Here is a 69,969-nt window from a genome sequence, read left to right on the forward strand (position 1 = left end):
TGATGGGGGGGCTGATCCGAGCCTGATGGGGGGGGGCTAATCCGAGCCTGATGGGGGGGCTGATCCGAGCCTGATGGGGGGGCTGATCTGAGGCTGATGGGGGGCTGATCTGAGGCTGATGGGGGGGCTGATCCGAGCCTGATGGGGGGCTGATCTGAGGCTGATGGGGGGGCTGATCCGAGCCTGATGGGGGGGTTAATCCGAGTCTGATGGGGGGGCTGATCCGAGCCTGATGGGGGGGCTGATCCGAGCCTGATGGGGGGGGGCTAATCCGAGCCTGATGGGGGGGCTGATCCGAGCCTGATGGGGGGGCTGATCTGAGGCTGATGGGGGGCTGATCTGAGGCTGATGGGGGGGGCTGATCCGAGCCTGATGGGGGGCTGATCTGAGGCTGATGGGGGGGCTGATCCGAGCCTGATGGGGGGGTTAATCCGAGTCTGATGGGGGGGCTGATCCGAGCCTGATGGGGGGGCTGATCTGAGGCTGATGGGGGGGCTGATCCGAGCCTGATGGGGGGCTGATCTGAGGCTGATGGGGGGGCTGATCCGAGGCTGATGGGGGGGCTAATCCGAGCCTGATGGGGGGGCTGATCCGAGCCTGATGGGGGGGCTGATCCGAGCCTGATGGGGGGGGCTGATCCGAGGCTGATGGGGGGGCTGATCCGAGGCTGATGGGGGGGCTAATCCGAGCCTAATGGGGGGGCTGATCCAAGCCTGATGGGGGGGCTGATCCGAGCCTGATGGGGGGGGGCTGATCCGAGCCTGATGGGGGGGCTGATCCGAGCCTGATGGGGGGGCTGATCCGAGGCTGATGGGGGGCGCTGATCCGAGCCTGATGGGGGGGCTGATCCGAGCCTGATGGGGGGGCTGATCCGAGCCTGATGGGGGGGCTGATCCGAGCCTGATGGGGGGGCTGATCCAAGCCTGATGGGGGGGCTGATTTGAGGCTGATGGGGGGGCTAATCCGAGCCTGATGGGGGGGCTGATCCGAGCCTGATGGGGGGGCTGATCCGAGCCTGATGGGGGGGGGCTGATCCGAGCCTGAAGGAGCTTGGGGGTCTGATGAAAAATATTTTTTTCTTATTTTATTCCTACAAATCCTAGGTGCGTCTTATAGTCCAAAAAATATGGTATGGGTTTAGTTCCCCTTTAAAAAATAAAGAAATCTATAAAGATACGCTAATGCTGTAAGTGCGCTCACCTGCATAATAAGGTTAACGTTGTATAATATAGATTTTCAGGGTTATCTGACTCCTTGTAAATGATGGATCCGTCATCAGCATCTGATCAGTCACGTGAATGGGGCTGAGCTGTGAATGGGCCGCAGCGCTCGGTGCCTTCTCAAACGCCCGGATGTCGGAGCCCCACCAATCAGATACCGGTGACCTATCCTCTGCATAAGAATAGGATAACTGTCCTATGTCCAATAATCCAGCATAGTTGATAATTCGGTGTCCTATATAGATTACCTTCCCCACGTCTGGTCAGGGTTCCACCCTCCTGCGGCCGAGATTACGCCCTGATGGGAACACGGACAAGAAATAATAATCAGATTAGAAATTAGAATTTTAATAATTCTCTCATTTTGCACCTGTCATTCCACGTGGTCTCCTCCATTACCATCCAGAGCCCCCCCAAACCCCCCTATGTCACCCAATTGGCCTGTTTTGGCCTTTATCACACGGCCAGGGCGTCTAGCGGAACTAAAATGGCTGTGGTTCGGGTAATGCCTCTGTTATATACCCCCCTCAAGTGATCATGTATAGACATGAAGGGGTTAATCGGAGCCCACTACAAATTGACATTCACCGACTTAAAATCCGCCCCAGGAGGGGTCAAGATTTTTGACGAGACGCGAGGAAACGCTCGCGTCGCGGAAATTGTTAAATTTGCTGCGCAATTTCTGTCAGAAAGCCGAGGCGCTTTCAGTGGTGGATTTGCAGCTCAAAAACCACAGGTGCGGAGCCCATTTGCCTTTATACATCTCTCTGTGCCCGTCCAATAATCCAGAAAATGGGATTATTAATAATTTACCACACGAAACCCTAAAATTCTAGCAACTTCCATATTGTTGTCCCCCCCCCTTTTTATTTTTCACATGGTAAAGTCCATCCCCCCTATTATACGCACAGCTTTATCAATGAGCCCCTCTCACACATCTGCTGTGTGCACGTTATAAACCACCGCCAACAGCGTTCTCCGCCCACTAGATAAGCCCATCCAATCGCCTTCTTCCTCCCCGCCCCATCGCCCCGCCCATCACATTGCATCCAGGCAGCACCACTACTCCTCTCCCAGTCCACATGTAGGGGCGGGCTGTCGTGCGCTAGCTTTAGACCAATCAGGACACACCGTCAACTCTTTCACCCGCCCCCTTCGACTGTAGCCAATCCGAGGGCTGGGATGCGAGTGTTCCGGCAGAGGAGGGAGGTTAGCGTTAGCCAATGGGGAGGCGGACACGGGCGCACAGGGGGATACACGTGATGGCATACACGTGTTTGTATGTATGTGTTCGCCTGGAGAGAGACAATCCGCTGTCTCCAGAGACATCCAGTGAGGGGAGTGAGACAGCTGCATCTTGGAATAGGAGCTAAAGGTATCGCTGCCTGCAAAGTGCTAACACTTCGAGAGTGCACCTGGAAGCCAGAGACATCTACTATATACCGAGACCGATATCTCTATAGACTGCCTGATTTCTGTTGAGACCAGAGAGTGTGTGTGTGACATCAGCCCTTCCTGCTGCAGACGATCGCTCTTCCGTCCAAAGAGAGACCTTCATGCTGCAGTTTCTGATCGGAGACGGCCAAGACAGCCGCAGACTGGGAAGGAGACCGTCACATGAGAGGCAGCCCAAAACCCTGACGGGCAGAGCAAAGAGCGCACGAGACGGTCCGCGGGAGAGAGCGGCCGCAGAGGTGAGAAGGAACATTCCATCCCCCCCTCCCCTCACATGTGGTCTCGTCCTGTGCTGCAATCGGGAGTTGGAGGGTTAATACTGCAGCGGGGATTAGGAGCCACCAAATGGTTAATGCCACCACCAACAAGCGGCTGCTGTTGACGGATCTTGTTGTGGTTTTATTTGTATTCTTATTACTTGTCTGTTTCCGGGAAAGCTGGGTGGGTTTTCTAGTAGACCATCTTGGTGGTCGCCTCCTCCTCGGGGGCAGTGATCTCCTACCTGAGACAGTCAATGATTTTGGGAGGGGTTGTAATGCTCCTATACATCTCTTCACAAAGAGGTTCTGCAGCAGCTGGAGTGCCCCTTTAAAGTACATTGCACGATTGGCACGTTGTCGAAGCGGATGGACCGTCCTCCGGTGTCTTCCCTTAGAGTTGTGCGGTGGTTCCTCCTGATAATGTATGAAATGAATTCCCATGTGAGTGGTACCCCTTGTCGGAGGGGCGTGGCCCCGGCCCGGCCTGGCGCTGATTGGATGCGGGGAGGCGCCGAGGAGTGGCACAGTACTAGTTGAAATAAAAGATTCTCCAGGATTGTGCATTACTAAAGAAGAGCGGTGTATCCCAGCAGAGAGGTGGACGTCCGCTAGATCCCGTTGAGTCCAGCAGATTGATGGGCATCTGGTAGACTTCCAGCTGAGAGGTGGGCATCTGGTGGATTTTGGCAAGGAGGTGGGAGTCGGGTAGTACCCATTGGTTCCAACAGATTGATGGGAGATTTCCAGCAGAGAGGTGGGCTTCTTGTAGACTTCTAGCTGAGTGGTGGGCATCTGGTAGACTTCTAGCTGAGTGGTGGGCATCTGGTAGACTTCTAGCTGAGTGGTGGGCATCTGGTAGATTTCCAGCTGAGAGGTGGGCATCCAGTAAATCCCGTTGATTCCAGCAGAGAGATGGGCATCTGGTAGATTTTCAGCTGAGAGGTGGACATCTGGTAGGGTTCCTGTAGATCCCATTGATTCCTGCAAGAAGTGGGCGTCTGGTAGATTTTGGCAGGGAGGTGGGAGTCGGGTAGTTCCCATTGATTCCAGCAGATTGATGGGCATCTGGTAGATTTCCAGCTGAGAGGTGGGCATCCAGTAGATCCTGTTGATACTAGCTGAGATGTGGGCATCTGGTAGATTTTCAGCTGAGAGGTGGACATCTGGTAGGGTTCCTGCAAGAGGTGGTCGTCTGGTAGATCCCATTTGATTCCTGCAAGAGGTGGGCATCTGGTAGATTTTTGGGAGAGAGATGGGCATCTGGTAGAGTTCCAGCATATAGGTGGGTGTTCAATCCCATTGATTCCAGCAGATAGGTGGGCGTCTGGTAGATTCCGGCAGAAAAGTGGGCATCCTATAGATTCAAGTAGAGAGTTGTGCGTCTGGTAGCCCACATGGATTCTGGCATAAAGTTGGGCATCTGATAGATTCAGGCAGAGAATTGGGCATCTGGTCGATCCCATTGATTCTGGCAGAGTGGTGGGCGTCTGGTAGATTTTGGCAGAAGTGGGTGTTTGGTAGAGGTCATTAGTTCCAGTAACGAGTGGGGTGTCTCTAGACTAAAACTGAGTACTAGACCTCATCATTAAATGGGTTCTCGGGCTGTTTCTACTTGGTTTCACCAGTGAGTAAATGCTACCTTGCTGTGCCCATATTACCCCTGGCAGTGCCCACCCAATACCACACAGACATGTCAGTTATTGCAGTGCAGTTAATTCCAGTGACCTCTGTCTCATTCCCCTCGCCATCCGGACCACCATGACAGCTTCTCCTTGTGCCATGCCAAACCTCTTTTGCCCCTTTTCTAGCCCCCTTCCCACCGCTACGTAAACTCGCCATCCCTAGTGCCTCAAGCAGTCATACCGCCCCATCTGTGCTCCCTCTACAGTAATGCCCCCCCCCCCCCCCCCCACTCAGTCGTAATGTGCCCCCAAATAGTAGTTATGTCTTTCAAAAACGCTGCACAACAGCTGTTCACATGAAGATCAGCCATGGACAGCGACGGCGCTGATTCTGGAAGAACGTAGCCGTGACTTTCTAATCCTCCATACCCCTTAAAGGGGTTTTCCTAAAAATGGCGTCCATGTCAGTGGAGCCTGCCACGAACCCGTTGTCGCTACAATAGTTTCTGCTCCATCCGACTTTTCCACGTTCAGCCTCGTTGGCTGCGGGGGAAGGTCGCGCGGCCGCCTCTAAGGGGATTTGGGATCAGCCTTCCAGCCACAGCAGGGATTTCCACGCCTGTTATAACGAGCCGTCTGGTGACCACGTGGCAGCTGATCCACAGGTCTGGGTGTTACATCGGACCTGACAAATGGTGGTTCAGCAGCTGACGCGTTTCACCTCAGTGGCGCTGTAGTGGTAGTCTAGTAAAAACCCGGCGGCGCATACATAAACCCTCTCTGTATGGATTTGAAGCCAGGACCTTCCACTGCCCCCCGGGGGGCGGACAGAGGAAAAATTCACTTCTGTGCATTTTGCTGCATGCTTAGACCACTCGGGAGCCTAAATATGGCGGGTGACCCCCCCCCAGCATCCATGTAATAACGGACGTTTTAGTAGTCACCTAGATTTTGCCAGGACACATACAATTAAGAAACTTGTAACAGGATGGCGAGGATGACTGTAGGTGATAATTAAATATGTTCTGTACACTAGAGAACATTTCTATTCTTAAGCTATTTGTCATTGGGGGCGGGGCTATGACAACTTTTTTTTTTTTTTTTTTTTTTGGGAACGGTTGTGGCTTTAGGCGTTGCGGTTTAAACATGAGAAAATATGCCACGGCCTTTAGGGACTCCTACATTCTTAGTGCAGTCGCCCCTTTGTGTACTGAAGTGGAGTTCCCCTTTAATTAAGCAGTAGGTGCCTGTTCTTTGTATCCGCTGTGCCATTCGTGTACATGAGCCATTGTTTTTGCGCAGCCAGGTTGGCGTTGCCACTTTTTGTCTTCCCTCCGCTTGTCTTGGCACACGCTCAGGGAACAGCATGTTCTAGGTTGATTACATATTTGTTGTCCTTTGTGCACACGTTGCGCAGCCAGGGCGGTTGCAAAATCCCGTGCTTCGCTGATTGGTCCCTGTGCTCCTCACTGCCCCCTCCTGTTGGGATGTGGAACATCAATCTCACTTTCTGCTCCAGTAATGCGATTGCTGTTGAGTAACACCCGACACGTGTTGGCGCTCTGTACATTGCTTCAGCATGGTGTCACCTCGCCAGGAGTGACAAATGTTCCAGCGCCAAGCAGTGCCCTTTGGTTCAGACCTTGCAGAATGAATCAGACATTTCATGTGATCAAGGAATTGGAGATTACAAAAATCTAACTTCCACTTACAGAGGAACGCCACTTGGTATTACTTCACCCAGGGATGACCTAACATAACATCATTTCTTCGGGTCGTCTACTCAGAGCAGTGAGACGGCCTTAAATAGAGCGGTGGTGTGCATGCATGACCACCGATCCACGCACTCCTCTGGGACTGCCGAGGACGCATAGCTGTCTCCGCGCACCCCCCATTGTTGTGATTGGTGAGGGTCCCACAGCAATTTAAAAACAGTTGGCTCACCTCAGACATTGGTGGCATTACGTTAGAATACGCCACCAATGTCTAATAGGTGCAGGCCCCACCTCTAGGACCTCTCTGATCCTCACATTGGGACCCCTGAAGTAAACAAAAATGCTCTACTTGGCCATTTGCGGAACCGCAGTGTGCTCTTGTTCACTTTAGGGGGCCCATTCTAGAGATAAGTGCAGGTCCCACCTGGTGGCATGTCCTAGCGATATGCCACCAATGTCTTGAGGTGACACAACCCATTTTAAGTTGGTAATGGGAACCCGTTTAAGATGGGTGTGCACCTTAGATAGCTTTGGCCAACAGATATTCCTCCCATCCAACCCATGGCCAAATGTGCATGTGTTCTCAAAAGGAGACTGCTTTTGGCGGTGGCTAATCTCCTGAGAGAAAAGGGATTTGGGCATGTTGAAAGTCAAGATGACTATCCTTCTTTCCATTGGGGAGGGTCTCGTGAATCAATTGTAGATCTAACAGTTTCCCTTGTGTCCCCCTCTAGACAGCAGATTCATACATGGAAGACACAGATTCCTCCGACTTCTTGTCTTCTGGCGACTCGGTTGGTTCAGAAAGACCTTCCACCACCACCACCACCGAGCAAGAAGGACGCAAGTATGTGGACTTCGACGTGTTTCTCGCCGATCCCATGGAGGAAAGCAGCAGCAAAACGGAAGATGACTATGAGAACTCTAACGTGATCCCAAACTCGCGGCTGACCAGTGCGGACCACCCGGTCTTGATCCGCCTGGAGAACGAGTATCAAGCCAGGAGGACCTTCTGGCACCGACGTTCAAGGCAGCATCACCTTTACCATGGAGACATAGAAGGAAGGACATCATGTACCGAACAGAGCCATCTGACTAATGGTGAGTCACACCTGAAACAGAACAAGCAATCGAAGAACTTTGTGTTGCAAGAGGACAAAAAGTTGGAAGCTCCTCATGGACTCAAAAGACAAAGGAAAGGCGAGATGTCCCCGCCCCCAAGTTGGTGGAACGATGAGAAGTTGAACCTGAAAGTATCTGAAGGAGACCGGATATTTGCTCAGAAGGTACTTGTCATAAATCTTGTGTTTGACCCATAAATCCTTGGGCCTCAATCCACAATGACCATTGTGATGGCAATTTTGAAGATGTTAAAGGGGTTTTCCAATGTTTAGAACATGCCCCTCATATAGATTATACTTACCCTGGCACCCGCGTCACTCCTGATCCCCGCACGCTGGCCGCTGCATAGTGCGATGCTAGGGAGACTCATCCTGTCTCGGCCTGCTCCGCGCGACGGGGAGATGCAGGGTGCTGGTGCGGGGATCAGAAGCGACGCAGATGCCAGGGTGTATAATCCATATGAGGGGCCTGGGCATTGGGGGACATGTTTTAAACATAGGATAACCCCTTTAATAGTGCCGCCATCAGTGTCCTTGGGGTACAGAGCAATAACATACTGACACCTGGGGTACAAACCAACTTACGGGAGAGTAGGATGACTAGCGATATGGCCACCATTACAGCTTTCACCCAGCTTTCCCAGGCCACTGACAGGCAAATATCCTTGTATCTGAAGCCTAACTTTTTATTTTTACTTTTTTCAGTGCCGCGAACTTCAAGGTTTTATCAAGCCGCTGACGGAACTTCTGAATGGACTGAAACGGGGAAGATATGATCGAGGTAATAACCCTAATAGTTGGAACCCCCAGCCAGACAATGATTTACTCCCCCCGTGGGTGGTTGGTGGTGTCTGTATGTAAAGAGTGAGTCATGGCCCCGCGAAATCCTAGCCAGTGGAAGTGAGAGGTTTCAGCAGAACAGAGTATTTCAGGAGAGGAGTGTACTGATGATGTAAGGAGCAGTGACCTGTCCACCCATGTGGTGAGGACAGGACCTGCAGGTGATGGGGCCAGTGTCGTGATGTGAGGAAGGGAAGTGGAGACTAGTGGCAGATTTCACAGCAGCACAGAGTATATCAGGAGAGAAGTGCGCTGATCTTGTAATTAACATAGTGGGGGCTGGATGTATGTAAAAGGGCGTGTCAAGGTAGCTTACAGACTGAAAGTGGGTGGTGTGGGGGTCTGATCCCACCTTGGCATGTCCAGCCCCCTGCACGTCTAGTACGGGCATAGAGGACACAAACAGGACTACTAATCAGAATTCATTACTTTTATGACAGCCTTCAGAGAGTGCTAATGATATCTGACCTAGTTCTTCTTGTCCTGATCTTGGTGACCCATTTCTACTCCTCCGGTTGCATCCAGAGCCGCACCCAGAATTTTGCATGATTCCTGTTGGCAGCAGCGCGGCGTTAGGCTTGGCGCCAAGTTGGCACTTCCCTTGTCTGATGGCAGGGTGAAGATAAAATTCTTTTTCCATGGACAGTCTGCAGTTTGAATGCAGCTTTGAATGCAACTGGAGTATAATAGGTGATCTCAAAAGGAACGCAGGATAAATCTGTACTACCAGAATACAAATTGTACAGCGGAAAGGCAGATAAACCTCCCAGTTGTCCTCTGACCATATGTGTCCGTCCCCGGGTCCATCGCTGGCTGTGTGTTGGTGTATGTGTGGACATGCCGGGCAAGATTTGATAGTAATCAGTTCTCCTTCTTCTGCCAGGACTGAGCAGTTTCCAGCAGAGTGTCGCCATGGATCGCATACAGCGGATCGTTGGAGTTCTTCAAAAGCCGGAGATGGGGTAAGCGGGTTATGGGGTCCTCACTACCCCCCCATTATATACTGACTACCCACCATTATATATACACCACCTCCTCACTACCCACCATTATATACACACCACCTCCTCACTACCCACCATTATATACGCACCACCTCCTCACTACCCACCATTATATTCTCACTCCCCCCCCCCCCCCCCATTATATACTCGCCACCTCCTCACTACCCCCCATTATATACACACCACCTCCTCACTACCCCCCCCATTATATACACACTACCCCCCCATTATATACACACCACCTCCTCACTACCCCCCCATTATATACACACCACCTCCTCACTACCCACCATTATATTCTCACTACCCCCCCTTATATTCTCACTACCCCCCCCCATTATATACTCGCCACCTCCTCACTACCCCCCCATTATATACACACCACCTCCTCACTACCCCCCTCATTATATACGCACCACTTCCTTACTATCCTCATTATATACGCACCGCCTCCTCACTACCCACCATTATATACACACCACCTCCTCCTCCTCTTTATTCCACCTACTCTCTATCAAACTCAGGTTGTAACTCCCATGTTGTTGCTTTCCAGAGAGCGGTACCTGGGCACACTTCTACAGGTGGAAATGATGTTGAAGATTTGGTTCCCTAAGGTCACCAGCTCCCAGTCCTCCTTTTCATCTTCATCCTCAGACTTCGATATGGATGAACCCAGATATAAAATGGCCAAGGTAACGACCCTTACTAGCACTTGCCGCTCTTTGTTTCTTCTGTCCCTGCTTGAAGTAGTCGCTGATTTTCCTCTTTCCCCATGCAGCATCCAGACATCTCCTACACAGAGAAGAAAAATTGCCAAACAGTGCCAACACCAAGCAGCCGCTCAATGAATAGTCCACCTGACCATCCACCCCAGGCCCCGCTGCACTCTGATTGTGCCTGTTGCAAAGAAAGGGCTCCGGTTTTGGTCCAGTGGCCCAATATGAACCTGACATGGATGCACACAGCTCCCATCTGTAATCCACCCATTAGCCAGGTCGACATGCATCACCTGAAGCGAGCCATAGGCCAGGAGTTGTTTGGACCCAATGCCCCCAGTTGTGGCATCATCTTCGTTGTGCAGAACAATCAGCCATCATCACAGTCTCATCCCGTTAACGTGTCGGAGGCTGAAAAGCCCATCGCACCTACAAGCTTCAGATGGGAGAACCGAGAGGAACTTCCTCTCCGCAGCCAAAGTGCTCCGGCCATCGCCCCACCTGCCAACACACAAAATCTGAAGGCCTGCAAGGCCCATTCACATTCCCTGCCCCTGATACCAACATGTACTCATAGACCAGAAGGAGACAATACTTAAACTCGACCTTAAGGGGTCTCCCAGTCTAGAAGAACACTCTTCACCCAAATATGATCCAAACCACCCCGTTTTGGATCCGACAAATGACCCCCTACGCTTCAAGGCGAAGGGGAACATTACAAGAAAACAAAAAGTTGGATGTGTCGTGGTTGTCTTTTTCTTGTTTTCGAGGAACTCCATGAAGTTCATGAAGTTTTCCCGGTTTTCCTGAGACATTGGGGTGGGGAACTGGGCATGCTGATAAAAATATGGTGTCTTATTTCACATAAACGGCAATATTTCAGAACCTTTGAGGGTCTGAAGCTTTCACAAAATGTCGGACTGCACCTCCTGGACTGAGATGCCAATGGTTGGGTCTCCTACATCTCAATACTTACAGGTCAACCCTCCTATGGACATGTCCCAAACCCACATAGGGTCACCCACTTCTGGGCAGGGTTCACATAAGCCCCAGCCATTTTCAGGCCAGGATTGTCTATGAAAATCCTGGGAAATTTGAGACTGTTGGCATCTCCACCACTGCTCTCTCCTTACAAGCCTCACGATCAGTGTTGCGTTACATGTTAAAACTTGGCACCCTCTCTTTTATGGAATCTGGGCAGAGCTTAAATGCCCCTAAGTTGCCAACAAAAATGTTGGTATTTATGTGGTCTTCAGAAGATTACGTGTAAACTGAAGTCCAAATAGGACGTGGAGTAGTTGACCATAGCAACCAGATAAAAATGCAGCCACTATGGGTATCTTCTCCACTCCACTGTAGGCATAATAGGGGATTGAAAGGCGGAGGGCTCATGTGCAAATATGGGGCTGGTTTATGGAATCTGTCTAAAAGAAAAACTGTCTTTGCTGCCCATAGCAACCGGTCAGAGCGCAGCTTTCATTTTACCACAGCAGGTTAAGAAACTAAAGGTGTGCTCTGATTGGTCCAAGCTCAGGTAAAGTGAAAGCTGCTCTCTGATTGCTGCCAATAACAACCAATCGGAGCAGAGCTTTCGTTTTACCTCAGCTCAGTTTGCTATTACTGGCCAGAGCAACCAATCAGAGCACAGCTTTCATTTTACCAGAGCAGGTTAAGACACAAAAGCTGCTCTCTGATTGCTGCCAGTAACAACCAATCAGAGCAGAGCTTTCGTTTTACCTCAGCTCAGTTTGCTATTACTGGCCAGAGCAACCAATTGGAGCGCAGCTTTTGTGCTCTGGAAAAATGAAAGCTGTGCTGTGATTTGTTGCAATTTCTGTTTTCATAAAACTGCCCCTAAATTTTATGGTTTTATTGTGTATATATATGCATACTAATATTTCTTATTACTTGGGAGATTGCGAACCCAAACAATATGAAGAGGAATCCATAACTTTAAAGGGATATGCACTAAACGGGGGAAGATTTGCCCAAACTGTCTATAGCAACCAATCATAGCGCAGCTTTCAGTTTATCCAAGTTGGTTGCTCTGAGCAGCAAATACTTTTTTATTTTTTATTAAAAAAATCTGATTACTACTGCCGCCTGAGATGGCATGATATGAATGCAGCCAAGCAGCTGCCCCCCACAGTCAGCACAGCACCAATCCAAGGTTGTCAGCCCTGTCTGACAGCCTGGTTGCTAGGCAACCAGTCTTTTGATTGGATTTTTCAGCCCTAGCAACCAGTCTGAATGAGATTTGCCTAGCAGCAGCTTATACTGCCCCCTGATGTATGGTATTTGAAGAAATCAGACAGGCTTGTGGTATTTTGCTGCTGATGCGGAGTTGCGTTCTTGCACGACTATTCATTTCTGGTCGGGGTCTTTTTTTTTTGTTTTGTTTTTTTCTTAAAATTGAGGCAAGTACCTCTATGCACTAAGAAGGTCTATGCAGTTTATACATAGGAGGCGGACAGAAATAAAAACCTGTGACTATGCCAGGAAGACTGTATATCGGTGTCTTCTCCTGCTTGCCAGATGGTTCAGGCGCTTTGTGCAAGAGTTTAGGAATAACCACAGCAGCACAGAGTCTTTCAGGAGAGGCGGGTGCCAGTCTAATGACCCATCCAACTGATGGGATGCTGTTACTTGGGACAAGGCTGCCGGAAACGAGGAGTGGGAGGTCACAGAGACAATGGAAGGAGCTGTGGGCGGGGGTCTCACAGCAGCACAGAGTATTGCTGGACTTGGGGGGGGGGGGGGGGGAGCCGCGGAATAACAGCAAGTTCTCCACTTGTTTCTCAGCGAGGTCTTTTTTTGTTTTACCATTATTTTGTAAAAATGAAAATAAATTTTGTATTTAAATCCATGTGAAATCTCTGTGTCTGTGTGGTATGGGGGGGAGGGGATTATTAAAGGGGCGTTCGTCCTGCAGCGTGTTATCCCGCTGTCACAAAGCCTCAGCTGTGAAAAGTATTGGTTTGTACAGTCCTGATTAAAAGTTTAAGACCACTTGAAAAATGGCCAAAAATCCTATGTAGCATGGCTGGATCCTAACAAGGTTCCAAGTGGAGCTTCAACATGCAACAAGAAGAAATGGGAGGGAGACAAAACATTTTTTGAGCATTCAATTTAATGAAAACCACGAATAAACTGAAACAGGCTGTTTTTCAGCTGATCACAAGTTTAGGACCACACCTCCAAAAAAAAACTAAACCCCCCCCAAAACAGAAATCCAACTTCCAAACATGAACTCAGTAATGAGTAGCTCCGCCGTTATTGTTTCGGCATGTGCTTGATGCAAGCGTTTCCATGAGGTGAGTGGGAACATTTCTCCAGGTGGTGAAGACGGCCGCACGAAGGCCATCTACTGTCTGGAACTGTCGTCCATTTTTGTAAACTTCCCTTGCCATCCATCCCCAAAGGTTCCCAATTGGATTTAGATCAGGGGAACACGCAGGATGGGCCAAAAGAGTGATGTTATTCTCCTGGAAGAAGTCCCTTGTCCTGCGGGCATTGTGTACTGTAGCGTTGTCCTGTCGAAAAACCCAGTCGTTACCACACAGACGAGGCCCTCAGTCATGAGGAATGCTCTCTGCAACATCTGGACATAGCCAGCGGCCGTTTGACGCCCCTGCACTTCCTGAAGCTCCATTGTTCCACTGAAGGAAAAAGCCCCCCAGACCATTATGGCGCCCCCTCCACTGTGGGGCGTAGAAAACATCTCAGGTGGGATCTGCTTGTCATGCCAGTAACATTGGAAACCATCAGGACCATCAAGGTTACATTTTTTCTCATCAGAGAATAAAACTTTCTTCCACCTTTGAATGTCCCATGTTTGGTGCTCTCTTGCAAAGTCCAAACGAGCAGTTCTGTGGCGTTCAAGGAGACGAGGTCTTTGAAGACGTTTTTTGTTTTTGAAGCCCTTCAGTCTCAGATGCCGTCTGATGGTTATGGGGCTGCAGTCTGCACCAGTAAGGGCCTTAATTTGGGTCGAGGATCGTCCAGTGTCTTGACGGACAGCCAATTGGATCCCCCAGCTCAGTGCTGGTGAAATTTTTTTGGGTCTTCCACTTTACTTTTTTGTTCCATAACCCTCAGGATCATTTAAGAAATTCCAAATGACTGTCTTACTGCGTCCCACCTCAGCAGCGATGGCGCGCTGTGAGAGACCCTGCTTATGCAGTTCAACAACCCGACCACCTTCAAAAAGGGAGTTTTCTTGCCTTTGCCATCACGACGTGTGACTATCTGACAGAAAATGACAATGAATCCACATCTTTGCACAGATTTGGCCTTTTAAAGGCATGTGGTCCTAAAATTTGATCAGCTGAAAAACAGCCTGTTTCAGTTTATTCGTTATTTTCATTAAATTGAATGCTCAAAAAATGTTTTCTCACTCCCATTTCTTCTTGTTGCATGTTGAAGCTCCACTTGGAACCTTGTTAAGATCCAGCCAGTTTCCAGCCTACACAAGAATGGTTCTGTTCACTGACTGCAAGTAGAGATCTTTAAAATAGTGAGAAACAGCAGCACTGTATGGTAGAAGAATGCAGATCCGTCAGTTCTGGTAATTTCCGTATGGCTGTCCTCCCTGAACCTGGGATTTGGGCGATGTGCCCAATAGACCGGTGTCCTCTCGTACAGCGCCAAGTGTTTTTACAGTGCAGGTTGGCACAGCCTGTAGGACAGCCACGTGCGGAGTCAGAACATAATGTAACGACTGAAGGTACAACAGGCGTGGCTGATGGCTCTACAGTACTTTCCTGTTCCATGTGAGACGAGAAGAACACTGTTAACCCCAGGGCATCCATGCCTAATGGTGACATAACAGCGGGGGAGGGGCTGCTGAACACAGACAGATGGGAAAACTGTAAATGACGTTTCCTCTTTCTTCATATATATTACAGTCATAATTCAGATAATCCAGAAGGTTTCGTAATCCAGCGCTATGATCATGCAGGGCTGGCTGCTATGGGCTCTACCCTTAAGTGACTTACCTGCAGACTGTCACTGGCAGCAGTGAGAGGGGGGGGGGGGAATGGAGAGCGGGGGAGCTAGGCCGGGGACCAGGAATGAGAGGGGGGAAATGGAGAGCGGGGGAGCTAGGCCGGGGACCAGGAATGAGGGGTGGAGCTATGCTGGGGGGCCAAGAATGAGAGGGGGGACCACAAATGAGAGCTAGGCCGGGGACCAGGAATGAGAGGGGGGATACAAATGAGAGATGGAGCTATGCTGGGGGCCAAGAATGAGAGGGAGAGCAAGGTGGGGGACCAGGAATAAGAGGGGGGACCACAAATGAGAGGTGGAGCTATGCTGGGGGCCAAGAATGAGATAGGGAGCCAGGTGGGTACCAGGAATGAGAGGGGGGGGGGGGGGACCACAAATAAGAGGTGGAGCTATGCTGGGGGCCGAGAATGAGATAGGGAGCCAGGAATAATTAGAGACATTCTTAGGACCAGGATTGAGAGGGAGAATCATGTTAGGGACCAGGAATGAGAGGGGGAACCATAATGGCACCACAAATGAGAGGTGTAGCTATGCTGGGGGACAAGAATGAGATAGGGAGCCAGGTGGAGGACCAGGAATAAGAGGAAGAGAGCCAATCTTAAGACCAGGATTGAGAGAGAGAATCAAGTTGCGGATCAAGAATGAGGGGAGGGGGGGGGGGCATAATGGGCACCGAAAAATAAGAGGTGGAGCTATGCAAGGGGACCAGGATTGAGGGGGGGGGGGGCATGCTGGGGACTAGGAATGAGAGAGAGAGAGACAAGCTTTGGACCAGAATGGGGGGTGGGGGCCATGTTGGGGACTAGGAATGAGAGAAAAAGCCAAGCTTAGGACCAGAATGGGGGTCATACTGGAGACCATTAATGAGAGGTGGAGCTATGGTGGCCAAGAATGAGGGGGGGAGCCAGGTGGGGACCAAAAATAAAATAAGGAGCCATGCTGGAGACTAATATCGGAGTAATCAGAAGAGACCAATTATATATTCGTACCCCTTTCTGAAAAGAACCAGATTACTGCCCCCTAGTGGCCAATCCTATCCTCAATCACAAATGCCTTACCTATGAAATTATAGTTTATGAAAAACTCCTCAACTTTCAAATACTTTTTGTTTCAACTCCTCACCATGTTCAAAACCTCTGCTTGTTGTCAGTGTTTTATTTTTGGAACCTCCAAATAACTGTGCCAAACCAAGCCACATCCTGCATGTAAACCCAGCCTTAGGGCTTGTTCACACGAACGTTTTTTTACTTTCCGTATACGGACCGTTTTTTGCGTTCTGTATACGGGCCGTTTTTTGCATTCCGTATACAGAACCATTCATTTCAATGGTTCCGCCAAAAACAAACAAATGTATTCCGTTTCCGTTTTTCTGTTCCGTTGAAAGATAGAACATGTCCTATTATTGCCCGCAAATCGCATTCCGTATCTCCATTCAAGTCAATTGGTTCGCAAAATAAAAAGAAACACATACGGAATGTACTCCGTATGTCTTCCGTAGCCGATCCGTTTTTGCGGAACCATCTATTGAAAATGTTATGCCCAGCCTAATTTTTTTAATGTAATTACTGTATACTTTATATGCCATACGGAAAAAACGGAACCGGAAAAAACACTACTGAAAAAACTGATCCGTTAAAAACGACCCGCAAAACACTGAAAAAGCCATACCGTCGTGTGAACAAGCCCTTAATCTGAGGCATAGTCTGCCTCTTGGTCACATGACTTCAATTATTAATCTGATTAAAATTTCACTAATCCAGACTTTTTGATAATCTGGAAACCACATAATAAAACCTCCTGACAGCATTTTTCGTAGGGCACAGCCAGATAGTTCGGAACATTGCAATAGGCAAAGCAGAGGGTACGGTTTGGCAGATCTGATAGGACTGTATTTAATATATTTTAAACATTTTTAGTGATTTTTGTTGCATTTCATGGTTTTTAGTATTTGGCTGCATGCAATACCTACATCCCACCTGCAGATGTCACCATTTACATTAACTTCCTGTAGAAATTTCTCCTAGGTCTCAGTAGAAACCAATGGAAACAGTGACACCTACAGTCCATAGAGTGAAATAGCATTGAAATAAAAAAAAACTCTTGAAAGCACCTCAATATGTGTTCTAGTTTGGGGCACAAGCCCTTTATGGACAGGATAAGGGAAAATGTACAGGTTTTCTTACATTGTGGATCACAAAAATACAAAACTGTATTTTTTTACAAAGTTGTAAGCAATATGTGACCGGCTTTTTATTTATAAAACATTATTCATATTCTTAAAAGTGCTTGTAGATAAAAAACAGATTAAATGTGCTTGCTTGAAGATTAGTGAGGAAAATATATACTTATGTATAGTCAGTGGCGTAGCTATATAGGTTACGATTACACCTGGGCCTGAGGTTCCTCTGGACCTACATGTAATAATGGGGGTGGGGGAGCGTGGTACAGATTGGGTCCTGGGACCTTCCACCAATACCTTCCACATACCTTCAATTACCCTAGAATACTACAATGAACACAGAGTTCTGGTTCATTTTGGATGTCATATAGGAGAACCAAACCCATGATCCATAGATTAAGCTTTAAAGCGTTTTTGTGGTGGGTACCAAATCTGGACAGAACCCATTAGGCCGAGGTTGAACCCACCATGATCTACATCATGAGTTCTCCATCATACACCTCAGTAATCCTTTCAGGTAACCCAGATGTCTTCAGATTTCTCTCAAGCTTCTACCACCTTCTGTGATGGACCAGTCAAAGCTAGATGTTTCTGCAACAAGACTTTTTGGCTTCAGTGTCTTGAGCTTGAGTAGCAGAAGTATCATTAGATAAGACCACAGTGTTTTCTTTTGGTTCACCTCCTTTGCTCTTCAGAACCCTCGTGTAGATGTCTAGGAGATAAGAAGGTCAGATGTGTAAGCCATTAGTAGGCATACATGAATACCTATATGTCTTCAGACCCCCTAGTGAATGGTGGTTCAGTTAGTCTTTCTACATGTGTGATATCTAGAATCTGCGGTTGATCTCAACATCTTCACCTAAGCTGCAGAAGTAGACCTCACGACAGGACGAGACACTCACCCCTAAGAATGGTTTCGAAGGCCAGTTCAACGTTGGTGGAGTCGAGAGCTGAAGTCTCCATAAATAACAATCCATTACTGTCTGTTGGGAAGAAGAACCAAAGACGGCATGAGGGATTTCTCTAAGGAAACTTAATGGTACATGATGCTGTTGGGATTATAAGGTCCCATAGTTTAGTTAAATGCAAAAAACATGATGGAAGTGGGCGCCTTAGAGGTGGAGCGTCATCCTCGTGAATGGACCTCATGGATGCGATTTCATATATGTTAATTGTAATGGGACAACCCATGTGGAGACCCTATTGATAAGTCCTAAATGTCCACATGGGAATACTCCTTTGACCCCTTAAAGGGAACCTGTCACCAGTTTTATGGTGTCCTAACTAAGGGCAACATAATTAAGTGATTGATTCTCTTAGCACAATGCTGGGTCACTTTCTTTAATTGACCCAGTCAATCTTGTATTGAAAAGCTCCAGCTGATAATGATGAGTCCTGAATATTCATGAGCTCCTTACTCTCCCCGCCCACCTGCTGCTGAATGACTGGACTTATTACTGAGAATTGCTCACTTCTTATGTTGGCCTGCCATCTGGTGGCCAAAAAAAAAAATTGCAGTTTGAATGTTCTCAGCCTCTTCAGCGAGGCTGAGCGCATTCAAACCAATTACCGGCATCCCCATTGGCCACAGGTTTTTGAACAATTAGATGCCGTGATCTCACTTGATCAAAGCATCTAAAGCAGGGGCGTAGCTATAGGGGAGGCAGCTGCTTTGGGGCCCTGACCCAGAAGGGGCCCATCCAGGAGGAGGAGGACTAAAAGATTTTGTCAGGGCCCCCTCAACAGTATTACACAATGAAATTATATACAGTGGCAGTATAAACGAACAGCTGCCGGGCCTGGTCTGAGAGAGCGATCTTTACCAGCCACAGGAATGGGGGTGGCATGAAATTAAGGGGTTGCGAAAAAATTACTGGGGGAGGGGGACCACATTTAAAAATTTGCTGTAGGGCCCAGTCATTTCTAGCTATGCCACTGATCTAAAACCTTTAATTACCACGATCGGCATTGTTGCCGGTCGCGGTAATTAGCCGCAGGTCTCTGCTGTTTGCGCAAGGGTTAATATTGAATACAATGTAGTTGAAAGCTGGGAAAAAAATTCCAAATGGGGTGAAAATTGGGAAAAAAATAATAATTATGCAGTAGTTTTGTGGGTTTAATTTTTACTGCATTCCTGATGGGATAAAACTGACCTGTTCTCTTCATTCTCCAGGTCAGTACGATTACAGAGATACCACATTTATATTGTTTTATGGGTTTTGTTTTTACAGTGTTCCCTATGAGATAAAACTGATCTGTTCTCTTCATTCTCCGGGTCAGTACGATTACAGCGATACCACATTTATATAGTTTTATGGGTTTTGTTTTTACAGTGTTCTCTATGAGATAAAACTGACCTGTTCTCTTCTTTCTCCAAGTCAGTACGATTACAGAGATACCACATTTATATAGTTTTATGGGTTTCGTTTTTACGGCGCTCTCTATGACATAAAACTGATCTGTTCCCTTCATTCTCCGGGTCAGTACGATTACAGTGATACCACACTTATATAGTTTATGGGTGGTGTTTTTACGGCGTTCTCTATGAGATAAAACGGACCTGTTCCCTTCATTCTCCGGGTCAGTACGATTACAGAGATACCACATTTATATAGTTTTATGGGTTTTGTTTTTACAATGTTCCCTATGAGATAAAACTGACCTGTTCCCTTCATTCTCCGGGTCAGTACGATTACAGTGATACCACATTTATATAGTTTTATGGGTTTTGTTTTTTACTAAGTTCTCTATGAGATAAAACTGACCGGTTCTCTTCATTCTCCAGGTCAGTACGATTACAGAGATACCACATTTATATAGTTTTATAGGTTTTGTTTTCACGGCGTTCCCTATGAGGTAAAACGGACCTGTTCTCTTCATTCTCCGGGTCAGTACGATTACAGAGATACCATATTTATATAGTTTTATGGGTTTTGTTTTTACAGTGTTCCCTATGAGATAAAACGGACCTGTTCTCTTCATTCTCCGGGTCAGTACGATTACAGAGATACCACATTTATATAGTTTTATAGGTTTTGTTTTTACAGTGTTCCCTATGAGATATAATTTTCTTGTTCTCTTCATTCTTCAGGTCAGTACGATTACAGAGATACCACATTTATATAGTTTTATGGGTTTTGTTTTTACAATGTTCTCTATGAGATAAAACTGACCTGTTCTCTTCATTCTCCGGGTCAGTACGATTACAGAGTTACCACATTTATATAGTTTTATGGGTTTTGTTTGTACGGCGTTCTCTATGAGATAAAACTGTCCTGTTCCCTTCATTCTCCGGGTCAGTACGATTACAGCGATACCACATTTATATAGTTTTATAGGTTTTGTTTTCACGGCGTTCCCTATGAGGTAAAACGGACCTGTTCTCTTCATTCTCCGGGTCAGTACGATTACAGAGATACCACATTTATATATTTTTTTTCTTGTGTTTTAATACCAAAAAAAAAGGCTTCCATAGGAACTATTGCTGCTGTAGCCTCGGACCCTTCAGAGGGGCTGAGGCTACCACAATAAATGAACGGCTACCCCGATTGCCGAATGGAGGAGACGCCCATACGCATTAGATGGGTTCAGCCAGTATTTACCTAACGTGTATGGGCACCTCACTAAGAATACACATGGCGCCCCCCAGTGGTGTAACTCACCTGCATACATCTTGGCCTCCTCTGTGGGCACCTCCCGAGCCTCGTCTTTCAGGTCAGACTTGTTTCCCACCATCATGACGATGATACTGGCCTCCGCGTGGTCATACAGCTCCTTCAGCCACCGGTCCACACTTTCGTATGACTGCTGCTTGGTGATGTCATACACCAGCAGAGCGCCAACAGCCCCCCTGTAATACCTAAAGGAGGACAAACAGAAATTTTAGGGAGGTGTTAGTGGGAGTCACAATGTAATCTGTCGCAGGAATACATATGTCCCAAAAAAACAAACTTTTCCTTTTAGCCCTGCCCACCCCAGAAACTTACGCGGACGTAATCGCTCTATAACGCTCCAGTCCGGCCGTGTCCCAGATCTGAGCCTTCACCAAGTGACCGTCCAGGGTCAGGGTCCGGGTAGAGAACTCCACGCCTATGGTGGTACGGCTGTCATGGTTAAACTCATTCCGGGTGAACCTGGACAACAGGTTGGTTTTACCCACCCCGGACTCTCCAATCAAAACCACTGCGGGGAAGAAAAAAACGGGTGAAAAACTGAAGAAACCTGCAGGTAGTTCTATATGAGGCCAGCAGATGGCGCCACTGAGGTATAATATAGAATCCAGAAAGACATGGCTGCTGTGCTCCAGAAACAGCGCCACATCTCTCCACAGGATGAGTCTGGTATTGCAGCTAAACATGACTGAAGTGAACAGGGAAGAGATGCAACAAGTGCAGCGCTGTTTTGTATTATGTATCACACATGGCAGGATTAGATACACAGCTCAGCAGACAGTATCACACATGGCAGGATTAGATACACAGCTCAGCAGACAGTATCACACAGGATAGGATTAGATACACAGCTCAGCAGACAGTATCACACAGGATAGGATTAGATACACAGCTCAGCAGACTATCACACAGGATAGGATTAGATACACAGCTCAGCAGACAGTATCACAGGATAGGATTAGATACACAGCTCAGCAGACAGTATCACACAGGACAGGATTAGATACACAGCTCAGCAGACAGTATCACACAGGATAGGATTAGATACACAGCTCAGCAGACAGTATCACACAGGATAGGATTAGATACACAGCTCAGTAGTCAGTATCACACAGGACAGGATTAGATACACAGCTCAGCAGACAGTATCACACAGGATAGGATTAGATACAGAGCTCAGCAGGCAGTATCACACAGGATAGGATTAGATACACAGCTCAGCAGACAGTATCACACAGGATAGGATTAGATACACAGCTCAGCAGACTGTATCACACAGGATAGGATTAGATACACAGCTCAGCAGGCAGTATCACACAGGATAGGATTAGATACACAGCTCAGCAGACAGTATCACACAGGATAGGATTAGATACACAGCTCAGCAGACAGTATCACACAGGATAGGATTAGATACAGCAGACAGTATCACACAGGATAGGATTAGATACACAGCTCAGCAGACAGTATCACACAGGAAAGGATTAGATACACAGCTCAGCAGACAGTATCACACAGGATAGGATTAGATACACAGCTCAGCAGACAGTATCACACAGGATAGGATTAGATACACAGCTCAGCAGACAGTATCACACAGGATAGGATTAGATACACAGCTCAGCAGACAGTATCACACATAGGATTAGATACACTGTCTCAGCAGACAGTATCACACAGGACAGGATTAGATACACAGCTCAGCAGACAGTATCACACAGGATAGGATTAGATACACAGCTCAGCAGACAGTATCACACAGGATAGGATTAGATACACAGCTCAGCAGTCAGTATCACACAGGATAGGATTAGATACACAGCTCAGCAGACTGTATCACACAGGATAGGATTAGATACACCGCTCAGCAGACAATATCACACAGGATAGGATTAGATACACAGCTCAGCAGACAGTATCACACATGGCAGGATTAGATACACAGCTCAGCAGGCAGTATCACACAGAATAGGATTAGATACACAGCTCAGCAGACAGTATCACACAGGATAGGATTAGATACACAGCTCAGCAGACAGTATCACACAGGATAGGATTAGATACACGGCTCAGCAGACAGTATCACACAGGATAGGATTAGATACACAGCTCAGCGGACAGTATCACACAGGATAGGATTAGATACACAGCTCAGCAGACAGTATCACACAGGAGAGGATTAGATACACAGCTCAGCAGACAGTATCACACAGGATAGGATTAGATACACAGCTCAGCAGACAGTATCACACAGGATAGGATTAGATACACTGCTCAGCAGACAGTATCACACAGGATAGGATTAGATACACAGCTCAGCAGACAGTATCACACAGGATAGGATTAGATACACAGCTCAGCAGACAGTATCACACAGGATAGGATTAGATACACAGCTCAGCAGTCAGTATCACACAGGATAGGATTAGATACACGGCTCAGCAGACAGTATCACACAGGATAGGATTAGATACACAGCTCAGCAGACAGTATCACACAGGATAGGATTAGATACACTGCTCAGCAGACAGTATCACACAGGATAGGATTAGATACACAGCTCAGCAGACAGTATCACACAGGATAGGATTAGATACACAGCTCAGCAGTCAGTATCACACAGGATAGGATTAGATACACAGCTCAGCAGGCAGTATCACACAGGATAGGATTAGATACACAGCTCAGCAGACAGTATCACACAGGATAGGATTAGATACACAGCTCAGCAGACAGTATCACACAGGATAGGATTAGATACACAGCTCAGCAGACAGTATCACACAGGATAGGATTAGATACACCGCTCAGCAGTCAGTATCACACAGGATAGGATTAGATACACAGCTCAGCAGACAGTATCACACAGGATAGGATTAGATACACAGCTCAGCAGTCAATATCACACAGGATAGGATTAGATACACAGCTCAGCAGACAGTATCACACAGGATAGGATTAGATACACAGCTCAGCAGTCAGTATCACACAGGATAGGATTAGATACACAGCTCAGCAGACAGTATCACACAGGAGAGGATTAGATACACAGCTCAGCAGACAGTATCACACAGGATAGGATTAGATACACAGCTCAGCAGACAGTATCACACAGGATAGGATTAGATACACTGCTCAGCAGACAGTATCACACAGGATAGGATTAGATACACAGCTCAGCAGACAGTATCACACAGGATAGGATTAGATACACAGCTCAGCAGACAGTATCACACAGGATAGGATTAGATACACAGCTCAGCAGTCAGTATCACACAGGATAGGATTAGATACACGGCTCAGCAGACAGTATCACACAGGATAGGATTAGATACACAACTCAGCAGACAGTATCACACAGGATAGGATTAGATACACTGCTCAGCAGACAGTATCACACAGGATAGGATTAGATACACAGCTCAGCAGACAGTATCACACAGGATAGGATTAGATACACAGCTCAGCAGTCAGTATCACACAGGATAGGATTAGATACACAGCTCAGCAGGCAGTATCACACAGGATAGGATTAGATACACAGCTCAGCAGACAGTATCACACAGGATAGGATTAGATACACAGCTCAGCAGACAGTATCACACAGGATAGGATTAGATACACAGCTCAGCAGACAGTATCACACAGGATAGGATTAGATACACCGCTCAGCAGTCAGTATCACACAGGATAGGATTAGATACACAGCTCAGCAGACAGTATCACACAGGATAGGATTAGATACACAGCTCAGCAGTCAATATCACACAGGATAGGATTAGATACACAGCTCAGCAGACAGTATCACACAGGATAGGATTAGATACACAGCTCAGCAGACGGTATCACACAGGATAGGATTAGATACACGGCTCAGCAGACAGTATCACACAGGATAGGATTAGATACACAGCTCAGCAGACAGTATCACACAGGATAGGATTAGATACACAGCTCAGCAGCCGGAATCACACAGGATAGGATTAGATACACAGCTCAGCAGACAGTATCACACAGGACAGGATTAGATACACAGCTCAGCAGTCAGTATCACACAGGATAGGATTAGATACACAGCTCAGCAGACAGTATCACACAGGATAGGATTAGATACACCGCTCAGCAGTCAGTATCACACAGGATAGGATTAGATACACAGCTCAGCAGACAGTATCACACAGGATAGGATTAGATACACAGCTCAGCAGTCAATATCACACAGGATAGGATTAGATACACAGCTCAGCAGACAGTATCACACAGGATAGGATTAGATACACAGCTCAGCAGACAGTATCACACAGGATAGGATTAGATACACAGCTCAGCAGTCAGTATCACACAGGATAGGATTAGATACACAGCTCAGCAGGCAGTATCACACAGGATAGGATTAGATACACAGCTCAGCAGACAGTATCACACAGGATAGGATTAGATACACAGCTCAGCAGACAGTATCACACAGGATAGGATTAGATACACAGCTCAGCAGACAGTATCACACAGGATAGGATTAGATACACCGCTCAGCAGTCAGTATCACACAGGATAGGATTAGATACACAGCTCAGCAGACAGTATCACACAGGATAGGATTAGATACACAGCTCAGCAGTCAATATCACACAGGATAGGATTAGATACACAGCTCAGCAGACAGTATCACACAGGATAGGATTAGATACACAGCTCAGCGGACAGTATCACACAGGATAGGATTAGATACACAGCTCAGCAGACAGTATCACACAGGAGAGGATTAGATACACAGCTCAGCAGACAGTATCACACAGGATAGGATTAGATACACAGCTCAGCAGACAGTATCACACAGGATAGGATTAGATACACAGCTCAGCGGACAGTATCACACAGGATAGGATTAGATACACAGCTCAGCAGTCAGTATCACACAGGATAGGATTAGATACACGGCTCAGCAGACAGTATCACACAGGATAGGATTAGATACACAACTCAGCAGACAGTATCACACAGGATAGGATTAGATACACTGCTCAGCAGACAGTATCACACAGGATAGGATTAGATACACAGCTCAGCAGACAGTATCACACAGGATAGGATTAGATACACAGCTCAGCAGTCAGTATCACACAGGATAGGATTAGATACACAGCTCAGCAGGCAGTATCACACAGGATAGGATTAGATACACAGCTCAGCAGACAGTATCACACAGGATAGGATTAGATACACAGCTCAGCAGACAGTATCACACAGGATAGGATTAGATACACAGCTCAGCAGACAGTATCACACAGGATAGGATTAGATACACCGCTCAGCAGTCAGTATCACACAGGATAGGATTAGATACACAGCTCAGCAGACAGTATCACACAGGATAGGATTAGATACACAGCTCAGCAGTCAATATCACACAGGATAGGATTAGATACACAGCTCAGCAGACAGTATCACACAGGATAGGATTAGATACACAGCTCAGCAGACGGTATCACACAGGATAGGATTAGATACACGGCTCAGCAGACAGTATCACACAGGATAGGATTAGATACACAGCTCAGCAGACAGTATCACACAGGATAGGATTAGATACACAGCTCAGCAGCCGGTATCACACAGGATAGGATTAGATACACAGCTCAGCAGACAGTATCACACAGGACAGGATTAGATACACAGCTCAGCAGTCAGTATCACACAGGATAGGATTAGATACACAGCTCAGCAGACAGTATCACACAGGATAGGATTAGATACACCGCTCAGCAGTCAGTATCACACAGGATAGGATTAGATACACAGCTCAGCAGACAGTATCACACAGGATAGGATTAGATACACAGCTCAGCAGTCAATATCACACAGGATAGGATTAGATACACAGCTCAGCAGACAGTATCACACAGGATAGGATTAGATACACAGCTCAGCAGACAGTATCACACAGGATAGGATTAGATACACAGCTCAGCAGACAGTATCACACAGGATAGGATTAGATACACAGCTCAGCAGACTGTATCACACAGGATAGGATTAGATACACCGCTCAGCAGTCAGTATCACACAGGATAGGATTAGATACACAGCTCAGCAGACGGTATCACACAGGATAGGATTAGATACACAGCTCAGCAGACAGTATCACACAGGATAGGATTAGATACACAGCTCAGCAGACAGTATTACACAGGATAGGATTAGATGCACAGCTCAGCAGACAGTATCACACAGGATAGGATTAGATACACAGCTCAGCAGACGGTATCACACAGGATAGGATTAGATACACGGCTCAGCAGACAGTATCACACAGGATAGGATTAGATACACAGCTCAGCAGACTGTATCACACAGGATAGGATTAGATACATCAGCTCTGCAGGCTGTATCACACAGGATAGGATTAGATACACAGCTCAGCAGTCAGTATCACACAGGATAGGATTAGATACACAGCTCAGCAGACAGTATCACACATGATAGGCTTAGATACACAGCTCAGCAGACAGTATCACACAGGACAGGATTAGATACACAGCTCAGCAGACTGTATCACACAGGATAGGATTAGATACACAGCTCAGCATACAGTATCACACAGGATAGGATTAGATACACAGCTCAGCAGACAGTATCACACAGGATAGGATTAGATACACAGCTCAGCAGACAGTATCACACAGGATAGGATTAGATACACAGCTCAGCAGACAGTATCACACAGGATAGGATTAGATACACAGCTCAGCAGACAGTATCACACAGGATAGGATTAGATACACAGCTCAGCAGACAGTATCACACAGGATAGGATTAGATACACAGCTCAGCAGTCAGTATCACACAGGATAGGATTAGATACACAGCTCAGCAGACAGTATCACACAGGATAGGATTAGATACACAGCTCAGCAGACAGTATCACACAGGATAGGATTAGATACACAGCTCAGCAGACTGTGGGAATGTTTGCTCCCAGATTACAGTAACTATACAGTGCGGCAGGGTGTGGCGCTGTGATAGAAGCTTCACCTCCATCTCTCCCACACATCCCCGCAGTCTATGTTGTGACATGTTAGAGCTCACACACCCGTCACTTCTCATATGTGACATAAAAGAGACTGCTCGCAAATGGGCTTCAGCAAGCTACCACCGCCCCGCTAATGTACAGCGAGTCATGGCGTCCTCATACTCAGTATCCCACATGATAAGATTAGATACACCACCACAGCACACAGTATCGCACACCAGAGGCTTAGATACAGCACCTTAGCAGACAGTATCACACCTAACAGGATTAGATACACCGCTCAGCAGCCAGTATCATACACGATTGCCTTGGATGCAGCAGGACTATTTCCCAGTGGGGCGCAGTCATCTTTTATATCTCTGTCTACGGATCATGTGCAGACAACCCCTCCTGAGGCCATCGCTCCTGGAGACTCTAAAAATATTGTATACCGATCACCGATAATGATTAGACCATCCTGGAACTACAAGCCTCAGCATATCAGAGAAACCTATAATTAAGGTCTGTAGAGGTGTGTGTCAGTATTCACTGTAACTCTAGCATTGTATTCGTGCAGCAGGAAGCTCAGGATAAGTGATCTCCTGCAGTAGGTCACTAGGAGACACAAACTTCACTTAAGAGTTTTATTGTCAGGACACAGTTTATGGGTCAGGTGGAGTTTGTAGGTAAATACTGTGTGCGATAAGCTTGTTTGTTAACCACTGTGAGGGGAGGAAAGGTTATGCCTCGTACCTCCCACAATGCACTCCATCCTGGTAGCTGTATTTAGCTTTGGATGTGAATAGAGAAGAAGGTGTGGTGCCATTTTGAATTGGTGAAGAGTAACAGTGCGGCCTCTGCTCTAGTCACATCCAAGGCAAAAAGGAAATAAACTGCTATAAGTTATCATTCTGGATAATCTCCCACAATGCACTGGAAGAAATGTATATAAATCTTCATAGTCAAATAATAGTGCCATACAGTGCTTAAATAAGATTGCCATAAAGAGCCATACATTGCTTAAATACCACCATATAGAGCAGTGCAGTACTCCAATAATACTGCATTAATAATACCGCAGATTAATATATCAGATTGAAGAAAATATTCAGTAAAACTTGTATTTCATTAATTTTTATATTACTGCTCATTCTGGGCTTTGACGTCTATGAGGAGGAGGTCCTATCAGTGACTGACAGCCTTCCCTCTATGAGGAGGTGGTCCTATCAGTGACTGACAGCCTTCCCTCTATGAGGAGGTGGTCCTATCAGTGACTGACAGCCTTCCCTCTATGAGGAGGAGGTCCTATCAGTGACTGACAGCCTTCCCTCTATAAGGAGGAGGTTCTATCAGGGACTGACAGCATTCCCTCTATGAGGAGGAGGTCCTATCAGGGACTGACAGCCTTCCCTCTATGAGGAGGAGGTCCTATCAGGGACTGACAGCCTTCCCTCTATGAGGAGGAGGTCCTATCAGGGACTGACAGCCTTCCCTCTATGAGGAGGAGGTCCTATCAGGGACTGACAGCCTTCCCTCTATGAGGAGGAGGTCCTATCAGTGACTGACAGCCTTCCCTCTATGAGGAGGAGGTCCTATCAGGGACTGACAGCCTTCCCTCTATGAGGAGGAGGTCCTATCAGTGACTGACAGCCTTCCCTCTATGAGGAGGAGGTCCTATCAGTGACTGACAGCCTTCCCTCTATGAGGAGGTGGTCCTATCAGTGACTGACAGCCTTCCCTCTATGAGGAGGTGGTCCTATCAGTGACTGACAGCCTTCCCTCTATATAGAGGAGGTCCTATCAGTGACTGACAGCCTTCCCTCTATGAGGAGGAGGTCCTGTCAGTGACTGACAGCCTTCCCTCTATATAGAGGAGGTCCTATCAGTGACTGACAGCCTTCCCTCTATGAGGAGGAGGTCCTATCAGTGACTGACAGCCTTCCCTCTATGAGGAGGAGGTCCTATCAGTGACTGACAGCCTTCCCTCTATGAGGAGGAGGTCCTATCAGTGACTGACAGCCTTCCCTCTATGAGGAGGAGGTCCTATCAGTGACTGACAGCCTTCCCTCTATGAGGAGGAGGTCCTATCAGTGACTGACAGCCTTCCCTCTATGAGGAGGAGGTCCTATCAGTGACTGACAGCCTTCCCTCTATGAGGAGGAGGTCCTATCAGTGACTGACAGCCTTCCCTCTATGAGGAGGAGGTCCTATCAGTCACTGATAGGACCTCCTCCTCATAGAGGGAAGGCTGTCAGTCACTGATAGGACCTTCTCCTCATAGAGGGAAGGCTGTCAGTCACTGATAGGACCTCCTCCTCATAGAGGGAAGGCTGCCAGTCACTGATAGGACTTCCTCCTCATAGAGGGAAGGCTGTCAGTCACTGATAGGACCTTCTCCTCATAGAGGGAAGGCTGTCAGTCACTGATAGGACCTCCTCCTCAAAGAGGGAATGCTGTCAGTCCCTGATAGAACCTCCTTCTTATAGAGGGAAGGCTGTCACTTATGGATAGGACCTCCTCCTCATAGAGGGAAGGCTGTCAGTCACTGATAGGACCTTCTCCTCATAGAGGGAAGGCTGTCAGTCACTGATAGGACCTTCTCCTCATAGAGGGAAGGCTGTCAGTCACTGATAGGACCTCCTCCTCATAGAGGGAAGGCTGTCAGTCACTGATAGGACCTCCTCCTAATAGAGGGAAGGCTGCCAGTCACTGATAGGACTTCCTCCTCATAGAGGGAAGGCTGTCAGTCACTGATAGGACCTTCTCCTCATAGAGGGAAGGCTGTCAGTCACTGATAGGACCTTCTCCTCATAGAGGGAAGGCTGTCAGTCACTGATAGGACCTCCTCCTCATAGAGGGAAGGCTGTCAGTCACTGATAGGACCTCCTCCTAATAGAGGGAAGGCTGCCAGTCACTGATAGGACTTCCTCCTCATAGAGGGAAGGCTGTCAGTCACTGATAGGACCTCCTCCTCATAGAGGGAAGGCTGCCAGTCACTGATAGGACCTCCTCCTCATAGAGGGAAGGCTGTCAGTCACTGATAGGACCTTCTCCTCATAGAGGGAAGGCTGCCAGTCACTGATAGGACTTCCTCCTCATAGAGGGAAGGCTGTCAGTCACTGATAGGACCTTCTCCTCATAGAGGGAAGGCTGTCAGTCACTGATAGGACCTCCTCCTCAAAGAGGGAATGCTGTCAGTCCCTGATAGAACCTCCTTCTTATAGAGGGAAGGCTGTCACTTATGGATAGGACCTCCTCCTCATAGAGGGAAGGCTGTCAGTCACTGATAGGACCTTCTCCTCATAGAGGGAAGGCTGTCAGTCACTGATAGGACCTTCTCCTCATAGAGGGAAGGCTGTCAGTCACTGATAGGACCTCCTCCTCATAGAGGGAAGGCTGTCAGTCACTGATAGGACCTCCTCCTAATAGAGGGAAGGCTGCCAGTCACTGATAGGACTTCCTCCTCATAGAGGGAAGGCTGTCAGTCACTGATAGGACCTTCTCCTCATAGAGGGAAGGCTGTCAGTCACTGATAGGACCTTCTCCTCATAGAGGGAAGGCTGTCAGTCACTGATAGGACCTCCTCCTCATAGAGGGAAGGCTGTCAGTCACTGATAGGACCTCCTCCTAATAGAGGGAAGGCTGCCAGTCACTGATAGGACTTCCTCCTCATAGAGGGAAGGCTGTCAGTCACTGATAGGACCTCCTCCTCATAGAGGGAAGGCTGCCAGTCACTGATAGGACCTCCTCCTCATAGAGGGAAGGCTGTCAGTCACTGATAGGACCTTCTCCTCATAGAGGGAAGGCTGTCAGTCACTGATAGGACCTCCTCCTCATAGAGGGAAGGCTGTCAGTCACTGATAGGACCTCCTCCTCATAGAGGGAAGGCTGTCAGTCCCTGATAGGACCTCCTCCTGAACGTCAAAGCCCAGAATGATTATGTATGAAATTACAAGTTTTACTGACTCTTTTCCCATAAAACTATATATCTGTTTGCTCAGCTCCTTCTGCTCAGATAACATGTTCAATGTGACAGGTTCCCTTTAAAATAATGCTACCATACAGTGACCAAATATGAGTGCCATACAGTATCTTCCCTAAGTATTATCACCCCACAGTGCCTAAATAATTGAAATACACAGGGTTTTCAGCACTGTATAACGGTCAAATAATTGTGCCATACAGACACACATTATACACACAGAGGGCCTGTAGGAATATATACTGGTTAAATAATAGTGCCATACAGTGCCTAAATATCATCACCTCACAATGCCCACATTATACACACAGAGGGCCTGTAGTAATCTATACTGGTTAAATAATAGTGCCATACAGTGCCAAGCAATGGCTGGAAAAAGAGTGACTAAATAATACCTATATATAGGGACCCCATGGCCAAATAATTGTGCTATACTGTACAAAACTAATATTACAGTATCTAATCATTATCTATCCACAGTTCCTGATTAATATAATATACAGGGCTTCCACCATCACAGAATGGTGAAATAATATTGCCATATAGTGTATAAATAATACCACCCTACAATGGCATTCAGCATCTAAAGATCACCACCTCACATTACCTAAATGATACCAATCTAGGGGAGACATATATAATGGCCAAATAATAGTGCCATAGACAGCTTGAAATATACTACCGTACAGTTAGCTAGGTAATACCACCATATAGTGCTGGGCATCGACCAGTGAAGAGTGCCATTCAGTGCCTACCTATCATCACCTCAGTGCCTCCTTTATACCTATATACCGGGCTCAAATACGATGATCAAATAGTAGTGCTTTAAAAATACCATGCAAAGAATGCCATTCCATTCCTAAATAATATCGCCATACAATGCCCACAGAAACATAAAATAACCAAACCACAGTGCCATATAATGCACACATAATGCTGCCCTACGGCACCATACAGAGCCTTAATAAGCGTATAAGTAACAGTGCCACCCTGTGCCCTATCCATGCCCACATTGTGCTCAGGGCGGAGCATTGTTTGAAGGTTGGCCCCTATGTCCTATCCCATGCCTTGGCCAGTCGCCAGGGACCTGTTTAAGGGGTGCCAATGCCTTCGCCCGAGGACCCATTCCATCATAGCTTGGTTATGGGCCCTACGCCCCGGGGCCCCATAGCTGTTCATTGGCTGCTTCTATGATTCCTTTAATTTACAAGATGATATAAAAAAAAAAGGGGGAAACGCTCTGTAATTATCATGCATGGGACTTTGCCCGGGCTCCAGGGATGGGTACTGATGGCAGTGGGTGGTGGCAGGCGTTACGTGCAGTGACGGACTCACCTTTGAACACAAAGTTGTATTCGTCCTCTTCAGATTTCATGGTTGATCCTGGGCACTGACCGCCTGGTGCTCCCTCCGCTGCGTCTTCTCGATACCGGTTCAGCCCCAGTACTCTGCGCCCCTCGGTGATCTGCAGGTGGCGGAGGGGATTCCTCACATACCTGCACCACTTCCGGAAGACAGGTGGAGTGAGGTGTAGTGCAGTGACTCAGTGGGCGTTCTGCTGCTGCCTTCTTCTTCTCAATGTTTGATTAGGTGTCAGATTTCAGGACTAACAGGTAACGCAGACCTCAGTGGGCGCGTAATGACTGCGGTGAAGCAATCGGCCAACCTAGGGTTAACTACATCCCTGCTGGGACCCGCAACAGGGATTTTGTCCCACTCCTCCACACAGATCTCCTCTAGATCTGTCAGGTTTCAGGTTTGTCGCTGAGCAACACAGAGTTTCAGCTCCCTCCAAAGATGTTCTATTGGATTTAGGTCTGGAGACTGGCTAGGCCACTCCATAACCTTGATATGCTTCTTACGGAGCCGCTCCTTGGTTATCCTGGCTGTGTGCTTCGGGTCGTTGTCATGTTGGAAGACCCAGCCACGACCCATCTTCAATGCTCTGACTGAGGGAAGGAGGTTGTTGCTCAATATCTCACAATAAATGGCCCCATTCATCCTCTCCTTAATACAGTGCAGTCGTCCTGTCCCCTTCGCAGAAAAGCACCCCCAAAGCATGATGTTACCCCCCCCCCCCCCCCATGCTTCACAGTAGGGATGGTGTTCTTGGGATGCAACTCATCCTTTTTCCTCCAAACACGAGTGAAGTTTAGACCAAAAAGTTCTACTTTGGTCTCATCTGACCACATGACTTTCTCCCCGGCCTCCTCTGGATCATCCAGATGGTCATTGACAAACTTCAGTTGGGCCTGGACATGTGATGACTTGAGCAGGGGAACCTTCCGTGCAATGCATGATGTGAAACCATGACGGCGTAGTGTTCTACCGACAGTGACCTTTGAAACTGTGGTCCCAGCTCTCTTCATGTCATTGACCTGCTCCTCCCTTGTAGTTCTGGGCTGATTCCTCACCTTTCTTATCATCAGTGATAACCCACGAGGTGAGATCTTGCATGGAGCCCCAGTCCGAGGGAGACTGACAGTCGTCTTCAGCCTCTTCCATTATCTAACAATTGCTCCAACAGTTGATCTTTTTTCACCAAGCTGCTTGGCAATTGCCCCGTAGCCCTTTCCAGCCTTGTGGAGGTCCACAATTGTGTCTTTGGTGTCTTTTGACAGCTCTTTGGTCTTGCCCATGGTAGTAGTTGGCGTCTGACTGACTGTGGGGTGGACAGATGTCTTTAAAGAGCTCAGACAGGTGCTACTAAGTTAGATTAATGAGTGGAGTAGAGGTGGACTTTTTAAAGGCACAGTAACAGGTCTTTAAGAGCCAGAATTCTTGCTGTTTCTCAGGTGTTCAAATACTTATGTTCAGCCGTGCAAGACAAAGACATTCTATAAAAATCATACAATGTGATTTCCTGAATTTTTTTTTATTTTATTCTGTCTCTCAGAGTGGGAATGCACCTACAATGTGAATTTCAGACCCCTCCATGATTTCTAAGTGGGAAAACGTGCAAAATTGCAGGGTGTTCAAATACTTCTGTTCCTCGCTGTATATACAGTGTCCAGTCCCTGGAGATCTAGTGGTATATATAGAATGTCCAGAGATATACATTGTGTCCAGCCCAGGTGATCTACTGGTATGTATGGTGCCCAGATGTGTATATCCACAATTCAGTTTCAAGGTGCACTGTTATATAGTGTGATGAGCATACAGGTAACTCCGTAGTATATATAAGCTGCAGCGGTATATGGTGTCTTCTGTCAATAGTAAACCAGCGGTCAAACTCTACCCAGCTCCTGGTGACACACCAATATATCTACTTCCACAGGTACTCGCCCAGTACTGAAGGTATAAATGTGCCCTGGTAGGCAAGTGGCACTAATTATAAGTAATTATCCCCTCCTCTAGGGTTCTATACAGCGCCTACCCCGCCACTTGTTCCATACAGTGCCTATTCCTAAATACTTGTTATACATAAAGACATGTCCCTGGTGGTATAGTGGTAAGTCCAATGACAACCCTCATATGGTTTATTTACAGAGCATCAAGTGACTCCAGGTGAAAATGGAGTTTGAAACCAATGAACAAGGCCACACCAGCAGGATTTAAAGACAACGCTGAGCTAATGACATTGTATAGTCACGGCCGCTCGTTGCCAAAATGAAGCACACAAGATAGAAAAGAAGAATTCAATGTATGGCTTGTGCCTCATTGTTAGCTCTAGTTGGAATGGAAAAGAACTGTACAAGAAAGATGGGAATTTGGTATCTGATATTACTGTAGGGGAAAGCTTGGGATCTAGTGATCACCAGTGTGGTTTACTATAAGCACGGTGACTGAGTCACACCACACAAAAACAAAAGTTTTAGATTTTAGAAAAACTAACTTTTCTAAAATTAGATTAGAGGTATACGAGTCCCTATCAGATTGGAACAGTTTTAATGGAGTCCAGGAGAAATGGGACTACTTAAAAGTGGCACTATTGAAGGCAACAGAAGATTGCATTAGGCTTGTCGATAAAAGCAAAAAAAAGGAAGAGACCACTGTGGTACTCAGCAGAAGTGGCCAAAATCATTAAAAACAAAAAGACAACATTTAGTAATTATAATAAAAAAAAAACGGAGAATGAGATTATAAGATTAGGCAGAGAGAGGCCAAGCAAGTTATAAGAGCTTCAAAAGCACAGGCAGAAGAGAAATTAGCTCAGTCAGTGAAAAAAGGCGATGACATTCTTCAGATACATAAATGAAAAAAGGAACTAAAACAAGGAATTACCAAATTAAAAACAAAAGAAGGAAGGTATATGGAAGAAGATAAAGAACTAGCTGACTGCCTCAATGAATACTTCTGTTTGGTTTTTACAAAGGAAAATGAAGGAAAAGGACCTCAGTTAGGAAAGAAGACTAATGAATCTGTTGATGGATGTGTCTTTACAGAGGAAGAGGTTCTAAGTCAGCTGTCTAAAATTAATACAAATAAGTCACAGGGGCCTGATGGGATACACCCAACGCTATTAAAAGAGCTCAGCGGTGAACTAGCAAAACCATTAACAGATTTATTTACCCAATCGCTGGTAACAGGAGTCGTCCCAGAAGATTGGAAATTAGCAAATGTTGTGCCCATTCACAAGAAAGGTAGTAGGGAGGAATCGGGCAACTATAGGCCAGTAAGCCTGACATCAATAGTGGGGGAATTAATGGAAACCATACTTAAGGAGAGGATTGTGGAACATCTAAAATCCCATGGATTGAAAGATGAAAAACAGCATGGGTTTACTTCAGGGAGATCATGTCAAACTAATCTTATTGATTTTTTTGATTGGGTGACAAATAATAGATGGCGGAGGTGCAGTAGACATCGCATATCTAGACTTTAGTAAGGCTTTTGATACTGTCCCACATAGAAGGCTTATCAATAAAGTGCAGTCTTTGGGCTTGGACTCCCATATTGTTGAATGGATTAGGCAGTAGCTGAGGGACAGGCAACAGAGGGTTGTAGTCAATGGAGTATATTCAGACCATGGTCTTGTTACCAGTGGGGTACCTCAGGGATCTGTTCTGGGACCCATATTGTTTAATATCTTTATCAGCGAAATTGCAGAAGGCCTCGATGGTAAGGTGTGTCTTTTTGCTGATGACACAAAGATTTGTAACAGGGTTGATGTTCCTGGAGGGATACACCAAATGGAAAAGGATTCAGGAAAACTAGAGGAATGGTCAAACATCTGGCAACTAAAATTTAATGTTGATAAGTGCAAGATGATGCACCTGGGACGTAAAAACCCAAGAGCAGAATATAAAATCAGTGATACAGTCCTAACCTCATTATCTGAGGAAAGGGATTTAGGGGTCATTATTTCAGAAGACTTAAAGGTAGGCAGACCTTGTCATAGAGCAGCACGAAATGCCAGCAGAATGCTTGGGTGTATAGGGAGAGGCATTACCAGTAGAAAGAGGAAGGTGCTCATGCCGCTCTACAGAGCACTAGTGAGACCTCATCTGGAGTATTGTGCTCAGTACTGGAGGCCATATCTCCAGAAGGATATTGATACTTTGGAGAGAGTTCAGAGAAGAGCTACTAAACTGGTACATGGATTGCAGGATAAAACTTACCAGGAAAGATTAAAGGACCTTAACCTGTATAGCTTGGAAGAAAGACGAGACAGAGGGGATATGATAGAAACTTTTACATACATAAAGGGAATCAACAAGGTAAAAGAGGAGAGAATATTTAAAAGAAGAAAAACTGCTACAAGAGGACAGAATTTTAAATTAGAGGGGCAAAGGTTTAAAAGTAATATCAGGAAGTATTACTTTACTGAGAGAGTAGTGGATGCATGGAATAGCCTTCCTGCAGAAGTGGCAGCTGCAAATACAGTGGAGGAGTTTAAGCATGCATGGGATAGGCATAAGGCCATCCTTCATACAGTCCTGATCAAAAGTTTAAGACCACTTGAAAAATGGCAAAAAATCATATTTTACATTGTTGGATCTTAACAAGGTTCCAAGTAGAGCTTCAACATGCAACAAGAAGAAATGGGAGTGAGACAAAACATTTTTTGAGCATTCAATTTAATGAAAATAACGATTAAACTGAAACAGGCTGTTTTTTAGCTGATCCAAAGTTTAGGACCACATGCCTTTAAAAGGCCAAATCTGTGCAAAGATGTGGATTCATTGTCATTTTCTGTCAGGTAGTCACACGTTGTGATGGCAAAGGCAAAAAAACTCTCCCTTTTTGAAGGTGGTCGGGTTGTTGAGCTGCATAAGCAGGGTCTCTCACAGCGCGCCATCGCTGCTGAGGTGGGACGCAGTAAGACAGTCATTTGGAATTTCTTAAATGATCCTGAGGGTTATGGAACAAAAAAGACAAGTGGAAGACCCAAAAAAATGTCACCAGCACTGAGCCGGAGGATCCAATTGGCTGTCCGTCAAGACACTGGACGATCCTTGACCCAAATTAAGGCCCTTACTGGTGCTGACTGCAGCCCCATAACCATAACACGGCATCTGAGACTGAAGGGCTTCAAAAACAAAAAACGTCTTCAAAGACCTCGTCTCCTTGAACGCCACAGAACTGCTCGTTTGGACTTTGCAAGAGATCACCAAACATGGGACATCCAAAGGTGGAAGAAAGTTTTATTCTCTGATGAGAAAAAATGTAACCTTGATGGTCCTGATGGTTTCCAACGTTACTGGCATGACAAGCAGATCCCACCTGAGATGTTTTCTACGCCCCACAGTGGAGGGGGCGCCATAATGGTCTGGGGGGCTTTTTCCTTCAGTGGAACAATGGAGCTTCAGGAAGTGCAGGACGGCCGCTGGCTATGTCCAGATGTTGCAGAGAGCATTCCTCATGACTGAGGGCCCTCGTCTGTGTGGTAACAACTGGTTTTTCAACAGGACAACGCTACAGTACACAATGCCCGCAGGACAAGGGACTTCTTCCAGGAGAATAACATCACTCTTTTGGCCCATCCTGCGTGTTCCCCTGATCTAAATCCAATTGTGAACCTTTGGGGATGGATGGCAAGGGAAGTTTTCAAAAATGGACGACAGTTCCAGACAGTAGATGGCCTTCGTGCGGCCGTCCTCACCACTTGGAGAAATGTTCCCACTCACCTCATGGAAACACTTGCATCAAGCATGCCGAAACAATAACGGCGGAGCTACTCATTACGGAGTTCATGTTTGGAAGTTGGATTTCTGTTTTGGGGGGGTTTAGGGGTTTTTTGGAGGTGTGGTCCTAAACTTGTGATCAGCTGAAAAACAGCCTGTTTCAGTTTATTCGTTGTTTTCATTAAATTAAATGCTCAAAAAATGTTTTGTCTCACTCCCATTTCTTCTTGTTGCATGTTGAAGCTCTACTTGGAACCTTGTGAAGATCCAGCCATGCTACATAGGATTTTTTGCCATTTTTCAAAGTGGTCTTAAACTTTTGATCAGGACTGGATAAGATAGGGTCAAGGGCTATCTTACACAGTCTTCTTGCTCAGAGTCAGTGATTTACTTTCAGGGAAGTGTCATCTTTACACTAGGCTCTGTACAGTCATCCGATGTAAGAAAAGTACCTCCTCCCCATTACCGGTTAGGGGCAGTGACAACCAGCAGAAGGAAAAATTACTCCATTTGTTATGTAGATTGTTTAGGCATTTATATACTACAGAGTGGGGCTTAAATGTGGACATACCCTCAAAGGACGGTCTGGCCCCATAGAGGTAGTCTGACCTGGCCGCTTACCGAAGCGCGTCACTATACACCAATAGAACTTGGTTTGATACCTGAATCCAAATAACCTGCAGCGCCCTCTCCTTTTCCTATGACCATTCCGTGAAATTAACTTCAGTGGTCCAGATGGCGACCAAAATGGTCGCCAATACGCCAGGAATTTGCAAATGGCGATAAGACATTTGCCTGTACCTGAAATAACCAATAGCAAAGCTCCATACAGTAAGGAGCTTTGCTATTAGGGTTGTTTCGGGTATCGAAATATCGATACTTTTGGACCGGTTTCGATACGGTACCGGGATTTGACCTATAGCACAGCATAGTAACAGAGAACATGGAGCGCGCTACTCTCAGCGCGCACCTTGTTCCCTCAGCAGCACAGGGGAGAAGGAGTCACTATCTCCCTCCCCCCTGTGCCGCTGCCACCAATGAGGAGAGAGAGGGGCGGGAGGAGGGGCTAGGCGCACTGCGCCACCATGGCAGCCAGGACACTTGTGGCAGGCGCAGCACTATGAAGTGCCTTTTGTGCTGTGGCATTAGAAGAATTTTGGTATCTCTGACTTTTAGTCTAACCAGACTGTCTATTACTCTGTAATTCCTCTAGAGCCGTTCTATGGAAACAGTAGGTTTAAAGAGCACACCAAATGCTTGAAATAACTTCTTTATTAACTTCAACTTTTCTTCATATATAACACTGCCGCCTCCGCAGCAGATAGTCCATGTACAAAACACGTGTTGAAAAGATATCACAAAATGGCGGTATGCATAAGATGGTGGTTCAACTGTTCGATCTTGTCATTCAACATAAAATGGTGGATATATTTCTCTCTTGAGTATCTGTACTCTCACTTTAAGTTATTTCAGCAGTTTATGATCTCTCTGAGAGGTATATCTGAGGTCTAACTAATAGTTCTACTTGCTGAATTTGGTCGCAATTTGCAGTATCTATTTGCAGATTGGTTGAGTATGATCTGGTATGGTTGTATGCAATTTGGATTGCAATATGAAATTTGAATTGTGAACTTTGTAGTTTGCAATTGTTTGTATGGTATTTGTAGTTTGCAATTGGTGGAACTGTAAGTAAACACACATATAACTGGTTCAGTATACAGTTCTAATCACTATATCAACAGTAGGAACATTATATAACTGTTCTAAATACCTATTTTGGCCTCTCTGCTTCCATAAAACACTGCTCTTAGTGGAGTGAATGTCTGTTCAGCTTCTTTCTCCGGTGAATAATGATACCATCAGCTCCTGCTAGGGGAATTTCCCACACAAGCTGTGTGTGAGGCTGGCTGTAATTGGTCAAAACTCCTGGGCTGTGTGAGGCTGGCTAGGATTGGTCAAGACTCCTGGTTAGCAACAACAGTTTAACTCTATGCGTTATGTTGTTTCTGCTGTGCCATTGAGCTTACCTTACATTATATAATGAATCTTAAAGGCATATTATCTTTTCCTGCTTCTGTGAACACAATATATATAACAGTTATATGACATCCAAACATGAAGTCACTGTAAATAACTCTGCTTTTGTCTTTAACACACAAACATAGGAACTGTATTAAAGGTTATTGGCAGGTCTAGCTGTATAAACATATAAGCTATATTAGCAACCTAGGACAGGTCTTAGCTGGCCAGCTACAACACTACTGAAGCCCTCCATGGTAATCTCCCCGCTGCTGTGTGCACTATGCACAGGACAGCAGGGACAGTGTGAAGTCCTATTCACCCTAATAGAGCTCCATCAGGGTGAATCTGACAAGGGATGAAAAGATCCCAGGTTCTAGCCCCTAAAGGAGGCTAGTAGTTCGTAAATAAAAAGTAAAAAAAAAACAAAAAAACACCTAAATATTTCATATAAATCACCCCCTTTCTCAATTTTACTTAAAAAATATATAAACAAATAAATACATATCACCGCGTCCGAAAAGTCCAAACTATTAAAATATATTTTTTTAAAAATCTACTATGCGGTGAACACCGAAACAGAAAAAAATAAAATAAATAAAAACGGCGTGATTTTTAAAATGCAGAATGCACGCTTTTTTTGTGTTTTATTTTTTTCGCGTGTTATTGAATGGTATCGCAATACTTTTTTATGTTATCGAAACAACCCTATTTGCTATTAGTTAGTTTGGACGGGGGCGGGAGCCATACAGCGCCCTGCAGCAGGGGAAGCCGGCGGGAGCTGAAGAGGAATGGAGTGCTGGACTAGTTGCAGGGGAGCCCGTACATCCAGTCTGACCTGCACCGCAAAGGTGAAAGTGCAGCAATGTATCCAGATGTGTAATGTGTGTAGCGCTGCACTACACACACCCCACACACGCGCGCGCTGCACTACACACACCCCACACACACGCGCTGCACTACATACACCAGCTGCACTACATACACCACACACACACGCGCTGCACTACATACACCACAGACACGCGCGCTGCACTACATACACCACAGACACGCGCGCTGCACTACATACACCACAGACACGCGCGCTGCACTACACACCCCACACACACGCGCTGCACTACATACACCACACACACACGCGCTGCACTACATACACCACAGACACGCGCTGCACTACATACACCACAGACACGCGCGCTGCACTACATACACCAGCTGCACTACATACACCACAGACACGCGCGCTGCACTACATACACCACAGACACGCGCGCTGCACTACATACACCACAGACACGCGCGCTGCACTACATACACCACAGACACGCGCGCTGCACTACATACACCACAGACACGCGCGCTGCACTACATACACCACAGACACGCGCGCTGCACTACATACACCACAGACACGCGCGCTGCACTACATACACCACAGACACGCGCGCTGCACTACATACACCACAGACACGCGCGCTGCACTACATACACCACAGACACGCGCGCTGCACTACATACACCACACACACGCGCGCTGCACTACATACACCACACACACGCGCGCTGCACTACATACACCACACACACGCGCGCTGCACTACATACACCACACACACGTGCTGCACTACATACACCACAGACACGCGCGCTGCACTACATACACCACAGACACGCGCGCTGCACTACATACACCACACACACGCGCGCGCTGCACTACATACACCACACACACGCGCGCGCTGCACTACATACACCACACACACGCGCGCTGCACTACATACACCACAGACACGCGCGCTGCACTACATACACCACAGACACGCGCGCTGCACTACATACACCACACACACGCTGCACTACATACACCACACACACGCGCGCGCTGCACTACATACACCACACACACGCGCGCGCTGCACTACATACACCACACACACACGCGCGCTGCACTACATACACCACACACACGCGCGCTGCACTACATACACCACACACACGCGCGCTGCACTACATACACCACACACACGCGCGCTGCACTACATACACCACACACACGCGCGCTGCACTACATACACCACACACTGTTTATTTCTGCTGTTCTGCTCCGTTAGATGAGCAGAACGAATATAATGGAAGTGTTGGATTTTTGTCATACGTTTAACAAATAAAGAAAAACCCTGTATGTTAACGGACGCCAGAGACAGATGTCATACTGTGGCATCCGTACAAAAAAACAACAACATATATGCTAATGTATACTTTTTTTTTTTTTTTTGCAGAATGGGAAAATTGTAGTGTACCATGTCTTCCCAAGTCCAGAAAAAAATACATACATTTATACATTTTTTTGTACAGTGGAACTTGAGGGAAGCCACAGTATGGCATCTGTCTGAGGCGTCCGTTATAGTATACGTTTTTTTCATGTACGTTAAACGTAGGACCAAAACATAATGTGTGAATGAGGCATCAGTGTTCGGTCAGTGATTTTTGAGCCAAAACCAGGTGCGGCTGTAACCACAGAACAGGCGCAGATCTCTCCCTTAGGTCTGTGGAGGCTCCACTCCTGGTTTTGGCTCACAATCACCGACGTGTGAATGAGGCTATTTTTGGCAACAAAATTTTTTATTTGGCTCCTAAATTTTTCAGTTTAGGAGCCAATGGCTCCCAGGTAATTTTTTTTTAGTCTGGAGCACTGAACGGACTCATTTCTTACAGTCCGGTCCCATAAATTAGTTCTGATTCCTGAGGACCACCTCCGCCCCCCCCCCCCCCCCCTTTGTGGTGAGCCCACTCACTAGGAACCAACCTCGCTAAAAGCACCGATGTAGTGATATTGGGGTTGGTCATGGGGGAAAATTTTCCCAAAAATGCCTATAAGGTTAAGAACAGGGGGGGGAGGAAAAAAAATGGACCATATAGAAGCTGCTCTTAGCGCCCCCAGCTTTTTACGAGAACTTTTTAGATTGGCGCAGGTTGTCTAAAAGGTGTGCTGCCACCTTGTGTTGAAGAAGGGTACTGCTGAAGGGAGGTTCTATGACGGGTGGCAAAATCAAAATGGGGGACCCTACTCTTTGGCCATGACCGGTCACCCCATTTACCATGGTAGGCTCCCGTGACGGCACTGAGCAAAGATGCCTATCGGTGGCCTCGCCCCAGGGACTCCATATTTAGTCACTGGAGCCCTCATAACGGTGAAATAAGAAGCATCACTAGCGATAGCCGGGGTTCCTCCGTCCACATCCTTTAATTGGCCAGGACACACGGGAAACACAGGAAACGTATCAGCATTATGTAACGCGGAAATGCAGGAGGATCGGGCAGAGGCCTGCGCAAGCGTCTATCACAACACGGCATCAGCAACGGACGGGTGTCCACAAGAGGGGCCTGACGAAAACAGTCCAGCGTCGGTCCTGAAGCCCTCAAGACGCAGAGACCTGGTTCAGGGGCTCCTCGAGGTACTGCACTAAGGCCTGGGCCTAGGGAAAGGACAAAGAAGAGACTGAGACACAGGCAGGTCTCCATAAAGGAGTTTAAGCCCCACCCCCTTAAAGAAGCTCCTCCCGTCAATGTGAGTAAGCAGCAGTGTAAAGCATGAGGGTGGGAACTTTTCTATATACATTCTTTTTAATTGGGGCCGATGACCTCTCAGAGGATTTTTCTTTCCAGCTAGATACAACTGTAACAAACCCTCAGATGTGGGGTATACTGTTTTTTCAGCCTTTGCGTGCCATAGGAATGTTTTCATTCACTAAAAGCAGGCGGAGATCTTGAAAACGGATACAATGTATTTAAAAAAAAAAAAAAAAGAGAACTTTTTATTTCCATATGCCAACCATTTTGCAAGATCTCTGCTTCCTGTAAGCGAATAGAAACCTTCCCAATTCTATCCGGATTAGAATTTTTTATTTCCATATGCCAACCATTTTGCAAGAGCTCTGCTTCCTGTAAGTGAATAGAAACCTTCCCAATTCTATCCAGATTAGATTTTTTTATTTCCAGATTCTAACCATTTTGCAAGATCTATGCTTCCTGTCCGTGAATGGAAACCTTCTCGATTCTATCCAGAAGCTGGACGGGCAGGAGTTAAGGATGGTCACTCACCTTTGCTTTCAACATGCCAAATCCGACAGTCTCTTTGGCATACATGCACAGCAGCAGGTTTGACACTCTTGTAATCGCAACGCGACCTTCCTGTGGGAGGAATCAATAAGATATGGGGTACAGTCGAGGACGGAGACCATTTTTTATCATCCCCAAGCTCCGACTACCATCAATGACTCCCATTTAGCGGCATTGTCACTAGTCCCTCATGCTTTACACTGCAGCTCTTCTTGTTCAGATTGGATGCTGTGTAGAAGCACAAGCCCATTACTAAATGGAGAAATACAATTGACATCTCCTCCTCTTGGCTCTCACAGTCACTGATGTGCAGCCCCTGTTCTAGCGGGTGACCACATATGCCCTAAAAGGGGTTGGCCCCCTTTTGGGAGACTTTGGCATTACTCCCCCACCAGGTGATTAAAACTTCCCTTTGCAGGTCCGGCCTTGGAGGAAGGTTTGGACAACCCCTTCAAAACATAGTGCACCCCAATGATCAGCTTGTATGACCTTTTACTCACTTACTACAGGGCCGGCGGGCGCTTATCTATCTTCCAAAATTAGAAAAAGCATGTTTTTTTTTTTTTTTTTGCAGAAACAGTGCCACACTTGTCCACAGGTCATGTGTGGTATTGCAGCTCAGCTCCATTCACTTCATACCTAGCACAACCCGCACACACACGGGGGTGTGGCGCTGTTTTCGGCAAGAAAGCAGCCATGTTTTTCTAATTCCTGAGCAGCCCATTTAAAGGGACTGTCTGTTTAGGGCCGCCCTAGGTGGGGGAAATAAAATGAAGAATTGCATGGCATCCAATTCAACTGCTCTGGGAGGGATAATTAGGAAGACCCTCAATCTCTATGAGGTGGGTGGGCCACGTTGAATCGGACAGTTACCAAGGCAACCATCTGATACCCATTCTAATTAATGGGGCAACACTCGCTGGGCGTTGGATGGATGCATCTCCACATCGGGGTGCCCCCTTTAATAACACCTACCATACAGTCCATAAGGATGAATTTAAGATGGTCCTCGTTGAATGCCTGATATCCGTTTTTATCATAGGCAGCCCAAATGTTGCTAGCAATAGCAGCTGTAACTCGGGCATCTGTGTCACCATAGCCAGAATATGCAAGTAGAGAGCCTTCATTGTTCAGGAGCCTGCGGGGGGGGGGTACAACAAAAACTGTTAAAGGGACACAAAACCCTGACTGGCATCGAAACAGTTAATGAGAACCTGCATGAATATTGATGTGAAATGGATATCTACATATCACAGTGGAATATATCCAGGATAAAACATATCAGGAGGGGGCGAGATTCTCCTGCCCACAGCAGACACGAGGGAAGGGGGGGAAGAAATTCTCCTGCGCACAAGCTCAAAAAATGGCTGATAACAGAGAGCACGGGCAGATGAAGGACCCTTATTGGCCCAGAATATCTTTATTCCAAATTCTGTTTTAGGCCTAAAATATAGCTTTTACTGCATTCATTAAAGCCTTTAGTGGTTTAAACAAAAATACAAAAAACTCTAGTGTTTGATGTCATTTTCTTCCCATGGATCTCGTTTGCGGCGGTCGTGTTCGGTCTCGCACAACACCGCTATGGTAATCCCGGATGCACTGAAGAGCCTTCCCTGTAGTAACATACTTCGTTACACTATTGGATTCGCTTTGTTACAACGGTCACTTTCCCGGCTCCGTCGAGCTAGATTATTTCCAAATCCTAGAATATTAACAGGCGCTCGCACATATGGAACTGGATTTAAAAAATAAAAAAAAATATTTACCAAATGTTAAGCAATAAATAAATGAATAAAATAAATCAAATGGTAGGAAGATCAATGGATGTGGATGTGATAACATTGGATTGGCATCAAGACTTGGCCTCTATTGTTCGGCCAGATGTGCCCAGTGTGCCGGTCGGGTGTACCCAGTGTGCCGGTCGGGTGTACCCAGTGTGCCGGTCGGGTGTACCCAGTGTGCCGGTCGGGTGTACCCAGTGTGCCGGTCGGGTGTACCCAGTGTGCCGGTCGGGTGTACCCAGTGTGCCGGTCGGGTGTACCCAGTGTGCCGGTCGGGTGTACCCAGTGTGCCGGTCGGGTGTACCCAGTGTGCCGGTCGGGTGTACCCAGTGTGCCGGTCGGGTGTACCCAGTGTGCCGGTCGGGTGTACCCAGTGTGCCGGTCGGGTGTACCCAGTGTGCCGGTCGGGTGTACCCAGTGTGCCGGTCGGGTGTACCCAGTGTGCCGGTCGGGTGTACCCAGTGTGCCGGTCGGGTGTACCCAGTGTGCCGGTCGGGTGTACCCAGTGTGCCGGTCGGGTGTACCCAGTGTGCCGGTCGGGTGTACCCAGTGTGCCGGTCGGGTGTACCCAGTGTGCCGGTCGGGTGTACCCAGTGTGCCGGTCGGGTGTACCCAGTGTGCCGGTCGGGTGTACCCAGTGTGCCGGTCGGGTGTACCCAGTGTGCCGGTCGGGTGTACCCAGTGTGCCGGTCGGGTGTACCCAGTGTGCCGGTCGGGTGTACCCAGTGTGCCGGTCGGATGTACCCAGTGTGCCGGTCGGATGTACCCAGTGTGCCGGTCGGATGTACCCAGTGTGCCGGTCGGATGTACCCAGTGTGCCGGTTGGATGTACCCAGTGTGCCGGTCGGATGTACCCAGTGTGCCGGTCGGATGTACCACAGATCCCCCCATAACAGTGCCATCCACAGATCCCCCCATAACATTGCCATCCACAGATCCCCCCATAACAGTGCCATCCACAGATCCCCCCATAACAGTGCCATCCACAGATCCCCCCATAACATTGCCATCCACAGATCCCCCCATAACATTGCCATCCACAGATCCCCCCATAACATTGCCATCCACAGATCCCCCCATAACATTGCCATCCACAGATCCCCCCATAACAGTGCCATCCACAGATCCCCCCATAACAGTGCCATCCACAGATCCCCCCATAACAGTGCCATCCACAGATCCCCCTATAACAGTGCCATCCACAGATCCCCCCATAACATTGCCATCCACAGATCCCCCCATAACAGTGCCATCCACAGATCCCCCCATAACAGTGCCATCCACAGATCCCCCTCCCATAACAGCCCCAGCCCCGCTGCTCACAGCAGTATTCCTTAACCGGCAGTAACCTTTACTTTAAATCACTGCATCTTTATTACCTTACAATGAAGCTCCAGTAACAGGCAGAGCGGGCGGTGGCGTAACGTCACTTACTCACGTGACACGTCTGCTCCTCCCACTTTATGAATGAAGGAGGCGGAGCATGTGCGTCACGTGAGTAAGTGACGTTACACCACCGCCCGCTCTGCCTGTTACTGGAGCTTCATTGTAAGGTAATAAAGATGCAGTGATTTAAAGTTCAAGGACCCGCAGGCATAGCGCCTGACCGCCCGCATAGCAATGAATCGGACGATTATTCGATAACGGGATTCATTGACAACGAATCCAGTTACCGTATATTATCGATAATGTCGATTAATCGTTGCAGCCCTATTACGGATACTGACTTGTTCAATCCCATTCATGACTGTATGTAATGGTTTGTTGTACCGAGTGTTCTTCCAATACTTCTTGTATACAATGTAGCTTTCTTTCTTAGTAATAATTGAACTTTACCTGGAGTAGGTCTTCTGTTAGAGCGTTAGGCTACATTCACACTAGCGGTTTGCTTTTCCGGCGCCGAGTTCCGTCCTAGGGGCTCAATACCGGAAAAGAACTGATCAGTTTTATCCCCATGCATTCTGAATGGAGAGTAATCCGTACAGGGTGCATCAGGACGTCTTCAGTTCCGTCTTTTTGACTGATCAGGACGGAGGTAATACCGCAGCATGCTACGGTTTTATCTCCGGCCAAAAAAACGGAACACTTGCCGTAGGAATGTATTAGTGCCGGTGTTCTGCCAGATCTCTATACCTTGCGAAAAGTCTATAACGGAAGTGACGAGGCCGCACTGGAAATCAGCTGGAGGAGGGTGTGCGCGGCGACATCCACCGGCTTACCAAAGAATCATTGCAGCGCCGCGATAGAAGTACTTCGTGCACTTAGGGGTATAGAGATTTTGCAGCGCAAAATGTTGCATCAGATCTCCCTACCCCTGAGTGCGCAGGCGCCCCCACATCATCAGTTGCAGTTCATCCTTACCGCAGAGCTGAGTGCTGGATACCGAGGTCACCAGGCGCCTGCGCACTCAGGGGTAGGGAGATCTGATGCAACAGTTTGCGCTGCAAAATCTCTATACCCCTAAGTGCACGAAGTACTTCTATCGCGGTGCTGCAATGATTCTTTGGTAAGCCGGTGGATGTCGCCGCGCACACCCTCCTCCAGCTGATTCCTGCACGGCCGCGTCACTTCTGGTATAGACTTTTCGCAAGGTATAGAGATCTGGCAGAAACACCGGATCCGATGAGCAGACCGGTAAAAATGTGAACTAAAAAATAAAATAGAAACGGATCCGTTTTTCTGTATCACAAATGGACAGCAATGCATTTGTGATCCGTCTACAAATGCTGTCCGTTTGCATTCAGATTGCCGGCACCGGATCACTCTGCCGCAAGTGTGAAAGTAGCCTCTTTCAGACGGGCGTTGCGGGAAAAGGTGCGGGTGCGTTGCGGGAACATGCGCGATTTTTCCGCGCGAGTGCAAAACATTGTAATGCGTTTTGCACACGCGTGAGAAAGATCGTGCATGTTTGGTACCCGAACTTCTTCACAGAAGTTCGGGCTTGGGATCGGTGTTCTGTAGATTGTATTATTTTCCCTTATAACGTGGTTATGAGGGAAAATAATAGCATTCTGAATACAGAATGCATAGTACAATAGTGCTGGAGGGGTTAAAAAAATTATAATAATTTAACTCACCTTAATCCACTTGATCGCACAGCCCGGCTTCTCTTCTGTCTTCTTTCTTCAGGACCTGGGTAAAGGACCTGTGGTGACGTCACTCCGGTCATCACATGGTCCGTCACATGATCTTTTACCATGGTGATGGACCATGTGATGGCCGGAGTGACGTCACCACAGGTCCTTTTCCTGCACACAGCAAAGAACAAGACAGAAGCGATGCCGGCTGCGCGATCAAGTGGATTAAGGTGAATTTAATTATTTTTAACCCCTCCAGTGCTATTTTACTATGCATTCTGTATTCAGAATGCTATTATTTTCCCTTATAACCATGTTATAAGGGAAAATAATAATGATCGGGTCTCCATCCCGATCGTCTCCTAGCAACCGTGCGTGAAAATCGCACCGCATCCGCACTTGCTTGCGATTTTTACGCAGCCCCATTCATTTCTAGGGGGCCTGCATTACGTGAAAAACGCACAAAGAGGAGCATGCTGCGATTTTCACGCAACGCACAAGTGATGCGTGAAAATCACCGCTCATCTGCACAGCCCCATAGAAATGAATGGGTCGGGATTCAGTGCGGGTGCAATGCGTTCAACTCACGCATCGCATCCGCGCGGAAATCTCGCCCGTATGAAAGGGGCCTAGGTGTTATACTCACAGACCGAACCTCCTGCTTCCCCGTATCACAGTGGATGCGCCGTCTCCGCTTGGCGTCCCACGTGTCTGCGGTGCGGCGCTGGTTGCTTTTAGAATGCCACGGATCCTCGTGTCCGATATTGTGGTCCCGCTCTTCTATGCTGCCTCTGTGATGTCATCGGGGGGTATCACACGACAACGGGAGGTTGCAACCCCCTGAAGACACCACATAAGTGGCGAAACATGCAGAATAGTGAGTACAGCTCTGGAGTATAACTAGTGTTAAAAGCTATATTTTAATAAAGATGATGGTAAAAGAGAGAGGCCTGAAACAGAATTAGGACTAGCCTGTGGGCTGAGGGGTCTGCATACTCACAGAGTGCTCTGCACGCCCCCAGTGTTGGCTTGGCTCAGCACCTGGGTCAGAGCTTTGGGCCGCAACATAATAATCCTCCTGCAGCAACTCCACACGAAAAGCAGTCGCCGGTGCTGCTGTCATGCGACCAGAAGAACCCCACCCGCGCAGTGCACGACGGGAAATGCAGTCCAAAACCAGAGCTATGGGAAACCCGAGAAATTGTTACGTCCACCAAATTGACTCCTTTGACAGTCTGTTGGATATGAGGGTTAGAAATAACGAGAAGTGCATTGCAATAGTAAGATAAAGACTAAAGGCAATGGACGGAGGATTACGTTGCCCTGGCAACAGCGTAGGCCCTGGAACGCACACTGCGTGTCGCTGCTTTTACACAGGTTCTGATTGGTTCGTTTACTGGTTGCGTTCCAAGGAGAAGCGCCGTGGTTGGTGGGATCAGGTCATGTGGTTGTGTGGCATGACGCAGCAGCATCTCCTGCGCTGGGTCCTCCGCGCCGCTTGAGGTCGCCAAAGAGTCTAGCAACCGAAACAAAGCGCGGGTTTGTGTGTTTCGCTATAGCCGGCAAACACACTGCCCCCTTTTTTTCTGCTGCTGCTACTGCTCCTCCTCGGGGTGGGCGGGTGTAAACAAGATGGCGGAGAGCGGCGCTGACGGTGCGGCCTCCGGTAACCCCGGACAGGCGCCGGGTAAAGGCCTTATCCGGGTCACAGTGAAGACGCCCAAGGACAAGGAAGAGATCGTGATCGGAGAGACGGCGTGTGTGCGGGAGGTGAGCGCCGGCCGGGGGCTGCTTTGTGGGTGAGGGGGGCAGTGACTGGCAGCCGCTGGACGGGGCACATGTGCGGTGTGTGGACCGAGAGGCTGAGCGGCCGCCTGTACCGCCTGCCATGCCCATGCTTGGCTACGGTTTCTATGGATACGACATCTGTGTAGTGGGGGAGCTGTGCCTGGTGGTCTCCGGTTTTACCCATTCTGGAATGGCACCCCTCTTTATTCTGTACCTCAGAGCTGCACTCACTCTTCTGCTACATAAGTAATGCATGTACACAGTGACTGCACCAGCAGACTAGTGAGTGCAGCTCTGGAGTATAATACAGGATGTAACTCAGGATTAGTACAGGATAAGTAATGTATGTACACAGTGACTGCACCAGCAGAGTAGTGAGTGCAGCTCTGGAGTATAATATAGGATGTAACTCGGGATCAGTACAGGATAAGTAATGTATGTACACAGTGACTGCACCAGCAGAATAGTGAGTGCAGCTCTGGAGTATAATACAGGATGTAACTCAGGATCAGTACAGGATAAGTAATGTATGTACACAGTGACTGCACCAGCAGAATAGTGAGTGCAGCTCTGGAGTATAATACAGGATGTAACTCAGGATCAGTACTGGATAAGTAATGTATGTACACAGTGACTGCACCAGCAGAATAGTGAGTGCAGCTCTGGGGTATAATACAGGATGTAACTCAGGATCAGTACTGGATAAGTAATGTATGTACACAGTGACTGCACCAGCAGAATAGTGAGTGCAGCTCTGGAGTATAATACAGGATGTAACTCAGGATCAGTACTGGATAAGTAATGTATGTACACAGTGACTGCACCAGCAGAATAGTGAGTGCAGCTCTGGAGTATAATACAGGATGTAACTCAGGATCAGTACAGGATAAGTAATGTATGTACACAGTGACTACACCAGCAGAATAGTGAGTGCAGCTCTGGAGTATAATACAGGATGTAACTCAGGATCAGTACAGGATAAGTAATGTATGTACACAGTGACTGCACCAGCAGAATAGTGAGTGCAGCTCTGGAGTATAATACAGGATGTAACTCAGGATCAGTACAGGATAAGTAATGTATGTACACAGTGACTGCACCAGCAGAATAGTGAGTGCAGCTCTGGAGTATAATACAGGATGTAACTCAGGATCAGTACAGAATAAGTAATGTATGTACACAGTGACTGCACCAGCAGAATAGTGAGTGCAGCTCTGGAGTATAATACAGGATGTAACTCAGGATCAGTACAGGATAAGTCATGTATATACACAGTGACTGCACCAGCAGAATAGTGAGTGCAGCTCTGGAGTATAATACAGGATGTAACTCAGGATCAGTACAGGATAAGTAATGTATGTACACAGTGATTCCACCAGCAGAATAGTGAGTGCAGCTCTGGGGTATAATACAGGATGTAACTCAGGATCAGTACAGGATAAGTAATGTATGTACACAGTGACTGCACCAGCAGAATAGTGAGTGCAGCTCTGGAGTATAATACAGGATGTAACTCAGGATCAGTACAGAATAAGTAATGTATGTACACAGTGACTGCACCAGCAGAATAGTGAGTGCAGCTCTGGAGTATAATACAGGATGTAACTCAGGATCAGTACAGGATAAGTCATGTATATACACAGTGACTGCACCAGCAGAATAGTGAGTGCAGCTCTGGAGTATAATACAGGATGTAACTCAGGATCAGTACAGGATAAGTAATGTATGTACACAGTGATTCCACCAGCAGAATAGTGAGTGCAGCTCTGGGGTATAATACAGGATGTAACTCAGGATCAGTACAGGATAAGTAATGTATGTACACAGTGACTGCACCAGCAGAATAGTGAGTGCAGCTCTGGAGTATAATACAGGCTATATTTGCTGCGCTGCTGCTAGTTGTGCTGTCCCAAGCAGTCATTCATGTTTTGTGTTTTTGATTCTGAACGGTTTCAAGATCTCTTCTTTCTGTCAGTGAATGGGAACATCCTTGTTTGTATTGAGACCGAAAACGTGTCCTGATCCAAAGTTCTTCTCACAGCTGAGGGTTCGTCACTAGTGTTGAGTGAAGCGAGCGTCGGATGTTTCATCTGTAGTCGCTCCATCCAAAACTTCAGAGATCCATCTCTGTACAGTATTAGAACGTATGGGCTCCCATGAGCCCAAGTTAGTTATTCACGAAGTCGCGCGTAACTTCGGCAGTTGATTTTTTTTAAAAGTGGAAAACAACTTTATAACTTGAAACCGAACTCGGAACCAAAACAAAGTTTGATTTTAAGTTATAAAGTGGTTTTCCGCCTTAACATCAACTGCCGAAGTTACGCGCGACTTCGTGAACTAAGTAACTTCAGCTACTGTACCGAGACGGATCTCCGTACAGGATTATTCCGAAGCTTTGAATGGAGCGACTTCGCTCGTCACTATTCGTCAGAGTGGCTTGGAGAGGATTTGTTTTACTGGATGTGACTGTGACGATCCCTCTGCTGTGAGATGTAATAGGTCTGTGAAGGGTTTACTACGCCTCTCGGTGTAAATGAGAAAGTTTCCATTCACTGACTGCAAGGTGAAAATTGTAAGATCAGCGACGCCTGGGAGACATGATGCTGCTTACTACTTGGGGAGGATAGCCGCTGAGTGAGACCCCCCAGTAATCAGGTGGAATCTCCCTGCAGCGCCACCACAGGGGGAAGTGCAGTATTACACCATGCCTGGTCCTCCCAGTCAAGAGATGCCTTCTGGATAAGACGTGGGGGTCCTGGAGAACCCAGGGGGGCGCCTTTAATGAGCTCTGGGTACTCCTAATTCCCAGGGAAGGTCCGGCTGCGGGTTATTATAATGGCGCGGTTGTCTGTAGTCCCGTGACGCAGCCGAGGCCGCGTCGTAATCCTGCCCTCCCTCCGGAGCGGTTTGCTTTCAGAGCTGTTGACTTCGACCCATTGGGAATTTGCTTGTGAATTAACCCCTTGATAGTTGCCGAAAGTCTCCCCTTAACAAGGCGCCATCCTGGTCTGCGTTAAATCTTATCGGTTAGCCCTACTTCGTAGTCCCGTGCGTTCCTGGCGTTTGGCTTATGTCATGTGTAACACTTCAGAGCTGCGTTCAAAATTCTGCTGGAATATATCACTGTGATGTGTTTTTTTTGTGATGTGCAGTTCAAGGAGGAGATTTCCAGGCGGTTTAAAGCCAAGAAGGATCAGCTGGTTCTGATATTCGCTGGGAAGATCTTGAAAGATGGAGACACTCTGAACCAGCATGGCATCAAAGATGGCCTCACTGTACATCTAGTCATCAAGACGGCACAGAAGTGAGTAGTGACGTTCTTGAACCTGAAATCTACAACTCCCAGCATGCTCAGGTCACTTCTGTGGGAGTTGTTGTGAGGACGGCCAAGTAAGTGTGCATGCTGGGAGTCGGAGTGTTGCCGATCCATGACCTCATGAGATGATATGTGTTTTAGGTTACAGGATCCATCCGCCGCCTCTCCTTCTGCTGCTGCCACCGTTGCTGCCTCTACTGCATCCACCACACCTGAAGAAAACGCCACCTCGCCCTTACCGTCTGACCCCACCGCCACCCCTGCTCCTGACAGCGCTGGTGGTGCCAGCAGAGCGAGTGGCACAAGCCCCCCTGATAGGCCTTCATCTCCGGGCATCCTCAGTAAGTACGCGCCCTACTTCACCGCTGGTGGCTTCTGGTTCCTGTTGTATTAAGTTCCTCCTCTGTCTTCCAGCCGGCTTCGGAGGGCTGACCGGTTTGGGTAACTTGGGCATGGGCTCCCCCAACTTCATGGAGCTTCAGCAACAGATGCAACGCCAGCTCATGTCCAACCCGGAGATGTTGTCTCAGATCATGGAGAACCCGCTGGTGCAGAACATGATGTCCAACCCGGACCTCATGAGGCAGATGATCATAGCGAATCCTCAAATGCAGCAGCTGATGGAGAGGAACCCAGAGATCAGTCACATGCTGAACAACCCCGAGCTCATGAGACAGGTACGGGATGCCGGGCATGGTCGACGTCCCCTGTTATAGACCCTTCCCCTGGTGCAGCCATTTGAGTTTAATCTGTTCTTTCAGACCATGGAACTGGCCCGCAACCCCGCCATGATGCAGGAGATGATGAGGAATCAGGACCGTGCCCTGAGTAACCTTGAGAGCATCCCCGGAGGATATAACGCTTTACGGCGCATGTACACAGATATCCAGGAGCCGATGTTCAGCGCAGCCAGAGAACAGGTAACCAGGGTGCTGTTCACCAGCAGGGGGCAGTCTTCTGTCTAAAACACCAGAATGATGGGGCAGAATCATTTCCTCCAGCGGAGGTGGGTCAGGTGGTAGGTGACCACTACAGCAGGAGCGATGATCGGCGTGGTATATGTGATCTTTTGTACTTATCCGAACGTTGTTTCTCTCTTCTTCCCTAGTTTGGAAACAACCCATTTTCCGCGACTGGCGGCTCGGAGGGTTCAGCCTCTCAGCCTTTACGCACAGAGAACCGCGAGCCTCTTCCAAACCCCTGGAATCCTTCTTCCCCTCAGAGTCAGCCCCCCACCACCGAGGGCAACATCAGCTCCACGACCAGCCAGACAGCCCCTACCGTGTCCAACCCATTCGGCATCAACGCTGCCAGCCTGGGGACGGGTACGAGCGGAGTAACATCCTCAGCATTCTCCTTCAGCCTGTATTAGAGGGCACTCCTCAAATTGCTTAATTAAAGGCTATGGGCGCCTTTGGGGCAATTATTTACAACTGCACTGTCTGGTGTCTGGATAACCCCTTAAAAGGCTATGGACACCTTCGGGGGAATTTTTTATGATTTCATTTTACTCATTTTGGGCTAAAAATACATTTTTTTCAATTGCTTTTTATTAAAAATGTTCAGCAGTTTCTGAGATACAAGGGTTTAAATTTGTCAGTCTGTTTGTTTTCCTTGAATCCCGTCATCTGACAGCTCATGTGTAGCTCTTACCTCGGATCTCATAAACACTTATCAGCACTTAGCTTTAATGAGTGTTTATAAGTGCTGATAAGTGTTTATGAGATCCGAGGTAAGAGCTACACATGAGCTGTCAGATGACGGGATTCAAGGAAAACAGACTGACAGATTTAAACCCTTGTATCTCAGAAACGGCTGAACATTTTTAATAAAGACCAATTGGAAAAAATCTTTTTGGCCCAAAATGAGTGAAATGCAATCGAAAAAATTACTGATTACTGATCTCCTGCCTCTGCCATTCTTATGGTTTCCACCAGTGATGACATCCCCGCTCAGATGTGTGACCACGGCAGCCATTCAGTGGCCTGTCAGCGCTGACGCAGCAAGTGATTGGCTGCAGGGGTCACATGTCTGTTAAATGGCAAGCAGATGCGGTCGTGACATCGGCGCGGCCTCTGATCAGGAGCAGTTGGAGGCAGACATCAGCAGTGCCGTTAGTGGCTTTTTGGGGAGGAAACCCGTGTGAATATGGGGCCTTACAGCCTCACCGAGCTCGTCTAGTGAGCGGAGGGGAAGAAGCAGGCCTTCGTGCTCTATCCATGCGGGTTAGAAAATTCCCACAGTGCGTCAGTGTCAATTTTTCTTACCGTTTTTGTTTTGTTTTAGGTATGTTTAACAGCCCCGAAATGCAGGGTTTGTTCCAGCAGATTTCCGAGAACCCCCAGCTAATACAGAGCATGATGTCCGCCCCCTACATGCGCACCATGATGCAGACGCTCTCCCAGAATCCAGACTTCGCTGCTCAGGTAGGAACATGAGGATGGCGGTAGGTCAGGAAGGGTTTATGGTTAGGGGTCATGGCAAGTTTTAGGCTAGGTCTGCATGACAACAATTTTTATAATGGCAGTCTATGGTGTCGCACTGCAACAGGCGACATGCTGCAACTCGACAGTCGCAAAAAATCCATTCGAGGTGGATTTTTCGGCGACTGTCGCGTCGCAGCATGTGGCATTGCGACACCTTAGACTATCATTATAAAAACTGTCGTGTAGACCTTATCTTCCTACAGAATGGGGGCCCTGTGTCTCCCTCCCCCCATATGAATGAATGTGCTGCAGGTTCAATCGTCTCTGAAGCAGCAGCACATTTGTTTATCCTGTGGGGCTCAAGACCCCTGGTCGGACCCTCGCTGATCAGATTCTTATCCCCCCCCTGGCCACAAGCCCTGTAATGACTGATGTGATCATCTTCCCTCCAGATGATGGGAAACATTCCAATCTTCGCTGGTAACCCCCAGCTCCAGGAACAGCTCAGGCATCAGCTGCCGGTCTTCCTACAGCAGGTAAGATGACTTCACAGTCCCTCAGGCATGACGAGCCGATTCGCCCGCTGCGCTCCCATGGCTGTGTGTCCAGAGTGTCTGCTGCCAGCCCTCATCTGCTTGTTGTCGCCCACAGATGCAGAATCCTGAATCTCTCTCTATAATGACCAACCCCCGAGCCATGCAAGCCCTCCTCCAAATTCAGCAGGGGCTTCAGACGCTCCAGACGGAGGCCCCCGGCCTGATCTCAGGGTAAGACACCATCTAGGTCTAGTCCTGCCAGGACCTTTCTCCTTAAAGACCTCACCCCAGAATAACCATTCCAGTGACCCCTGGACCCTATACTGTGGGTGCCGGTTTCTGGTTGTCTTTAGTCGTCTATCATTCATTCCACCTGTCTTTTTTTGTTTTCCAGTCTTGGTTCCTCTGGTGTCCCCTGGATGCCCCCTACATCCAGTGGAAGCACAGCTCCTGACAATCCCTCCACGCCGACCAGTGCCTCTCCATCTCCAGCAGGGGGCACCAGCAACCCTCAGCAACAAATGATGCAGCAGATGATCCAACTTCTAGCAGGAGGAAGCGCCCCGGTATGAGGCCCCATTCCCGTGTCAAGAGGGACCAGAGACTTGGCTGATGAATTCAGATGCCACCTCTGTGACCCTGAACGGAGGGTGCACTACGCATTCGCCGACTCCCTTCCTTCACTGCTTCTGTCTCTGCTATTTCCGGCAGTCCCATAGCGGTGAATGGAGAAGGTGGCTGTGCATGCCTGGTGTGCAGTCCATTCACTGCTATGGGACTTCAGTAAATAGTAGAGTGCGCTCGCTCAGCTATTTTCGGAACTCCTTTAGCAGTGAATGGAGAACACGCTCGGTAGCATATCGTAGCTTCTGAGATGGGTATATCCCTTTGTTGTGTGTATTCATGACTTGTAATGCTCTCCTGTCTCGCCCATTACAGGGACAGACCCCAGAGGTGCGCTTCCAGTCCCAACTGGACCAGTTAAACGCCATGGGCTTCATCAACCGCGAAGCTAACCTACAAGCCCTCATCGCAACGGGTGGAGACATCAACGCGGCCATCGAAAGACTGTTGGGCTCTCAGCCCTCTTAAGAGCGAGCCGTCTGCCAAAGCGGAAACCCACAGCAATGCGCAAACCCCGACAAGAACCATCCTGGCCCTTAGTACTTAGTCCTGACCGCTGAGCATCATGGGAAGTGGCCGCACCCTACATGCTATTGACACTGGACAGTCCCTAGGAGGCGCTCTGCGGTGCTGTACATGTCTCATCTCTCTCACCTCCCCCCTCCTTCATGGGGAGGGGGGGCGAGCCGTATATTTTTTCCCAAATGTCAGCTCTTTGGCGCTGTTCGCACAGGCCTGCTCCTAGCTGATTGCTCCTAATTATTTAACTCACTAATCTTCATGACTTTGCTCAGCGGATATCGTGAAGTGACGACCGACGACCTAGGATGTTTTATTATTTTTTTTCTCCCCCTTCCCCCATTTCCCTATATTTTAAAGATAACCCCCATCCTCCTAACGATGTGGAGTCTTATTTTCATTAGATTTGATTTTAACAATAAACCAAATGTTTTATTTTTCCTGACTATATGCCCAGACTTGTGATAGTGATGTGATGCCCGCTCCTGCCTGGTTCCTATCCTGGCGGGGCAGGGGTGATGGGTAACTGTAAATTTTCGAGATCGCGTATCCTCTGGTTACATTAACTGGAACGGTTTGCGTCTGTATTTTCCCGACTTTGCGCGTAAGGTCCTGGCTACTAAAAGCATCTTGGCAAAATGGAGTGTGTGCGCGTCCATCTGTGGGTTCTGGGGGGAGGGAAGGAAAGATGGGGGGGGATGCTTGCAGGCAAGGGTTAAAGGGGTTATCCAATCTTAGACAATGGGGGCATATCGCTAGGATATGCCCCCATTGTCTGATAGCTGCGGGTCCCGCACCTACAAGGAGAACGGAGCTGAGAAAGTTTAGGAGGGCGCATGCGCAGCCGCCCGCCATTCATTTCTATGGAGCCGCTGAAAATAGCCAAGGCTATTTCCGTCGGGCCCCATAGAAATGAATGGGGGCGGGGAGCTGCGGCTGGTGGTGAACAGGACCCCGGGAGACCCTGGGTCCTCCAGCCATAACTCTCCCCGGCTCCGTTCTCCTTGTAGATGCGGGACCCGCACCTATCAGACAAAGATGCGATAACCCCTTTAATGGGTTTATTAATTTACCCTTCAGTTTTTGACTTTTTTAAGATCTCTGCTTCCTGTCTGTGTTGGACACGATACGTCTCACAGCTGAGAGTTTGCTACAGTTGTATCCAGTCTAAATAATCCTTTTTGGACTTAGGGGTTGTTAGGTTGTATACATTTAAAAAATATATATATTTTTTAAAGGATGGTGTAAAATAAGTCAATACTTTACAGTGCTTCACTGGTCTTTCTCAATCCGGCAGCGGTGACCTACCTGAGCCTGTTTTTGGCTAAGCGGACATTTCCTGCATCTCGAGAGGAACCTGGAAACGGAGGATGGCACCGTGGGAAGCCTATTTTAAAATGTTAATTATCGGACAACCCCTTTAAGGCCCTGTTCACATCACGTTATTGGCCTCCATTTGTCGTACAGGTTACCATTACCCCTTCCTTGCCCGTCAATGGAAACCTCTGGGCATGATTGGCATATATGTTGGAAGCATTCCCACTGTACATGCTTAATGACATGAGGCCGACCATTTTTACCTGCACTGATACATTGTAACAGACTCTGGACAGAGAGCTGCTCATTTGTTTAGCTTATAGAGGGGAATATCTGCCATGAGCACTATTGATATTAAAAAGATCATTGACAGCAAGCAGAGATCTTGAAAACACTTCAAATACACAGCATGATAGATGGACAGGTCCCTTTTTAGAAGAGCTATATGAGAACATTTGTTTATGGGCGTCAGCAGAATTGTACATGCAGCTTTGGAGGTGACTGGAGCATTAATGCAATCTGTAGATGAGAATCAATGGTTCGGGGAACTGTTTTGTTTCCTCCTCGTTGGAAGAGGAAAAGTTCCTGTCAGAGAAGAGTCAGCCGACACGGGGGTGCGGTGTTCCTTTCACGCGCCGACAGCTGCACGACGCAATCCACTTGGGGTTATACTAGGCTTCGGTATTAATTACATGTTGTATTTGTGTTTACATGGCAGCTCTGCACCCAAAACTGAAAAACCTCAAGTTCTCTCAAAAACGGAGGTCCCAAGGTCAACTATGAAAATGTATGGAATGGGAGCTGTGCCCTTCTTGTAGGGGGACCCTCACTGTTTCTTTCTGCGGCGGCGGCTTATCTCCTGTCAGAACCAAAGGATTGGGCTTTGAAATTTCAGCTTGTCCGATTCTTTTTTTCCTTCCCTTACGACAACACTAATTGTGGTAGAGTCCAGAGAACACGGCGAAATTGACCGGTTCGGCTAAGGCCTCATGGACATGACTGTGGTATGCAAAATAACTAATGTGTTGCATCCTCATTTTTGGAGGACCCATTGACTTCAATGGGTCTGTGGTCTACATATGGTGGCCATGCAATGGAAAGAACATCACCTGTTCTTGCCCACAAACTGTGGACCAGTGCCCCACGGAAATAAGTGGGTCTTCAAAAAAAAATAAAAAATACAGCATGGACGTAATCTATATTTTCCACACTGCAAAATACATTTGGTCTGGTATAAAAAAATAATATACAATGAATGAATAATATACAACAGCAACAAAGCTTTATTTAAACAGTGTGCACACAACAATATAGTATTCACCACACAGTTCTGTTTTCAGGTAAGTGGGTATTATCAAGTGTACTGTCACTTTAAGAAATGGCATTCACTAAGGTGCTGAATTTTCAGCATGGTGTGCGCCATATATCCTTCCAGGGGCTCGTCTGTGGGGGAAAAATGAAAATGTTAGCAAACAAACCAACCCTGAATCTCCTCCCATTTTCAGGCTCCACTCATTGAGTGAAATGACTAGGCCTCAGAGCCTATGTGGCCTTGTTGCCCATAGCAACCAATCAGAGTTGAGTTTTCATTTCTTCACTGCAGGTTACAAAATGAAAGCTGAACTCTGATTGGCTGCTGTGGGCAACAGGGCCGCATAATAATAATCTGAGGCCTAATATTGTTAAGAAATGGGGGGGGGGGCACACGTCTGTGTTACGTCATTTGCCTCCTTCACACAAGGAGTTGCTACTCAAGAGGAGGCCGCCATAGCTGTGTGAGAGATGGGTAGTCACAACGCTGGGGCGGACCAGTAATTGATTAGGAGGGGTCCACTAATGACATAATTGAACCACATGAAGGATATAAATTAGTGGGGGGGGGGGAAACACACTAAAAGTTGAGTCCTCCTTAAGAAGTATCATTATCCCGTCTGCGGCGGAAGCTTCAGGTTGGGCCTTTCCGCCATTTTGTAAGGAGAACCTTCAAGGCAGTTTGGAGACTAAGATTTGCTGTTTGTCTCTTACACTAAAAACAACAAAATCACTAGTCTTCCAGACCGACCGAGAAGCTGACAGTCGATGGCTGCTCCCGCGTTCCTGAAAATTTCTGAAATCGGCATAGTTAATAAGGAAATTCTGCGTCAGTTTGGCCGTTCAAATATATATGAATTATCCGGACGTCTTATGGCAGCACAGCTTTCAGGAAATGAAAAATTTCAGGTAAATCCATTTTCATCATATGTATACATCTTTAAAACAGCTAAGAATACTGCAAAAAATGTTTAAAAAGCCATACTCTCCTCCCAGATCCCCCTCTGCACTCATACTGATGCCAGAGTAATTGGCTGCAGCGGTCACCTACCCCTGCTGAGACCACTAGAAGGAAGGGCCTCTATGTCTCCTCCCTGCACAACCATGCTGAGGAGGAGTGCCTCTGCCGCCATATACAATGTCTTCTGGACTGACACCCGATCACCGCTGTGCGGTCAGAAACCAGTGGTTTAAACCAATCAGATTCCGGCTTCCATTGTTCTAGTGCTGCCAGCGCTGTCTGGGGTGTTTGTATATCATGCGATGGCCGAGCAGTAAATAGTTAATCTAGCAATATATTCCTATCCAGCCTCGATCACTATCTTATGCTGACACCTCCAGGAATAATGCCGCCACGGGGCTGTCAGCCTCAGGCAGTGCCTCTGATCATTGTCATGTTGCTCCAGGCAAGTAAGTAAGATTCTGTGTGCTCCCCCTTTAAGGTTTTGTACCCAAACTTCTTTCTAGCATCATGTTAGGTGGTCACAGACGATCATTTTTATTTTTATTTTTTTTATTTTGGATCCAAATCTAACGACTTAATGGGTTTCCTCTGTAGTAAACAACTGTGCCGTATGCATCACCGGTTTATCCTATGGCCCAATTCACTACACTGTCAGTTTTTCCTGGACGTTTTTCAACCATTTTTGCATCCATTTTCCATCCGTCTCTGTATTTAATGCTCCCTTTAGTGCCCCCCAGTATAATTAATTCCCACACTAGTGGTCCCCAGTATTATTAATTCCCCCATTAGTGCCCCAGTATTAATTCCCCCATTAGTGCCCCCCAGTATTATTAATTTCCACACTAGTGGTCCCCAGTATTATTAATTTCCACACTAGTGGTCCCCAGTATTATTAATTTCCCCATTAGTGCCCCCAGTATTATTAATTTCCCCATTAGTGCCCCCAGTATTAATTCCCCCATAAGTGCCCCCCAGTATTATTAATTTCCACACTAGTGGTCCCCAGTATTATTAATTCCTCCCATTAGTGCCCCCAGTATTAATTCCCCCATTAGTGCCCCCCAGTATTATTAATTTCCACACTAGTGGTCCCCAGTATTATTAATGCCCCCAGTATTAATTCCCCCATTAGTGCCCCCCAGTATTATTAATTTCCACACTAGTGGTCCCCAGTATTATTAATTCCCCCAGTATTAATTCCCCCATTAGTGCCCCCCAGTATTATTAATTTCCACACTAGTGGTCCCCAGTATTATTAATTTCCACACTAGTGGTCCCCAGTATTATTAATTCCCCCAGTATTAATTCCCCCATTAGTGCCCCCCAGTATTATTAATTTCCACACTAGTGGTCCCCAGTATTATTAATTTCCCCATTAGTGCCCCCAGTATTAATTCCCCCATTAGTGCCCCCCAGTATTATTAATTTCCACACTAGTGGTCCCCAGTATTATTAATGCCCCTACTAGTGCCCCCAGTATTAATTCCCCCATTAGTGCCCCCCAGTATTATTAATTTCCACACTAGTGGTCCCCAGTATTATTAATTCCCCCAGTATTAATTCCCCCATTAGTGCCCCCCAGTATTATTATTTCCCACACTAGTGGCCCCGAGTATTATGAATGCCCCAATAGTGGAGCAAGTGTCCCACAGCTGCAAGTGGTTGAGGTATTTTTTTAACCCCAGCCGTTAGATGAGTGCACTCCTTTTCATTTCAGTGGTGTCCGTCTGGCCAAGAAAACAGCCACAAATAGGACATGTCCTATTTTTTGACGGACTCTATTCACTGGCCGTTAAGAAACGGTCATTTGAATAGCCCCATTGACTTCAATTGGTTAAAAAAAAAATGGCCGTGTGATGAGGTCGAGACTATACAGTTACCAGCTGTGTCCACTACAAAGTAGGTGGAGCTGTATTGTTCCGGAGCGGTCTTCCGGGGGCGGGGTATTAGACTCCTGCCGATCAGATATTGATGGTCTATCTTGAGAAAACAGAATCTAAAAGATGTAAAGTACAATAATAAAAAAGGGATAATATGAGAAAAAAATCACCAAACCATTTTGAATAAAAAAAACTTTAAAAAAAACGACATCTATTTTCTCAGGTGTAAGGCGGAATATGTTTTCAGTCACGTAATTGTAGATATTGTCTTGTGACCAGAGACAGGAGCTCCACAAATAACATGCAGATTAATTCAGCAAGATGATTGCCTTCCCCCCCCCCCCTTTTAATTCGTATCTACCAATGCGCCATAATTGCCCAGGGATGCGGCGCTGGGTGAGGTCGTCACCTTTCACGTTGCTAAGAGCCCGCCGCTTTCAATATGGCATCCCTCATTCCATTTTAAAATGACCGATCCTTCTCCTATCAGCCCAAAACACAGCTCCTTTTGTTCGGATAATGGATCAGAGACACTTATAGCTCACAATAGCAAAAGGGAGCGGGAGAGAAAAAAAAAAGTTAAATGACAATAATACAAAAAAAAAAATTATCTTGTTGAACGCGGCTGAAAATGACGTTAATTAGGCGCCGGCTTTTGTTTCTAATGAAAAAAAAAAAAAAACGGGAGTAAATGCTGAGAACACATCATGATCTTGTTGTTTTCCCGATTTTGCAACCTCTGCTTACCTCCCCATTTAGTTCTTTTTAATTTTTTTTGTAATTTTTTTTGTAATTTTTTTTGTAATTTTTTTTTTTTCATTTACGCAAATGATGCTGCCATCATAAGGACAGGAAAATTGAGGCCTTTGTTATCCTGCTGATGATAAAGAGCTTTTTGTCACAAGAATTATTGGGGATGGGGGGAGGGGGGGGGGTGACCCACGTGGTTCAGGATAAATTAGCACAATGTCTTCTGATTAAAACGGGTAGTTCAGTCTGACACGTGTACCGCAGTGTCTTTCATGGGTTGATGAATTGCCTTAATTAGCGCCAATCGATGATATAGGCAATTGATCAATGAGTGATTGTTCTCGCCTTCGTTAGTTCTCCCTCAGACGGAGTGTGTACAAAGATATCATTTACTTAGTATGCCTCTTCCAAAATTTTTTTTAATGGTGTAAAAGAAATTTGGAATTACATGGTATACTGTAAAACTGGATATCTGAAGTCACCACTAGAGGGAGCTCTAATCATCTCAAGTTATGTCATGACCATTGAACTCCATCGAAGGTGTAAAAATCTCTTTATGCTGAGCTCCCTCTAGTGGTGGCTTCATATATCCAAGAGTTCAGCCTCCCTCACCCTGCGGGGTCTGCCTCCATGGTAAGTACCATGTTCCACTGTATAGGGATAGAGTAGCCTAGGTGGCTCACTGACCACTGACACCCACTGCAGGAAAAAAAAACACGTATACCATATTATAAATATACATAATATAGTATTACGGTAATATTAGTTATCATTTCCGAAGAAAATTCTCCAAAAATTTAGCATTTTCCAATTCTGTTACTCTAGCTTTGGTTTTGGTCGTGCTATAGTCTTAATAGCCATTAGAACCGGATGACCCAATTTCTGCCCGATACGTTCACCACACAATCAAATTTCACTGAAATCATAAATCTTTGGCGCTGATTTCTATGGATGGTTCAGCATAACACAATAGTGCCCCCATGTGGATGCGGCGTGAACTGTCTCTGCTGAGCATAGAAGGCTACACAAATCCATGTCACCTGCCTAAGAGATGGCGGTATATCTGTATAACGAGGACATAACTGATTTGCTTGAGGGACTTCAGGGGCCGAAATCAGACAGCACCCAAGATTCGAAAGGATCCATCACAGCCCTTTGTCTTCTCTATCCTGCAGAGCTGACATTCTAATATGCAATCTTATATGTTTGCTTATGGTGAAGGCCTAAAAAGACGATTATCGACAGAGGTCCTGACATCGCTGTCAGTACAGGCCTAGATCCCGGGAGAGACCTCCTAGAAGAGTTGGCTGTCTCTCAGGCACGGAGTTGTGGAAGGGAAGAAAATGTATATGGCACCAGAATTCTGCATTAGATGTAACCCCCGTGCCCAAAGTGCATACACAAAATGGCGGCGCAAAGGCTCGGAAAATTTCCGGCGTCACATTTTTCATGCATACATTCTACCACGCATCAACTTTGAAATGTTGGCCTAGATTCTTGTAGACATGGAGTCTGGTCCAGTGCGCTTTCGGGCCTACTTCCAGGAATGGCCATAAGGGGGAGCCACTGCCTTGTCTATTAGAAATTTGAACCTTTGCGCTCAAATACCCCTCTTCAGAAAAAAAAAAAAAGGAGTTTCTTTTATATTTTCATTCTCCGACTCCATCAGTTGCCCGATCGAACTCCAAGAGGGCCTTCAAATGACGGGATAATCAGGCAGGGACCGAGGGACCGTCACTTTTTCATGTCTGACATTTTTATTTATTTTAAAGCCACGCAGGAAATTTCCCCGACTCCTGCCTAAAAGGACAGATTGGAAGAGCGGTGCCAGGAGACATGAGAGGCGGACGACTGCCATCCCAAAGCCTTTGTTGTACCGCACACAAAGGTTCCCAAATGATACTGCATCCTTTTGTTCCAGGCGGCCTCTAATGTGCGGCCCTCTTACGGAATATATGCATTTTATCCTTTTCAGTATTGTCCCTGCTAGTAAATTTGGGAGGGGGGGGGAGCTGAATCGTGGCCAATTTTCAAAAGCCTTGTCTGAAGCTGCCCGGCACAAACAGATTTTTTTCGTGCCCAGTCGATGCCACCCTCCATTCTTTTAATTACACCAGTTACCTTGATCTTTGAGATAATAAATCACCATGTCCGGTTTAACCCTTAAAGCTTAAAAAAAGAGTCCATAATGACTCTCTAATTAAAAAGAATAGCGGGCAGAGAAGGCCACACTGTAGGCGCCACTTCATCTTAAGTCATTGTCAGTCACTTCCATGGAGCTCTCATGAAAGGAGAATATGCTGGGAAAGATGATGAGTCTCGGAGAAGGGAGGAGTAAAATTGCTGCGAGCAGAAAATTTTCTATGATAGCGTATTTATACCTTTTTAAAGGGGAAGTTCACTTTTAACAAAAAGATCCTAACACTGTTCCAATGGGTGACCATGTAAAACATGGCCATGGTGAGGAACCAGAGGGGGGAGCTGTTCTCTAGGTAGGGCCTATGACGTCCACATGTTCTAAAAGGGATCTTGACGGGACAACCCATTTTAATCGTATCGACCAGATAGCCCGGTGTGTCTTGGACCCTGGCGGAGTTTGTATTTGCCACTTGTAATTGACAACTCAGGCTTGGACTCAAAACGGTGTTCCAGTGCCCATAATGATGTATGTATAGGTGCCGATAGTATTACCGATGCCAATTAACGGAAAAAAAAAAGTCTACTCTTAGGGAGGGACTACAAAAACACAAAAGTTGCAAGAAATCCAATCTTACTTGATTTCTTGCAACATGTGGGTCGTAGTTGACGCAATTGGCTTGTTGTAATGCATATAGGGCTAAAGAATGAAGAAATGGCAACCCTATGTTTTACATATGAATATAGGCAAATATAAATAAAAATGTATTTACCTGAAATGTTCATTTTTCACAGCTTTCGTGACTGTGCTCCAGGAAAATGAAAAGTTATTTACCTGTAATTTTAATTTCTTGTAGTCCTACAGCTTTTGTGTCTGTGCTGACATAGGATGTCCAGGAAAATGAAAATTAGTTTACCTGCAATTTTCATTTCCTGTAGTCCTACGGCAGCATAGCTTTTGTGATTGTGCTGACATAGGATGTCCAGGAAAATGAAAATATATTTACCTGCAATTTTCATTTCCTGTAGTCCTATGGCAGCATAGCATTTGTGACTGTGCTGCCGTAGGATGTCCAGGAAAATAAAAATTTGTTAACCTGCAATTTCCATTTACTGTAGTCCTACGGCAGCATAGCTTTTGTGTCTGTGCTGACATAGGATGTCCAGGAAAATGAAAATTAGTTTACCTGCAATTTTCATTTCCTGTAGTCCTACAGCAGCATAGCTTTTGCGATTGTGCTGCCATAGGATGTCCAGGAAAATGAAAATATATTTACCTGCAATTTTCATTTCCTGTAGTCCTATGGCAGCATAGCATTTGTGACTGTGCTGCCGTAGGATGTCCAGGAAAATAAAAATTTGTTAACCTGCAATTTCCATTTACTGTAGTCCTACGGCAGCATAGCTTTTGTGTCTGTGCTGACATAGGATGTCCAGGAAAATGAAAATTTATTTACCTGCAATTTTCATTTCCTGTAGTCATACGGCAGCATAGCTTTTGTGTCTGTGCTGACATAGGATGTCCAGGAAAATGAAAATGTATTTACCTGCAATCTTCATTTCCTGTAGTCCTACGGCAGCATAGCTTTTGTGTCTGTGCTGTCATAGGATGTCCAAGAATATGAAAATGTATTTACCTGCTATTTTAATTTCCTGTAGTCCTATGGCAGCATATCTTTTGTGTCTGTGCTGACATAGGATGTCCAGGAAAGTGAAAATTAGTTTACCTGCAATTTTCATTTCCTGTAGTCCTACGGCAGCATAGCTTTTGTGATTGTGCTGCCATAGGATGTCCAGGAAAATGAAAATATATTTACCTGCAATTTTCATTTCCTGTAGTCCTATGGCAGCATAGCATTTGTGACTGTGCTGCCGTAGGATGTCCAGGAAAATAAAAATTTGTTAACCTGCAATTTCCATTTACTGTAGTCCTACGGCAGCATAGCTTTTGTGTCTGTGCTGACATAGGATGTCCAGGAAAATGAAAATTTATTTACCTGCAATCTTCATTTCCTGTAGTCCTACGGCAGCATAGCTTTTGTGTCTGTGCTGTCATAGGATGTCCAAGAATATGAAAATGTATTTACCTGCTATTTTAATTTCCTGTAGTCCTATGGCAGCATAGCTTTTGTGACTGTGCTGACATAGGATGTCCAGGAAAATGAAAATTTGTTTACCTGCAATTTTCATTTCCTGTAGTCCACAGGCAGCACAGTCACAAAATCTATGCTGCTGTAGGACTTCCAAAAAATAGTCAGTGGTATGAAATACTATCCATAAAGGGGTTCTCCAGGCTACAGGCATTGATGACCTAACCTCAGAACAGGTCATCAGTGTCTGATCTGTGGAGATCTGACAACCAACACCACCACCGATCAGCTGTTTCGGGTGCCAGAACCTAACAGTGTATGGACAGAAGCAGATGGCTCCCTACACTGTGTAAGTTTACAGTACTAGCGCACTGCAGCTGCATGCACTTGAATTGGAGCTGAGCTGCAGTACCCTGGCACGACCACTACGCTGTCTGCCTCCATC

At 46.9% G+C, this 69,969-nt stretch overlaps 5 protein-coding genes across 6 annotated transcripts in view; 2 read left to right on the forward strand and 3 right to left on the reverse strand.

Annotated features, from left to right (window-relative positions):
- CA14 (carbonic anhydrase 14) overlaps nt 1-3,332 on the reverse strand; it is a 77,605-nt gene extending 74,273 nt beyond the window's left edge. Inside the window, exons 1-2 of the mRNA XM_040412048.1 lie at nt 3,178-3,332; nt 1,469-1,518 (exon numbers count right to left, since the gene is read on the reverse strand). The gene's annotated coding sequence lies outside the window, so the exon portion shown is untranslated. The remainder of the gene's footprint in view (nt 1-1,468; nt 1,519-3,177) is intronic.
- Nucleotides 2,502-12,819, forward strand: CIART (circadian associated repressor of transcription). 2 transcript variants are annotated; one of them, XM_040412045.1, is made up of 6 exons: nt 2,502-2,914; nt 7,007-7,558; nt 8,099-8,174; nt 9,117-9,195; nt 9,791-9,929; nt 10,016-12,819. In XM_040412045.1, the coding sequence occupies exons 1-6, from the start codon at nt 2,777-2,779 to the stop codon at nt 10,550-10,552; spliced, it is 1,521 nt and encodes a 506-aa protein (XP_040267979.1). In that variant the 5' UTR covers nt 2,502-2,776; the 3' UTR covers nt 10,553-12,819. The 2 variants fall into 2 exon arrangements, with proteins under 2 accessions (XP_040267979.1, XP_040267980.1); XM_040412046.1 differs by lacking the exon at nt 2,502-2,914 and adding an exon at nt 3,456-3,600.
- Nucleotides 12,820-17,077: 4,258 nt separating this feature from the next.
- RAB25 (RAB25, member RAS oncogene family) lies at nt 17,078-33,344 on the reverse strand. Its single transcript, XM_040412055.1, has 5 exons — nt 33,137-33,344; nt 21,126-21,321; nt 20,802-20,998; nt 18,042-18,122; nt 17,078-17,851 (listed from the first exon to the last, which is right to left on the reverse strand). Exons 1-5 carry the CDS (start codon nt 33,174-33,176, stop codon nt 17,721-17,723), a joined length of 645 nt encoding a protein of 214 aa, XP_040267989.1. The 5' UTR covers nt 33,177-33,344; the 3' UTR covers nt 17,078-17,720.
- A 10,764-nt stretch (nt 33,345-44,108) lies between these two features.
- Nucleotides 44,109-51,026, reverse strand: LAMTOR2 (late endosomal/lysosomal adaptor, MAPK and MTOR activator 2). The gene is made up of 4 exons (XM_040412174.1): nt 50,868-51,026; nt 45,985-46,147; nt 44,992-45,081; nt 44,109-44,366 (listed from the first exon to the last, which is right to left on the reverse strand). The coding sequence occupies exons 1-4, from the start codon at nt 50,933-50,935 to the stop codon at nt 44,310-44,312; spliced, it is 378 nt and encodes a 125-aa protein (XP_040268108.1). The 5' UTR covers nt 50,936-51,026; the 3' UTR covers nt 44,109-44,309.
- A 473-nt stretch (nt 51,027-51,499) lies between these two features.
- On the forward strand, nt 51,500-59,523 carry UBQLN4 (ubiquilin 4). Its single transcript, XM_040411762.1, has 11 exons — nt 51,500-51,637; nt 54,808-54,959; nt 55,113-55,312; nt 55,386-55,648; nt 55,733-55,891; nt 56,080-56,296; nt 57,258-57,397; nt 57,850-57,933; nt 58,049-58,164; nt 58,328-58,499; nt 58,873-59,523. Exons 1-11 carry the CDS (start codon nt 51,500-51,502, stop codon nt 59,023-59,025), a joined length of 1,794 nt encoding a protein of 597 aa, XP_040267696.1. The 3' UTR covers nt 59,026-59,523.
- The last annotated feature ends 10,446 nt before the right edge of the window (nt 59,524-69,969 follow it).

Source organism: Bufo bufo, chromosome 11, assembly GCF_905171765.1.
Source record: "Bufo bufo chromosome 11, aBufBuf1.1, whole genome shotgun sequence".
In the NCBI taxonomy this organism is placed as follows: Eukaryota; Metazoa; Chordata; class Amphibia; order Anura; family Bufonidae; genus Bufo; species Bufo bufo.

Coding starts and splice junctions, on each gene's coding strand:
- CIART (XM_040412045.1), top strand. CDS start 2,777: ATGCTGCAGTTTCTGATCGGAGACGGCCAAGACAGCCGCAGACTGGGA. Junction 2,915..7,006: donor GGGAGAGAGCGGCCGCAGAG/GTGAGAAGGAAC, acceptor GTCCCCCTCTAG/ACAGCAGATTCATACATGGA. Junction 9,196..9,790: donor CTTCAAAAGCCGGAGATGGG/GTAAGCGGGTTA, acceptor GTTGCTTTCCAG/AGAGCGGTACCTGGGCACAC.
- RAB25 (XM_040412055.1), bottom strand. CDS start 33,176: ATGAAATCTGAAGAGGACGAATACAACTTTGTGTTCAAAG. Junction 18,123..20,801: donor GGAGGCCAAGATGTATGCAG/GTGAGTTACACC, acceptor TCTTCCCAACAG/ACAGTAATGGATTGTTATTT. Junction 17,852..18,041: donor CTTCGAAACCATTCTTAGGG/GTGAGTGTCTCG, acceptor CTTATCTCCTAG/ACATCTACACGAGGGTTCTG.
- UBQLN4 (XM_040411762.1), top strand. CDS start 51,500: ATGGCGGAGAGCGGCGCTGACGGTGCGGCCTCCGGTAACCCCGGACAG. Junction 54,960..55,112: donor GTCATCAAGACGGCACAGAA/GTGAGTAGTGAC, acceptor TATGTGTTTTAG/GTTACAGGATCCATCCGCCG. Junction 58,500..58,872: donor TAGCAGGAGGAAGCGCCCCG/GTATGAGGCCCC, acceptor CGCCCATTACAG/GGACAGACCCCAGAGGTGCG.
- LAMTOR2 (XM_040412174.1), bottom strand. CDS start 50,935: ATGTTGCGGCCCAAAGCTCTGACCCAGGTGCTGAGCCAAGCCAACACT. Junction 46,148..50,867: donor GGGGGCGTGCAGAGCACTCT/GTGAGTATGCAG, acceptor CCCCCCCCGCAG/GCTCCTGAACAATGAAGGCT. Junction 45,082..45,984: donor TCATCCTTATGGACTGTATG/GTAGGTGTTATT, acceptor TTCCTCCCACAG/GAAGGTCGCGTTGCGATTAC.